This window comes from Equus caballus, chromosome 14 (assembly GCF_041296265.1).
Source record: "Equus caballus isolate H_3958 breed thoroughbred chromosome 14, TB-T2T, whole genome shotgun sequence".
NCBI classification, from domain to species: Eukaryota; Metazoa; Chordata; class Mammalia; order Perissodactyla; family Equidae; genus Equus; species Equus caballus.
The window spans coordinates 72,785,641-72,836,620 of NC_091697.1; the positions used below are offsets into that span (position 1 = coordinate 72,785,641).

General features: G+C 38.1%; 1 protein-coding gene across 2 annotated transcripts; it reads left to right on the forward strand.

Moving 5' to 3' along the window:
• Nucleotides 1–6,721: 6,721 nt before the first annotated feature.
• On the forward strand, nt 6,722–31,644 carry FEM1C (fem-1 homolog C). 2 transcript variants are annotated; one of them, XM_023617846.2, is made up of 3 exons: nt 6,722–7,164; nt 8,036–8,769; nt 26,761–31,644. In XM_023617846.2, exons 2-3 carry the CDS (start codon nt 8,226–8,228, stop codon nt 28,068–28,070), a joined length of 1,854 nt encoding a protein of 617 aa, XP_023473614.2. In that variant the 5' UTR covers nt 6,722–7,164; nt 8,036–8,225; the 3' UTR covers nt 28,071–31,644. The 2 variants fall into 2 exon arrangements, with proteins under 2 accessions (XP_023473614.2, XP_001504618.2); XM_001504568.7 differs by lacking the exon at nt 6,722–7,164 and adding an exon at nt 7,273–7,556.
• Nucleotides 31,645–50,980: the final 19,336 nt, after the last annotated feature.

The following is a 50,980-nucleotide window of genomic DNA, read 5'->3' on the forward strand; positions in this document are numbered from 1 at the left end:
GATAGCACCATACCAAAGAGGGAGGTTGTGAGAAAATTATCAGAATTTGAAGACCTAGTTGCTGCCTCCTCATCTTGTTATTGTTCAGGGAAGTAAAGAGAGGCTAGACCAAATACACAAGGGGAACCCAGAAATCTACCTGCTAAAAGAATTCTGCTCTGCATACTTCTACAATTTTAAGATCCATTTGGGTTCACAAGTGTCCTTTTCAAAATGCTAGTACCCCAAGGAGGGGTTCTTGCTTTAAGTAGGCTACTTTAAGTGAACTACACTCCTAAAGCTTCTAAGAGAGTAGCTGTCCTGAGAGAATGTGAATTCTGGGTGAGCTGCAAAAATAGGAAATGGTGTACAGGTTTCCCCTACTAACCAAAATCAAAGTTCCTATGAAACCTTTTGTGAACTGAAATGGTGTAAAAAGAAGAAGCAATTGCCATTACTTTATATGGGAAAAATTTTTGAGAATACCCAGACCTGAAAAGTAGCCTACCAAATCACATAAAACCTAAAATAACATAACGTATAGTAAAAGCAGGAATGCTATGATAAACACACAGCCTACATAAAGTAGAAATAATGTTCGTACAGTGTAGTTTCACTTACCAGAATTGGGAAGACAGCGGGTACACTGGAAGGCTGAGAGGTGGTGGCGGTGTTGACAGCTCGTTAGTCTGAGTCATTGGAGGTTGGGGTGGTGGGATGTAGGAGAGAGGGGAAGAAGGTCATCTATTAACATCTCCTTGTGGTCCGAATCCATCAGGGCAGGCAGGTCACTAATGGCTACACCTTCTCTGTTTGCCTGCCTGGATGTGAAAGGTCATGGAAGGTCAAGGTTTGTTGTCTGCTGTGGCTGATGTGGCTAATGTGGAAGGCTTGAAATACAATAGTGTGCCTGACTGCTTAGCCTCTATAATGGCTCACTGCACAACAAACACTGAGTGCTCTTTTCACTTTTCACCCTTTTTCATAAAAGCGAAAATCCTCTTTGGATTTCTCTAGGTTAGTGCAAATGAGTACTAATGTAGTACTTTTGCAAAAGCAAAGTGGTGTAAAGTGAACTTTCAGATAGTGGGGGAAACCTGTATTATGATGCATTTTGAGGGAGGGGAGTGGGGACTTTTATACATTCAGAAGACCTCCTAGGGTGTCACCTTGTACTAGGGGAGGAAGTGGGGAAGAAAAAAGCGGCCATTTCCTGTTTTCTCTCAGCTCCCTGCTTTCTTGATAGGGCCCCCTCCCTTCTCCCACTGCCTTTGGCTAGGCTTACTCCCACTAATCCTTTAAGACTCAATTTAACCATCACCTCCTTCCCAGACGTGCTCAGGGAGAGTTAGCAGCTTTGTCCTTTGGGCTCTCACTTTGGGTTGTTTATATACATATTTCATTCTGATCTGTTTATACTTACATTTCTCCCACAGACCATCAATTCCCTGAAAGCATTTAGGATCTAATACGGTATACAACAGGATTCAATAACTATTGACGTGATGAATGCATTGATGACAATTGAAAAACCTCACCTTGGCTAAACAAATTATCAGTGTTAATAAAATAGACTTCTTATATAAGAAAAGCATTTCTAAATAGTGCGGGAAGCATACACATTGCTATGCTATTTTTGCGTGACTTTTACATTCATTAAAGTAGGTTCCTTTCATAATTTTCTAGATTAAACTGTTGCCCAGTTAGTTACTAAAAACAATACTTTTTTTTATTCATCCTGGTCTTTCCCCAAATTAGACCAAGTTAACAACGTTTACCAAAACTGTGCAAGCAGATTGTTCTGTTGAGGTTTCTGGTTTAAGCAGAGACCAACAAGAACTGAGCATTTGAAAATCCCCAGAAGGAAAATTGTAGAAGAAATATTCTGCTAATTACAGGAGATTATATGGACAAAAAAAATCATGAGTGGCCAGGCAAATTTGCAAAAATTTTCTGTACCATTTTACACATAGCAAGCTAGCAAGAATTTTTAAAATGTAATATCCCGTGGGGACAAGATTTGGCGAATTCAGCATACTCTCTTGCTGCTAGTAAAGCAGACTGGCCTGACTCTTGGGGAAAGTGATATGACAGTATATATGAGAAGCCAGAAAGATGTTCCATAATCCCACTCCTGGAAATTTATCCCAAAGCAATACTTGAAAAGAAGAAAACAACTTAAACACTTGAAAATGATCATTGTTTTAGTAATAAGGTGTCTGCTCTCTGGTAGTCCAGTTAAAACCAGCTCAACACAAGGTTGACACGAGGGAAGGCATATTGTAGAAAAGAGACCATGTTGTAACTTTGAACGACCTCTGACTAGCTAACCCAGCTGGACTTGTATCCTCCAGGAGATCCACCTGTTCTGTAGATTTTTTGACTCCTGCTAGCGCATATACCTCCCAGCTGTGATAAGATGATAACTTCGTTCTTTTCACTTCCTTAGGAATGTGATGACTCCTCAAACAGAGAGTCTATGCTGATAGCCATCATCAATGAAAACTGAAAGATCTGGTGTGGCAACTCCCAGTCTGTAACACCAGAGGGTCAACGTTCCTAACCCCCTCCCTTATAACCCACTGGCCTACATAACTGCTTCAAGATTCTGTGCCCCCCTTAGGGTGGTTCTTTTGGACATTAGTTGGCCATCCTCCCTCTTGCTAGCACGCTGTAATAAAATACCCTTTCTCTGCCACCATCTTGCCACTTGACAATTGGCTTTTGTCTTGTGGCAAGCAGATCGTGCTCTTTGTGTGGTAAAACAATTCCTTGCCGTCACTCTTTAAGGTATGAGGTAGTGTTACCCAACCAGGTTTGTTTTTGCCCATCGCCAGGAAAGCCAAACACTGAAACAATGAGATTACAACAGATAGGGTTTACTCACAAGGCAGCCAAGTTGAGGAAATGGGAAAATGAGTCTCAAATCCACTTTTCCGAAAATAGGGACTCACGGATATTTATGGGGAAGGGGTCCAGGTGGTCTGAAATGTGGAATAGGTGATTGGAAATGAGGAAATGTGAGGTAATTGATGATTGACGCAAGAGTAGTCAGACTTCATGGCTCTTCATAGGATGCATATTCACAAAATGGTGGTATTAGCATGATCTGAGGGTGGAATTTTCAGGCTTTTGACATCAAAAGGTCACTTATCAAACATTTGTGCAGGCCCAGTTGATGGGTTGGTGGTCTCAACCAGCCTGAAGTGGAAAAGGGGTTCTAACCCCTGAAAAATATCTCACACACCCATTACCATGGTGATCTGGGCTCCAGGGAGATGTTATCTATAGGCGCCTACTGGGAGTCGATAGCAAATTGCCTAAACAGCACAGTTAGCAATGGGTGGGTAAACAGCTAAAAGCTTTAATCAGTAATTGCAAAAAGGAAAAAAAAACACCTTTAGTTCCTAGCTACTTAATCATCAATGGCTAACTGTTTGCCAGTTTCAGTAGTGAGCCTACAGTGTCCTGGGGGCCTTACAGGGAGGTGCCCTCACAGGCAGTTGTGAAGCTTTGGGTCTCAGGCCAGGCTGATGAGTCAGAGCTGAGGACGCAGTGACACAAGACTCTCCCCCAGGGGTAAACTGGGCATTGGCCTGCTTCCTCACAGGGGTTCCTCTTTTTGTCTGCCATCACCTGGGCACTCACCCAAATGGGTAATTCAGAGGCTCCCTCTGGCCCCTTCCCTTTCTTCCAGTCCTCTAGGTCCTACCTGTACCATCTGCAGATTCCTTAAACTTGAGTCCATGGTTCTTCTTGTTATGCCCCCAAAAGCATTCTGAGGCTTTTGGGAAGACAGTAATTGCTGGTTAAACCAGAGTCTAAAGCCTTTGGAACCAAACAAATCCAAACCAAACCAACCAAGCGGAACAAAAAACTTCTTCTCATTCATAGAGGGTAGGGAGGGGTAGGTGTTTAGAAGCACTGTAAGATCTTTCTGCAAAAAAGAAAGGTATTTTAGTTGAGTTTCTATTTAAGAAAAAAAACCTAAAAAAAAATTGAAAGAACAGATATTGCCAAAATCTTTCGAAATGGAGACTACCTCCAATAGGGGGTTGATGAGTAAATCAGTGGTCTTCAAACATTTTTGTTCGCCTACATAAAACACTATTTACCCTCTTGAATGTTTTTAGGTTGACATCTAAAACTTTTCATTCTAAGTTTAAGTAGTTGCAAATGGTGTAATTTCCTGCATACTGTAAACATCGACATTTTAAAATGGAATAGTCACTCTTTTAAATGAATTCAATGAAATCTAAATACCATGGCAATTTTACCGACTATCTTCCAATTAAAAGATATATGAACAAATTCTTCTTTACCTACAGTATATTTTACATAATTTATTTTTCTGTTTACACTTATGACTGTATTCCACATCCCCACCTCTTAGGAGTATGTCATAATTTAACGTATTTTTATGTTTGAATGCATTTTATCGATCACCCTATTAAATTTCTCTGCAATGAAAAATATATATATTTAAATTTAAAGTTCCTATGATTGAAAGACTGTAAGTGCTGAAACATTTTCTTCCAGATCGAGGTATCATTATATTTATTAGTAATAAGTATTCAAAACAATACAAAATATATTGCAGATTTTGATCATTATTAAACATGTAATTTTTTACAATTAGTGTATACATTTGTTGTTAAATACTACTTCTCACAAGAATGAGACAGAGTTTAGCATCAGTGTTTTCTCAATTTTTCATTTTCATAAATTCTAAGAAAATATTTTTACCTTAACAAGTAGATGAAGTTGTAAGGAGTTTCATATCAGTCACTCAATTCTTTGAACTACTTGCAATTTATAAACTCAGTGATTTTAAGGTCATACTTTGTTGAAAGCAATTATTTGAAAACCGTCTAACTTGCAAAAGAATTTGCTATCCAGTCATTAGAAGTACACACTTTCTTAATACAGCTCAGTATTTTAAACTGGTAAAGAACTAATAAAGGGGGCCAACTTGGTGGCGCAGCGGTTATGTTCACATGCTCCACTTTGGCAGTCTGGGGTTCTCAGGTTCAGATCCTCTGTGTGACCATGCACTGCTTATCAAGTCATGCTGTAGCAGGCATCCCACATATAAAGTAGAGGAAGATGGTCACAGGTGTTAACTCAGGGGCAATCTTCCTCAGCAAAAAGAGGAGGATTGGTGGCAAAGCGAATGTTAGCTCAGGGCTAATCTTCCTCAAAGAAAGAAAAACAACTGACAAAGTTTGCCTGAGGTTTTTACACCCTGGAACAATGCACCATTTTAAGATTTTCAACGAGTGAGTTATGCCCTTTCTTTTTGCAATTTGGGAACTCTACGGCTACTGTGAAAGAGAAATGAAATGCAACAGGGAGACGCCTTGACTGCATTCCTTCACCAGCAAATCGGTTTTAGAAATACTACAGACGCAAGTTGAAGATTCAGAAACCGGTAGCCTTAAAACTGTGTGCACCCACCCCTTGAAAAGCCTCTGGCGGGGGCACATCTCAGTTTAAAGACAACTGATGGAAATTTTTACAACGTCTTATTGAACTCAATAAGAGAGATAGGTCAACTTAGGTTAGGCCTTGGTTGGGACACTGTACCCTGGTGTCCACTCTTTGGGAGTATAGAACTGTGACCCGTAAAGCAGCCAGCCCTCATCATTTATATTCTGTTTCTCTATATTTTCTTCTCAGTTGTAACCTTGACTTCAATTTTGGGGTACCGATGTGGAGACTATGTACTGACTACCTAAGGGAAAATATGCCCCACTTAAAAATAATTATTAATACTGCAACAACTTGAGAAATCTTTATAGTATGGTAAGGGAAAAAAGCAAAATACATAGTTGTATGAAAATTATGATTTCAATTATGCAAAACTACATAAACTTCTGGACACTAGAATTAAATATGCAAAAATGAAGTGATTTTTTGTAAAATGTCTTTAAAGTCACATGACTTTAAAAATAATAATGATGATTACATTTACAATGCTGGAGGTCAATCTGTCTAATCTAATATTCTCTTTCTCCCAATGGTACCAAGGAGCTGTGCCGTGTGAGTTTAAATTCCCCAAAACAAAGCGTTCAAGAGATTGACGATCCGTTTTTCAAAAACGTTCTCATTATGATTCATTAGTGTTATTCCCCAAACATACTCAGACTATTCTTCAACTTAGTTTAATACATCCCACGTATTAACGTCACAAATTCCAGAAGTTTATTTCTTGCTGTATGAAGTAGTAATTCTTTTCATTCTTATTAACTTATTAACTTTCTAGCTTTCTTTCATTTCCTGGTTTTACTGTTCAAGAACTCGACCTTGTTGACTTACACTGCTCTTGAGTTTTACCGTTCCTCGTAGGCTTTATATTTTTTAGAATTCACATTAAAAAAAAATAAAAGTCATGCTTTGCAGCCCCCAAAACTAATCCTCTTAAATTTGCTTCTTGTGTTTTTCTTGTTGTTTGTTTTGTTGAGATCTAATTAAAAGCTCAGTATTTTCCAGGGCCCACCAAAGGAAGGAGAAAAGAGGCTAGGCCGAGGGTGTCTATGTACACGGGTGGTAATACTGGTGACTGCACCGTTCGGCGTTCTGACAACTGGACGCAAGCGTCCCCAAAACCAGCTTCCCGAATAGCGCGCCCGGAACGCTGAAGAGAAGCCCTCGAGCTCCCGGCAGCCTCTCCACGCCCCTCAGGCCGCCGGCGCGCCGCGTGGCCCCGCCCCCTCATGGCGCCCCGCCCCCTCCCTGGCGTGCCGCACGCACGCGCATCCTTCGCCGGGCTTGCGGCCCCGCCCCCTCTCGCGTCGCCCCGCCCCGGCCGGCCGGCCCGCTCCACCTCTAGGCGGTTGCTCGCTGTGGCCGCCGCCCTCCCTCGACCCAATGGCGCGGCTGCCGCGTCAGTGATGTGAAGCAGTGCTCAGGCTTGTCCGGCCCCCGGCCCTCAGCCCATTACACCATCCGTCGCGTTAGCCGCTGCAGCCCGCGCAGACTGGGAGGGCGGGAGGCAGCTTGGCGTGGCGGGGCGGGGCGAGCGGCGCGGCCGGATTCATTCCTGTGGGGCGCGGGGCATGGAGGAGCTGTGCGGCCGAAGGCGGAGCACGGCGGCCCGGGTGGCTGGGACAACGGTTTCAATTTGAAGGGGGCGGCCCGAGCGCGAGCGGCCAGCGGCGGCGGGGAGGACTAGCCCCCGGGCAGGTAGTAGCGGCAGCGGCGGTGGCGGCCTGCCCGAGCCCGGGCCGCGGCCTGAGGCGCCCGCAGAGAGGCCTGGGCGGGAAGGGGAAGGGGAAGGAGAGCGCCACCGGCAGTGGAAGGCGGGCGGCGGGCTAGAGGCCACAGGCTCGTCGGCCCGCCGGGGGGCGGGGGGGGCCGGCGGGTGGCAGGACGAGGGGTCGTGATCGAGCGAGGAGCTTGGGGAGGGGCTGCCGCATCTGGGAAACGTAGAGGTGAAGGTTATGTAGGGGCGTCTGGGGTTGGGGGAACCTGCAGATGTCTTGTGGGGGGGACCAAGATGGGGCGGGCGAAGTTAGCTAAAAGGCAGCCGGATTTCCTGAGAGCCCCGAGGAGTTTTAAAGGAAAGAAGCTTTCGGGTGAGGCTTTGGGCTTTAGCTCCGCGGTTTGTTGTGTCCGACCTTTTTGTTCCTTCTCGAGACCCATCCTGGCCACAATGAGGCCTTTCAGCCTGGCGCCCTTGGCCCTCTCCCTTCTGCAGATGTGGGAAAGAGAAGCAGTTCTGAACCTGCGTCTCCTGTCTCTCTCGGTTGTACTCTTCTGGTGCAAAGCAAAACTAGAACAAAGCTTGGCTGGTTAGGAGGCGAGAAAACCGGTTGCCTGTAGTGTTTAAATTTACCGTATATAGAGAAGAGACTGCCTCCCATCAAAACATTTGGGTCTCTGTGTGTACCTTTTTTTGTATTCGCCTTTCCTCCCTTTTTTGGGGTTGCAGAGTAGTCCCTAAAGTCTGGCGCTTTTTTACCTCCCTTTTCCCCTGGAGTAGAAATTAAGAAACCCTAAATAGTTTGTCTTCACCTGTAGAAAATTCAAAACTACTTTTTTTTTCTTTCTCTAGTTTGGTGCTCTGGTTGTCAGATGTTGGAAGACAATAGGACAGAACGTACTGACCCTGGTTTTATATCCGTTCTGGGGTGCAGTGATTAACACTGAACTTTGGTTCCTGTAACTCTCGCCTGGGTGGATAGAGTTAAGCCGGAGCTTTGCTCTGAAGGATAAATAAAGCGCAGCCTCTCAACTGGACATAAATGGATCTAAAGACAGCAGTATTTAACGCAGCTCGGGATGGCAAACTCCGGGTTCTCACCAAGTTACTGGCAAGCAAATCCAAAGAGGAGGTTTCCTCCTTGATCTCTGAAAAAACCAATGGGGCCACACCACTTCTGATGGCCGCCCGGTATGGGCACCTTGACATGGTGGAATTCCTCCTGGAGCAGTGCAGTGCCTCCATCGAAGTCGGGGGCTCCGTCAATTTTGATGGCGAAACCATTGAGGGGGCTCCCCCGTTGTGGGCCGCTTCTGCAGCAGGACATCTGAAGGTGGTTCAGTCTTTGTTAAATCATGGAGCATCTGTCAACAACACGACTTTAACCAATTCAACTCCTCTCCGAGCTGCCTGTTTCGATGGCCATTTGGAAATAGTGAAGTACCTTGTAGAACACAAAGCTGATTTGGAAGTGTCAAACCGACATGGGCATACGTGCTTGATGATTTCGTGTTACAAAGGACACAAAGAGATTGCTCAGTATTTACTTGAAAAGGGGGCAGATGTTAATAGAAAAAGTGTTAAAGGTGAGTTCAGCTTCTTCATTTTTATCTTTTACGGGTTTACCGCTTATTTTCAGGAAGTTTGATAAGCAGTGGTGTTGAGTAAGCCGACATTGACAGACCTGTCTTATAACCTTGTTGATTGTTTCTCTGATATTTTATAATACCCTGAGCTAGTGTGATAAGAAGATCTCTATCACTGTATTAGGCAGCATTTTCTGTCTCATATTTGGAGTAACTTCCCATTCCTGGAAAATAGATTCCCCCAAGTTACAGAGCATGTTAGTGGCAGTTGATCTGAGACCTTAGGCTTGTGTTTAATCTACTTGAGAGTATGCGTCAATGTAATATATTTTTCTTAGCTTTAATTTTTTTAGAACACCCTTGGAGTAGAAACTACTATGTCTAGTGAGTCATTGTCTTGCTTGTCTTAGGTCGGCATTTCATTTGTTACTCCATCGGGGAAGGCTAGGCCAGACTGACCTGGAAGGATTAGTATCAATGGAAAAGGAGAAAATCTGTTCCCTTATTTCCCATTTATTGTGTGGCCAATAGAAAATCCTTTTATATAGAACAGGTATTAAATCTAGCAAGAGAGAAGGCACGTTTTTAAAACTGCTACAGTACTGAGAGAGCAGAACAAGGACTGGGTTAAACAGATGTGGATTTGTTGGCTAGCAACAAAGTAAACACCCTTGTCCAGAAGAAGCCCTCAGGTTTACAATTGTGTATTATTTTCAGCGGTTGTAATAAACTTAAAGCAGCAAATGATAGTTTAGAATTTTTTTAAACCTTTAAAAATAACTGTTTTGCTAGCATAATTTTGATACTTGAAAACCTTTTTTTCCTTAAATATCTTTATACAACAGCAAAGTAATTCACTGCCCATATTTTAAAAACTATTAAAACTTAAAAGTAGCGTACGTACATGGTAAAAAAAAGTCAATACAAATTGGTTTACCTTGTTTACAATGAAAAGTAAGTCTTTTCACCCCTGATTTCTAGACCCCTAACCCACTGGCAACCACTATTTACAGTTTTTTCTGTGTCCTGGAGAGAGTTTATGCAAATACAAGTATACTTGACTGTGTCTCTCTCCCTCCCTCTTTCCTCTCTGTTAGTTGATACATAACTAGTTTTTTTAAACCTTAATTTATCTTGGATGTCATTCAACTCCAACACACATAGCTACCTCATTCTATTTCATAGCTACACAGTATTTCATTGTATGAATGTACATAATTTATTTATCTAATCCCTGTTGATGGACAGTTAGGTCACACCCAATGTAAACAATGCTGTTGTGAGCATTCTTGAACAAGTGTGTCTTTGCACACTTGTGTGAGAATAGCTGTATTATAAATACCTGTAAGTGGAATTGCTGAATCGAAGTGAATGTGCATTTATCATTGTGATAGTGTCTGATTGCCTTTCAGAGAGGCTAAACCACACAATTATCGGGCACTACATAGTTACTGGACATCTTTACTGAAGTTAGTATCATCTTTTTTAAAAAAGATTTGTTATAAAAATGACACAAGCTCATTGTGATTTTCTGTCAAAAATTTTTTTTCCACAGGATATATAAAAATCCCACAAAATTCTAGCACTTAGAGATAACCCTTCCAAAGATATTTCTCAATTTGGCATGTAGATATATGTGTACAATTTTATTTTATATGCTCTTCTATAACCTTTTTCTTTTTAAGCTTAATAAATGTTATCTTTAATGTTACTGATCATAGCTCCTTAATTTCAATGGGTGCATACTCTTCTACTAATGGAGTTTTACATTGCTTCTAGCTTTTAAGTGTGATAAAAAATGTTTATGTAAACATTCTTTCTTAGAATGTTTTCATTTGCTCCTGATTATCTTTGAGGTAGATTGTTGGGTCACAGGACAAGATAACTTTTCTTTTCAAACAATCATTCTTTTAAAGAATGCTCATTTTTAAAGGACAAGTTACTGCTTAAGTGATCATGTTAATATTGGGAATGCTTTGAAATCATAAGTAGAAGAGAAAGAATTAAAAGGTATGGCTGCTTGTTTAGACTTGTTGGATTTTTTGGGTTCTTTGTTTTGAGCTTTTTATTCATCAGCTTAATGATGTATGGATTGTTGATAAACGCATACATTTAAGTCAAATTGGGGTATATTTTAAACTCTTAAGTCATTGGAGAGACCAGTACTGGTGCTAATTATCTTATGTTTTTCAAAGCTGCTTTATATACTTCTGGAAATATAAGGTATGAGAGAACTATACTATGAATAGATCATAGTTTTGTGAGCATTTCTGAACAGTATTTAACTTGATTACCTTTCCTGTTTCAGAAGAATGTTCCTTTTATCACCATCATCGTATAGCCTTTATGTGAGGATGTGTATGCTCGCTCCCACTTTTGACTAAATGTTCTGCTAATTCTAGTCATTTTCCCCCAGTATCAATATCTAGTATTCATGCCTTTTAAAAAATTACATGTAACACGAGAAAACAATTTTACACCAAAAATTGTTTTTGGATAGCTTCAATTTTATATACCTACATATATATATATACCTACCTATGTGTATTTTATATATATATATATATAAATATAAATATATTTATTTATTTATATATATATATAAATATATATATAAATATATAAACTTGTCCTTTAAAAATGAGCATTCTTTAAAAGAATGATTGTTTGAAAAGAAAAGTTATCTTGTCCTGTGACCCAACAATCTACCTCAAAGATAATCAGGAGCAAATGAAAACATTCTAAGAAAGAATGTTTACATAAACATTTTTTATCACACTTAAAAGCTAGAAGCAATGTAAAACTCCATTAGTAGAATATATATATATAAATATATTTATATATATATATTTTATATATATATATATATAAATATAAATATAAATATAAAATATGTATCACTGTGTGCAGTACTTTTACCTTTTCATGGTGCCTTTTAATTTCAATAGTAATTCTTAATGAATGCTAGGGGCAGGTTAAAGTACATATGCACCCTCCCCGACTCTGATCCTGAAGCTTCCATTCTTTGATAATCACTCTCTCATTGACTCTTCAGATTTTTTTGTGGGTTAAAGGGTAGTAAAAATGCAAGAGCCGGTTTAAACTAAGGCAGAAGCACTGGAGAAAGATCTGAAAGCGCATCAAAAAAGAGTTTTTTCCCACGTTTTTACTCCCAACCAAAAAGTGGAAAAGTCTGATAAGATTAGGGATAACATGAAATCATTCCTTAGGAAATTTTATGTCACCTGTTGGAAATAGTTTTGAAGAAAGAAAACTCCAATAAATTATGCTTGGTCTGCTTAAATATAAAATGCGTGTGCCTTCTGTGTTCCATTACTTTTTAACAGGCAGTTGGTATTTGAATGTATTATTTAACCTCTTTCTATTACTTTTTAACAGGCTGTTGGCATTTTGAACATGTTTTAACCTAAGGTGGAATTCATTAATTAATTAAGAGAGCATTTATTGAGTCTCTCAGTGTGCCAGGCTGTTAGACTTAGGATATACAAAGATGAGTAAGAAAAGTTATCCAGTTCTTGATTCCCTGCTCTTGAGGAGCTCATGATTTGATTGGAGAGACAGGTTCATAAGCAGATACTTAAACCAAAATATGGTAAGTACAACAGAAGTGCTTTCTTCTATTAGATGTTTGGAAATACTTTATCCCAACCAACTCATTACCTGAGGGGAGAGTGGGTTCCTTCTTTTCCTATGGCATTCAAAATGGGGAGAAAAACTTTGAGATATTTAGAAATACTTCTCCAGTTTAACACAAAAAGTGATTTTTGAAACAGGAGAATTGGTTGCTATTTAAAACTGTAGACCCCAAATCGCAAGTGATTAGACAAGCCCATCTCGGAGCCATCATGTTGATCTCAGCACTTCATGGTTATAGACATCTTTGGCTTTCTTTGGTTCTTTCCTATGTTTTTTGGGGGTTTTTTTTGACTCTGAATAGGACTTTGCGGATCTATGGTGAAGTTACTTAAGACCTTTAGTTCTGCTTGTACACCCAAATTCCACTGGGAATTGAGCAGCTAAAAGTGATTGATTGAGTACTACAGACCAGTAGAGCAGCTCTCTGAGTTGGAATTGGGGAGACTGGCTCTAGAGGACACACTGTCCTCACACATTGGTCAATCATTTTAGATACACAAGGGAATTGAGTAAATTGGTAATGAGATAATTACTGTGCATTTTCTGTAGGCAATGCATTGTGTTGGACATTGTGGACGCTATGAGACCATACAGGACATCTCATTTGTTAACTGCTAATTTGTTAACTGTTAATGGTATAAATCTGGTACGATTTTAGAAAAGTTTAGTGACTAGAAAGTCTTCTTGGAAAAGTTGAACCAGGACTTGAAAGGATTGTTGGGGGTTCAGATCTGCAGAAGGGATTTGATACAGTTTTTAAGGTTTAGGAAATGGCATAAGGAAAGGCATATTGAGAAATATGCTTGGAAGGTCCAGGAAATGGAAAGTAGGCATATTTGGACCAAAGGGCACTCAAGGCTGGGTTATAGAAGACATTGACTTCCAGGTAAAGGAGTTTGATTTTGTTCTTTATGGAGTGGTAAGCCAGTGAAAGTTTTCAACAGAGGAATAACTGGGAATTCTTTAGAGAAATGCATCTAACTACATTCTCATTCTATTACATTGTGATCTCTTTGAGGCTAGAGACCTGTTGTTTGCATCAATGCATTAGAAAGAGTATCTGGCCCATAGTGGGTATTTGGTAAATGAGATTGTTGAATGAATGTGTTGGAGGTAAGAGAGGAAAGATTATAAACTCCTTGATAGCAAGGAGTGTGTTTTGTAGACCTTTCAGTACGGAAATAAATGCATACGTGGAGACTTGAAGTAAGAAATTAAGACAGTAATTGTGAAAAATGAGTGGTACAGGTAGAACTTGATAGGCATACAAAAAAGGGAGAAATCAATGTGGGTGCATGGTAAGTATAGCTAACTTTTAAAGAGTTTGAGAGTAGAGCTAGTTCAGGCAGTTCATTTGCCTGTTTATCAACAATTAGCCATGTTTGCAAAAGTTCTAAAAAAATACGTTTCTTCCTCCCCTCCTTTTGTTTTCTGCAGTTTAAATCAAACCCCAGGCATGATATCATTTCTCTCCCATAGTATAGGCATTTTAGGGTATAGATGTATTTCAGTGAAGAAGATGTAAAAAAAAAAAAAATTAGAAATGCTTTTTTGTTTTTTTAACCCGGTGTAAATGCAAAGGAATTTCAAAAAGAAAATCTCCCCTGTAAGTTAAGAACTGCTGGTAGTACGATAATGGACGAAGATAATGACTATTGTCGCGTAGATAGGTTATTTCACTGTACTTCAGGACTATCTGAGAGTGTTAGAAGCTGAAGTTCTCTTTTCTTTCTTGACTTTGAATGCTCTTCTCAGCTATGGTTACCTCAACACACCTACTTGCTGAGAAGACTAAGAGGGGGACTTAAAATTTCATTCTACTCTGTAACATGTCGGTATTTATTTTGATTTAATAATAATGTTCAAATAACTTACTAGTTGAAGTCATTAACATTTTAATTCCAGATCATCAAGTTGTTCCTTCGAGTTGTTCCGTGTTCATTGTTTTCCCTCTTGTATTCCTTGGCACACTTCCCTGTATCCTTGGGGAGACTAGTTGGAGAAGCTAAGCTGTAGATGATGTGTAAATTGTGTTCAGTAGGGAAATATCCATTGTGTTCCTCTATCCCTGGAGATTGGATTTTGAACTGTGAACCCTCACAGAATTGAACTGAAGTTGGTGAAAATGAGTAGATCCTGAACACTACTGCTGTTTCAGAGTTGTTGGCAGCAACATGAACTTAAGGCAGAGGTTAAGCTTTACTTATTGACTTTTGGGTACATGTGGTTACCTCACTGAGTTCATCTTTATCAGATTTTGCTTTATTGATTATTTAAATTTATTTGTTTAAAACAAAATTCAGGAAGCCCTTGGCATTCTAGAGATTTATGCTATTGAGACATCAGTAATGTATGTGAGGAAGACAGAGGTGAGGAGAGATCTAGGTAAAGAAGTCACTTGGATGCAAATGTGAATAAAACATCTCTCTTCCTCTTTTTTCCCTCCCTTTGGGAAAAACTGCAGTTGAATAGAGTCTGAAGTAGAATGGCCAGGAAAAGGAATTGTAATGAAGTCTGAATTGTAATGTTGAGGTTTTCATCAATTTACGTTGCTTAATGTTCCTGAAATTACACTAACAGTAGTTGTTTTTAGTCCCGATCCCTTAGCTCTGGTGCTCTTAGCCTTGAAAATGCTACTTGATATCAAGACCCATTTCAGGGGGCTGACCCCGTGGCCGAGTGGTTAAGTTCGCGCACTCCGCTGCAGGCGGCCCAGTGTTTCGTTGGTTCGAATCCTGGGCGCGGACATGGCGCTGCTCATCAAGCCACGCTGAGGCAGCGTCCCACATGCTACAACTAGAAGGACCACAACGAAGAATATACAACTATGTACCGGGGGCTTTGGGGAGAAAAAGGAAAAAGTAAAATCTTTAAAAAAAAAAAAAGACCCATTTCAAAGGCAATTCCTCATCCCCCTTTAGTCAGTAAGAATGTATCTTACCTCTGTGGATGCAGATGTTCTTTAGCACTTAACTTTGTTGTGAGCTCAGGAACCTGTATTATTAAATTTCTCTATGCTCCTAGCTCAGTGCCTTTACAAAGAATTAATGAAGGGGGCCATATGGTAACCTTGGCACAATTTGTCTTTGATTCTATTTTTTATTCTTTTTTTTGGAACTCCTGTCCTTAAGTATCTCTGGTGTTGGAGTATACCTGGGGAAGGGAAACATTCTGAGCAGAGCAACCCTCCAGTGCTCCTTTGATACCCTAAAGTGTTTCTCTCTACCCCTTCTCACCTCCTCCCTTAACACCTACCAATTAGTGATTTCTGGAATAAAATACTTGGAATCAGCATTGTTATGCAGTTGTAATGGCACGCCCCCTTCCCATCTTTACAAAGGACTTCTTATAGATTTAGCTTAGTCCCAGCTACAAAGCTGAAGAAGAATGGATGCCAAGTACAGTAGAATAAAGAGGAGAGATGAGAATTGTTTTTGTGCATTTCCAGATAAATCTATTACAATAAAAGACCCTTTGCTGCTTCTGTCAAAACTCGCACATTTATGTAACAAAGACGCAAATACTTTGATTTTAAAACAGCTTTGAGACATGATTCACATACCAGTCACCCATTTAAAGTGTACAAATCAATAATTTTTAGTATGTTCACAGAGTTATGCAGCCATCACCACAATCACCTTTCATCACTGCCCCAAAAATCCCATATCCATTAATAGTCACCCGCCCATTCATTAGTCTTAGGCAACCACTAATCTTTCTGTCTCTAAAAATTTGCCTGTTCTGGACATAACATATAAATAGAATCATAATATGTGGTTTTTTGTGACTTGCTTCTTTTCAAGGCTTATCCATTTTGTAGCATGTGTCAGAACTTTATTGCTGAATAATCCGTTGTATAGCTATACTACATTTATCCATTCATCAGTTGATAGGCATTTGCATTGTTTCTACTTTCTGGCATTGGAAATAATGCTGCTGCGGATATTCATGAACAAGTTCTGTGGATGTATGTTTTCATTTCTTTTGGGCATATATGTAGGAGTGGAATTGCTGGGTCATATGGTAACCTTTTGAGGAACTGCAAACTGTTGTCCAGAGTGGCTGCACCATTTTACATTCCTATCAGCAACGTAGGAGGGATCCAGTTTTTCCGCACCCTCACCAACATTTGTTGTTATTCTTTTTTTTTTTTAAGATAGCCATCTTAGTGGGTGTGAAGTGGTATCTCATTGTGGTTTTGATTTTTATTTCAGTGCCTAATGATGTTGAGCATCTTTTCATGTGCTTATTGGCCATTTACATATCATCTTTGGAGAAGTGTCCTCCTATCCTTTGCATGTTTTTAAATTGATGGGTTTTTTTATTACTGAGTTGTGAGAGTAATTTGTATATTCTGCATACAAGTCCTTTACCAGATATGTTATTTGCAAATATTTTCTCCCATTGTGTGAATTGTTTTTTCACTCTTTCGATGGTATTGTTTACAGCAATTTGGATTTTATTTTACAAACTAATTTTTTAAAAATTCAACTGTGGATTACTTGGATTTGACTTAAGAAAATTGTTAAGAATAGACTGCAGGGTTTACTGATACCCTTTGTTACATAGACAGGAACTTTTCTGTGGATCAAACTGTGTAACCTAGTTGTAAAACACACCCTATTCCTGCCATGGCATATAATGTTTAAATTGAGAAGATAGAGGAATGGTGAACTTTCGTTTCTGTATCGTGTAAAACAGGGCTGTGACCTAACCCTCCTTTTAAACTTATATTCAGATGACTTGATATAGCTATTAGATGTGTTAGCTATATGGCAAATATCTATATAGCAAACAAGAAAATAAGATTTCTCCTCTGTTACCTTGCTGCTCAAAGTAGCAAAGACTAGCAGCATTGGCATCACTTGGACCCATCCGAGATCAACTGAGTTAGAACCTACATTTTACTATGATGCTCTGGTGATTTTGTACTTGAAAGTTTGAGAAACACAACTTTATTTGACCTATACTGGAAACACACACACACACGGCTTGAACTATGTGAAGATTTTACAAATGGCAGAATCTGTTGAATTGATCTAGAAAAAGCAATTTAAATTATAATAGACATTTTGTATTTGTTAAATATTTTATAGCCCTTATGAGGACGTTTTTGTTTCTTTAAAAAGATAAATTCTGTTTACTACTTGGGAGTGGTTTGGAAACTAACTTAATTTGATCCTGGTGAGTCTAAGTAGTCTTAGCCAAATTGAAATATTTATAAATGCTGTGTTGAAGTTCTTATGTGATTTAAGTGGTTGATTGCTAACAATCACAGACAATCAAGATAAATATCTTTTAGTCAAACCAAAACACCTGATTTGGAGCCGGGGCATTCTTAGGTTCCAACTAGTTCTTACTCAAAATACTAGTATGTTTTTGGATTACTTATTTTAGAAAAATCTTCACCCCATTGTTAGGCACCTAAATTTTCACAGTTGAACATAAATTCCTGTCTTTTATGTACCTGCTGTCAAAAGATTACAGATCTCTTTAAAATTAACAGCAACTAAGATTGGCACCTCAGATAGGTCTTTTTGAGGAATATTGCTTGCTTAATGCATGAGTGCTTCCCATAATTTCTTTCCCTTAGTATCAATTCCAGAAGCATCCCAGTGAATATGGCTACTTTTTGTTCTTCCAAATTTTCTTAGCACTGTTTCCATGTTAAGTTATATAGTTGAAAATTAATGTGTTTAGATCATACTGTTTAACTTGTTGCAGAAATACTTGAACTGAAGTAACACTTAATGTACCATTAGCTTGATTTTTAAGAAATGTCCATTTAACAAACATGTCTTTTGAGAAGTCATAAAAAATTTCCATTATGAGTTCAGTAGCAGAAATTTTATTTTTTTCTTCAAATGAGCTTTTTCTTAATCAGGCATTGAGAACTGCATAATATAGTACTTAGGTTTTTTTTTTTAGCTAAAGGTAAATTTATTAAATTTCAATGCTAAATATCCTTAATTTCGTCTAAGATGCCTGGTAGTATTTATTTTTGAACTTAGTGTTCTATTTTTAATTGTCTTTCTCCGAGGAGACAAAAATAAGACATAGTAAGGTAGAGATACAAAATCTTTTGAAAGGGTGATCATGTATTATGGAAGCATTTTTAAGGGGCACATAACCCAGGGAAAATATTTGAGTTGAATCTTCAGTATTGCTTGGCATATATTGCTATGCACCGGAAGTTTAAATCAATGAAGTTACTTACCAAAATTAAGTAATGATATTATTGGTCTTTGGCATGTAACTTAGCACAGACTAGTCACAAGAACATAGTAACTTGATTATTTAATTCAGCTTGTTATATCTTTTCACAAGAACTTGCAGTTAATACTTACAGCATATCTAACACTGTTGAATGAAACAACCGATAGAGGAAAATATGTACATTAAATATAACGTACAACTGGTTGTCATTTTATAAAGTACTTATATATAGAAAGTCAGACTAAGCCCAGAAACGAACATAAATAGACATATCGTAAAAGAAAATAAAATTTGTGACCAGACATAGGAAAATATTTTATATACCTAGATATAGAGGTAATATAAATTAAAATTCAAGAATTAGTTTCAGTGCTAGAAAGAGTACTATACAAGTGGAACTTTAAAAGATTTTATTAGTCCTTTGGAAGCGAATTAATATTAGTCCTTTGGAAGCGAATTAAAGATGTGTGTTAAGCTATCACGTGTGATTCTTTTTTAAGGTAGGCATTAATTTTTTTGTCATTTGTTTATTGAAACATAGTTTATATAGAATAAAATCCATCCTTTTAGAATATGGTTCTGTAAGTTTTGACAAACATATGTTGTAATTTGTAGTTTTGACAAACATACTGTAACTGCTACAGTAAAGACAGGACAGAAAGTTCCCTAACCCTCTGCAGTCAACCTCTCTCCCAACACCCACCCCCTGACAATCACTGGTCTATCATCTGTCCTTATGGGTTTTTAGGCATTAATTTTAATAGTGAAAATTCTGAAGCAGTGCAGGTGTCCATCAACAGGGAAGTGTTTATGTAATTTATGACATACCTCTTTACTTCAACTTTCACAGTAAAGCCATTAAGAATGATTAAGTGGTATCTATGTAGTTCATATAGACAGTGTAGAAACATAACATGACAAAATGACTCTGGGGTAGGTGAAAAGCAGGAAACAGTTGTCTATGTACTGATTACAACTCTATCAGAACATACCATGTAAAGAGACTTGGAGACATGATACAAAAATTATAGTTGCTTTAAAACTATGCTTTTCTTTTTCAAGGCTTTTAGGGCATGAAAGTGTGATGATTATAAACTTGTTAGAGTAATTAAGAAGATCCCTTCCTTCTAAGATTTTACTTTTTAAGCTTATTTTATCCTCAGAAGCTAAATTTGAATCACTTTTTATGATAGCAAGTATTAAAAATTTAAGAATCTACCTTAGCTTTAACAGTGTGCTAACCGCTATCTGGGATGTAAAGGAAATATAGGATCTCTGTACTTTAGGAATAGACAGTTTAGGTAAGAAAGCCTATTTGTGAAGCAGTAACATTATGCTAAGGTATTACATAATATTATAATAGTAGATGTAATATGAGTACCTACCAGTCATTCTCAAAATGACAAATTGATATGGTATAACCGAGAAGGCCTCTTTGAGCAGCTGAAATTTCTGGTGAAACTTGAAGGACAAGAAGTTAAAAAGGTAAAGAAGAAAGAGTGTTTTACAGGAAAATTAAGAGCAGAGGCATGGAGGTGGGAGTGAGCGGGACTGTTCCTGGTGCTGGGAGAGAGAGCTAGGATGGAGTGATGTGAAGCATAAGCCGAATCTCTCCCTTATGTATGGCACGTATTCATAATGTCTTTTGGATTAGAGTAGGTGTTGGCAAAGTATGGCCCAGGAGTCTAATCCTGCTCACCCCATTTTTTGCCTGAGTGCTAAAAAATGGTTTTTATATTTTTTAATGGTTGAAAAAAAATCAAATGAGTAATATTTCATGACATGAAAATTACTTGAAAGTCATATTTCAGTGTCCAGAAGTAAAGTTTTGTTGGAAAACAGCCATATACATTAATTTAACTAATTGCCTAGGGATGCTTTTTGCTATGTGGCAGAGTTGAGTGATTACAGCAGAGACCTTATGGCCTGCAAAGCCTAAAATACTAGCTAGTCCTTTACAGAAAAAGTTTACCAAGTCCTGGGCTAGATTCACAGTGCAGCACTCATATTGAAGATGATGAGGAATGAGGCTGGGGAGGTAGGGTAGAGAAATATTTCTCAGTGTTTTAAAATCCATTTCCCATAGTTTATCTTTTTATGCGTATTCCCACCAACCAGGATTAAACTTTACTTCACATAACATGCCTTCTAAAAGTATAGATTTCTTCCTCGTTGCCCTCCTACCTCCGCACAAATAGTGCTTTGAGAGTCAGTGCTGTAGAATTTTGAAAGCCCTCTTAAAAGATTTTCAGCTGTTTCCTTAGCAGAAGCATAGAAGCTTTCGAGTTGGAAAGTAATGTGATTGGTGGAAGTTTTATTCTGAGATTTGGCTTACATTAGATGTAACTTATTCATTGGAGTCTAGTATCACCAGCATTTAAAATATGACCTCAGAAGTGAGCAGAACACTGAAACGGCAAATGAGAGGCATGGGTTTATGTTTTACTATGAACTTGTCTGCTTTCTCTTTGTAGAATAAGTTTATCTTCTCTACTTTGCATAGTTCTTAAGATTACAAAGGGGCAACAGTTAATAAACTTAGGAAAATAAAAAATGCTGTGCTAGCATACCGATACCTTTTTCTTCTTAATTTCTGCTTTTTATTGTTTGCTTCTGCTTTCTCTGGGTTAAGTTTACTGTTTTTTCCCTATGACTTCTTGAGATGGAAACTAGCTATTTTTTTTAAAGCCTTTCTTCTTTTCTAATATACATTTAAGCACAGCTTTAGCCATATCCCACAAGATTTGTTACTTAGTGTTTTCTTTATCATCCAATTAGAAATATTTTCTATTTTCTATTGGGATTTCTTCTTTGACCCATGGATTATTTAGAAGTATATTTTTAAATTTGAAAAATATGGAGATTTTTGTAGGTTTCTTTTTTTTGTTTTCGATGTTTTAACTTGCCTTGTGGACTTAGAACATTCTCAGTGATTTCAGTCTCTTGACATTTGTGTGTGACTCACTTTATAGCCCAGAGTATGGTCAATATTTGTATACATTCTGTGTATCCTTGGAGAAAAATGGTATTCTACAGTGTTGAGTCCGGTGTTTGTTTATATATGTAGTTAAATCAAATATGTTAACTGTGTTCAAATTGTCTATATTGTTATTGATTTTGGTCTTCTGTACTGAGATGGGTGTGTTCAAATGTACTATGATTGTGAATGTGTCTGATTTTCCTTGTAATTCTGTTGGTTTTTGCTTTATATAATTTGAACCTATGTTTTTATTTTTTTAAGTTTTTTTTTTCCTTTTTCTCCCCAAAGCCCCCCAGTACATAGTTGTATATTCTTAGTTGTGGGTCCTTCTAGTTGTGGTACGTGGGATGCCACCCAAGCATGGCTCGATGAGTGGTGCCATGTCCGCACCCAGGATTCGAACCCACGAAACACTGGGCCGCCTGCAGCAGAGTGCACGAACTTAACCACTTAGCCACAGGGCTGGGGCCTGAACCTATGTTTTTAGGTGAAAACAAATTTAGAATTATATCTCTGTGTTTTGAATTTTATATCATTATAAAATGTTTCCCTTTTATCTCTGTGCATTTTGCTTTAAAAGCTACTTAGTCTGATATTTTAATATCAGATAGCTTTCTTATGGTTAGTTTTTGTATAGGGTATATATATTTTCCCATCTTTTCACTTCAGCCGCTTTCTGTCCTTATATTTAAGGTGTATCCCTTGTTAGCAGCATGTAGTTGAGTTTTATGTGTTTGTATTTTCAGTTGACAGTTTTTGTCTTTTAATGGCAACATTTAGTTTGCTTTCATTTAATGTAATTACTGTTACATTTGGGTTTTCATCTTCTAGCTACTTTTTTGTTTGCCCTATTTTGTATTCTTTGTTTTTTCTTTTTTGTCTTTGTTTGGATTATTTTTCATTATTTTATTTTTTCTCTATATCAGAGAATATGTAGTAATTGTATATGTACGCTTTACTATTTTAGTGGTTACCTTAGATAGTACTACTTTGACTTAATCAAAAGCTAACATAAATTTCTAATTTTACCTCTTTCCAAGCAATACAGAAATCTTAGAATGCTTTAAACTCTAATTACACTCCTTACTTTTATGCTATTGCTATCAAGCATTTTATTGATAGATGTATTTCAAGCCCTACAAAACATTATTATTATTTTTTGTGAGGAAGATTGGCCCTGAGCTAATAACTGTTGCCAGCCTTCCTCTGTTTTATGTGGGATGCCACCACAGCGTGGCTTGATGAGTGGTGCTAGGTGTGCACCTGGGATCCAACCCTGTGAACCCCAAGCCACCAAAGCAGCACACACCAACTTAACCACTACGCCACTGGGCAGCCCCAAGACATTATTATTTTCAAAGTCAATATTGATTTAGATTTCCCACTAATTTACCCTTTCTGTTAATATTTATACCTACACCCCAGGACTCCATGTGGCTCATCTTCTTTTTGCCTAAAGAACACCCTATAGTATTTAGGTCTGCTGGTAATAATATCTGAATGTTTTTCTCTTTTCTTTCTCTGAAATGGTCCTTTAGTTCACGTTTATTCTTGGTGTGGATATAGAATTCTAAGTTGGCAGTTATTTTCCTTTAGTGCTCCTGAGATATCATTCTGTTGTCTCCTGGCCTCTGTTCCTGATGAGAACTTTGCTGTCAATCTAATTGTTGCTCTTTTGCTCATTTCCACCTGTTCTCTGGTTTTAAGATTTTTCTCTTTGTCCTTAGTTTTCAGCAGTTTTGCTGTAGTGTGCCTCACTGTGATTTTCTTGGTGTTTGTAAAACTTACTAAATGTGTGGTTTAATCTTTCATAAGCTTTAGAAAATTTTTAGACTTTAACTCTTTAAGTATCACTTTGGGTCTGTTTTCTTCCTCTGGAATTCTGGTTTTAAGTATGTTAACCCTCTGACATTGTTCCCTCTGTCTCCTACAGTCTCCTGCCTTTTTTATCCCTTCACCTCCATGCTGCTTTCTGTGTATTTTCATTTGACTTACTTTCTATTTCGTTAATTCTCTATTCAGCTGTGTGTAGTCTGCTTTTTAAAGCCACCTGAGTTTTTCAGTTCTAGAATATCCGATTCTTTTTTGTAGTTTCCAGTTTTCTGTCTAATTCTCAGAATTGTTTTTTAATCTATCTGAATATGCTAAGTGTAATTATTATTTTAAAGTCTGTGTTTGACAACTGTATTATCTGAATCTTCTGTTGGTCTTTTCTGTCAGCTCTTATTTCTCTTGGTTTTTGTCTTGTGGTTCCTTGTTTTCTGTCCATTATTTTTGATGGGATACCAATATGAAGAATATGGAAAAATAATTTGGGCCCTAGTATGATAATATCTTCCTCCAAATGGTATTTGCATTTGCTTCTGGGTTGTTATTGTGTATACAAGCAATCCTAGATTACTTTAATTCAATATCGAGATGATTTTAAATTGAATTTCAGTTCCTGTGGTGGCTGGTCTGTTTGCACTTCACCTTAACTCCTGGAGTGCATCCCTTCAGAGCTATAACCCAAAGAGTAAGAGGATTTCAAAGTTCCCTTCTTAGTGGGCTCTGGACTCCAGTTCTGCTCTCACCCTGCAAGGTTGTCAAAAGCTCTGCTCAGTTTTTCAGCTGCCTCTTCCAGAATCGGTAGAAGCCATTGAGGAAAGCTTTCTCGAATTCTAAACTTTACTTCTCTAATTTTCTTTCTTCTCCTGGATGTTGTCCCCTTGTTAGCTCTTACATGCTGTCACACAGATTTTTAAAAATATATTTTTCAGCTTTTCTTGTCCTTAGTGGGAGGGCGATCATATTACCTCTGCCATTACTAGATGTGAAAGTCTTGCGTCTTTTTTTTTTAATAAACCATTTTTTCCAACATGTAGTGATTCAAAACACACACACACACACACACACACACACATATTTTCTGTATTTTTCCAATACAGCAATTCAGTTTGTTAAGAAACTGGCTTTTGCTGCATTCTTATTCTTGATTTTATGTTACTGTGAATAAAGAAGACTATCTAAGCCTTCTCTTTATAGTCATATTTCTCTTAAATAGTCTGTTTCTTAGAGAAAAATGGGAATATTAGGGTTTCTTAATTCAAAAGAATTTTAAAAATATACTGAGTAGTAGTCATATTTAATTGAAATTATTTTGAGCAAATGAACATCAGTAGTCAGAAATTCTGGGCTCTCTCAGTGCTTGGTTACCACACACATTGCTAAAACATTCTATTAGACACCATTCCATTGTAGACCGTTGAAATTCTGGGTCAGAATAAAAATATCCAGATAATTATGTAGTCCCTGTAGATATCATGGAAGACTAAACAGGATAAACTTGTGGGGAAATTAAAGTCTTTTTTTTTTTTCCCCTGCTTTTATCTCCCCCAACCCCCCCATACACAGTTGTATATCTTAGTTGCACGTCCTTCTAGTTGTGGGATGTGGGATGCCGCCTCAATGTGGCCTGACGAGCAGTGCCATGTCCGCTCCCAGGATCCAAACCCTGGGCCGCCACAGCGGAGCATGTGAACTTAACCACTCGGCCACGGAGCTGGCCCCAGAAATTAAAGTGTTAATGTGTTATAGCTTTTGCTTTTTAGAATTTTAGTTGTAGCTTTTTATGTGAACTATTGAGGTTTAAACCACTTGCTAGTACACATTCTGTGTCAGGGTCCCCAAGGCCACCCTCATGTTTGGAGGTGACTCAGCATATAATTGTACTTACAGCTAAGATTAATTACAGTGATGTAATAAGGACATGCAGCTGTATCCTAAGGGGAACAGCATAGGTTGGGGTCTGGAGGAATCTATGTGTAGGCTTTTTTTGTGGTCTCCTTCTCGAGGGATGTCACGTAGAGCAGTCTTCCCCTAGCAACATAGATGCTTGTGTGTAATATTTCTGCCCAGGGAAATCCATTAAACACTCGGCACTCAATGATTTTTTTAGAGGCTGACTATGTAGACACCCTTTGCTAAGCACATACCCAAAATTCTAGACTCCCACAAGGAAAGCAGATGTTCAGCATAAAATGTATTGTTTATACAAACAGTGAGTTACCGTTCTCATTTGGGGAAGGTTTTATATCTTCAAACTGTTTGCCAGGTAAGTTCCCAGAAGCCAACCAAGGGCTATCCTTGCAAGTAAGTCTTTGTAAGGATAGCTGTCTCAGCCAGCTATGTTAACTTGTTTCTGTACACGTGCCTAAAATGACTCAGTGTTAAAATTTTCCGTAAACATTATATGTAAATATCAAAGGTCTACATGATGATTTCTGTTTTGATAATTAGTAAAATGTTTATCATTAAACTTAGGTAGCTAAAATACTTGGGTGTTTATAATGTCTTAATATGTTCCATACAGGCTTTTACTAATGTGCCAGTGCTGTTGTCAGTTTTAATCCATGTGTGGGAAGAACAGGACAGTGTTAGAACATTTAGTACATCTAAAAAGAATGGTTAAAAAATTAAATTACAATGAAAAATAATCCATTATGAAAGGACATTTCAGATGTCTCCTTTTAAAGTTCGTATTGAACCACCCACATATTTTTCAGATTTCATTGGACTTGTTTTTTTTATGGGAGCTTTTTGAGGAAAGTACTTTTTTACCAAGAATTTTGACTAAAACAGCTGAAGTTCACTTGGCAATCAGAAATACTGAAAAAATAATTTCTGACTACTATCAGAATCAAATTGGAGAATCTTAGATATTGTAGACTAGATTTCTTGTTTATAAATGTGGAAGCTGACCCAGAAAGTTAAATGACTGTCAGCGAAACTGCGAATAGCCAGTTACTTTCATTTTATCAGTTTTTAGGCATAGACTGTGCACTTGAAAACATTATTGAAAAATACCAAGAAGCTATGAATTAATTTTGAGTTTCTAGTGACTTTGGATAGCTTTTCATGCCTAATTTGGTCATTTCATTTATTCAACAAACTTAAGTATTTCTTTAACCTGTACTGTGTTTCAGACACTATTTTAGGTGTTGGAGATCTTTTTCTTTCTTGTAATCAAATGAAAATATGTCCCATTAAGAGTGGCTTGGAGCTGCCTGCTTTTGTTTAGGTTCTAAAGTACGTACATGTATTACATTGTATCCTGGCCCCTCAAAATATGTTCTCTCTTTTTCTTTTTTCTCCTTAAGGAAATACTGCATTGCATGACTGTGCAGAATCTGGAAGTTTGGACATTATGAAGATGCTTCTTATGTATTGTGCCAAGATGGAAAGGGATGGTTATGGAATGACTCCCCTTCTGTCAGCAAGTGTGACTGGTCACACAAATATTGTGGATTTTCTGACTCACCATGCACAGACCAGCAAGACAGAACGGATCAATGCTCTAGAGCTGCTGGGAGCTACATTTGTAGACAAAAAAAGAGATCTACTTGGGGCTTTGAAATACTGGAAAAAGGCAATGAACATGAGATACAGTGATAGGACTAATATAATTAGCAAACCAGTACCACAGACACTAATAATGGCTTATGATTATGCCAAGGAGGTAAACAGTGCAGAAGAACTAGAATGTCTGATTGCTGATCCCGATGAGATGAGAATGCAGGCACTATTAATTAGAGAACGTATTCTTGGTCCTTCTCATCCTGATACCTCTTACTATATTAGATATAGAGGCGCTGTCTATGCAGACTCTGGAAATTTCAAACGATGCATCAACCTATGGAAGTATGCTTTGGATATGCAGCAGAACAATTTGGACCCTTTAAGCCCAATGACTGCCAGCAGCTTATTATCTTTTGCAGAACTGTTCTCTTTTATGCTACAGGATAGGGCTAAAGGCCTGCTGGGCACCACTGTTACATTTGATGATCTTATGGGCATACTTTGCAAAAGTGTCCTTGAAATAGAGCGGGCTATCAAGCAAACTCAGTGTCCAGCTGACCCATTACAGTTAAATAAGGCTCTTTCCATCATTTTGCACTTAATTTGCTTGTTAGAAAAAGTTTCTTGTACTCTAGAACAGGACCATTTCAAAAAGCAGACTATATACAGATTTCTTAAGCTGCATCCGAGGGGAAAGAATAACTTCAGTCCTCTTCATCTGGCTGTGGACAAGAATACTACATGTGTAGGGCGGTACCCTGTTTGTAAATTTCCATCTCTGCAAGTTACTGCGATACTGATAGAATGTGGTGCTGATGTGAACGTCAGAGACTCCGATGACAACAGTCCCCTACATATCGCTGCTCTGAACAACCATCCAGACATCATGAATCTCCTTATTAAATCAGGTGCACATTTTGATGCCACAAACTTGCACAAACAAACTGCTAGTGACTTGTTGGATGAGAAGGAAATAGCTAAAAATTTGATCCAGCCCATAAATCATACCACATTGCAGTGTCTTGCTGCTCGTGTCATAGTGAATCATAGAATATATTATAAAGGGCATATTCCAGAAAAGCTAGAGACCTTTGTTTCACTTCATAGATGATAGTTTGACTGTATTTTAGCACTGTTAAAGCACGAATTGGTAACAGTTGTTTCATAAATGAGCACTGTTGTGATAACACCAGCATTCGTTTAGCTTGATATCATCGTGCTCTCATTGGCTAAAGCATTATAAGCATCAAATTTACAGGATTGGTTTCCCAGTATTTAATATAAATATACCATATAATATATTGTTTGTGAATTATTGAGAAATATAATGTCATATTCAGATTTCTTGGTTTTTTTTGAGGAAGATTAGCCCTGAGCTAACTACTGCCAATCCTCCTCTTTTTGCTGAGGAAGACTGGCCCTGAGCTAACATCCATGCCCATCTTCCTCTACTTTATATGTGGGATGCCTACCAAAGCATGGCTTGCCAAGCAGTGCCGCGTCCGCACCCGGGATCCGAACCGGCGAACCCCAGGCCACCGAAGCGGAACGTGTCAACTTAACTGCTGTGCCACCAGGCCGGCCCCCAGATTTCTAAAATTGTCTGCCAAAGGCTTATCCATTCTGGTTTTGTTTGCTGTTGGGTGCTTGGGACAGAGTGAACTAGTTTTTGGTGGTGTCTTTATACTTTTCTGGTCTGTGAATTTTATACAATTGACAGTCTTTTTTCCCTGCTTTTTCCTTCTTTTCTCTAAGCTTCTCCCCTGTTTCCACTTTATGTTTTCCTGGCTATTTCTACTTATCAATTTTTTTCCCTTATGGACCCATGCTAGGTTGTACAAACTTTATGGACTTGTTACCATTTGCAGTTACCATAAGTGCTTTATCTTCTCTATGCACCGGCTTAAACTTGACTGTTGTATGTTAGCAAATTTTCTATGCAGCAGTTGGTCAACTTCAACTCAAAACACTGTTAAGTTTGTTACAAAGTTCATTTTATGAAAGTACTCTAGTAGCATGACAATTTTTAGAGCTATAGGTTAGCTACCTGAGCTCAAACTTTTTTGTTTGTTTTTTTCCTTCACATCTGAGATTTCTTTCTCTAATCCACTGAAATTATTGTGTGCTAAATTTGGGAAACAAATCTATTCTAACTCATTAACCCAGTTGAAATTTAGGTCTGTCATCTTAATATATCATGCAGTAAAAGGAAGAATCTTTATAAAGTGACCCACCTTTCATGCTACGCCAGCGTTGTCCTGCTTGTGCTGATGATGTGATTAGGTGTAGAGAATTTGCTTAAATTTAACCTCAAAGTTTATCACACAGCTTAATGAGTCACACTGAAATATTCAGTAATTGAACTGCAAATCACTTTTAGTTAACAAAAAGAGCTGAAGCATGTCAGTGGCATGATGCTTGCCAAGCCAGATCTAGGCATCTAGGATAATTAAGGTATTTTCGTATGCAATTTACTGCCATAGTATCAAAGGTCCGTAACAGTGTTCTTTCTTTCTTCAAGCTTAATTATACCTTTAAAGATAACTTGCATGAGTTACTTTGGTCTCAATTATTTGTCACCATAGTTAAACACAAAAGGTTGCAGTGCTTCCTATTCCCTTACTGAAAGTTGGCTTTTCTTTTCTTTTGAGGTTTTTTTTAACAGCTTTGCTAATGCCACAGAAAGGGCTCTTTTAACTTAAGAACAGATAAGTGAGAAGTACTAAAAAAGATTCAGGTAATTATCATTCAGCACTTTATTGTTATTCAGAATAAAATTTATGATGGCATATTTGCCCTGCAGTTGTCTTAATGAAATTGTTCTGAATAAAAAGCTCCTTATTGGTTTGAGAAAAAATCAGTTTACCTGTGAGTTTAATGAGCCGGATCACTGGGATTTTTGCGTTGACATTTTATTCTGAGGGTTAATATAATGGTATTTAAGGAGTCATCATTGCAAACAGTCACATTAGGTTTATTTCATCTTTACTCAATAAAAAACTTGTAATGAAGAGTAGTAAATAAAAAAACATTAGACTTACTTTCTGGTTAAATAATTGAAGTTTAATTTTTAAAAAGATATCCCTACTCATTTTACTAGGTTGTAAATTTAATTTCACCTTTGAAAAAAGTGGATTGGATATAAATGGTTGCTCTCCAGCCTTTTGATGAAGAGATTTTCTTATTTTATTTACCATGGGCAAAATTGATGGAATATTTGAACTGCCACATCTGATAGGAATAATTTGTGATTTAGACAAATATTCTAGAAATATCAGACATCAATATTTTGAAATCATTTGCCTCTAACCTTGCAGTATAAGAATTATATATTCATGAGCTATTTTTTTTAAAAAACAAAAACTTTACAAGTACAGTAAATCTATATTAGTTGATCTCAATAATTTTTGGGTAAAGGGTGAGCAATTTGGATTTTTAAGTGATTTACTATTACCCCCTCATTTTTGGGGGAGGGGGTAGGAAGGCTTACATGCTCTTATAGTAAGGCATATCTCACACACTTTTACAGGTGAACTTGAATTGTGCAACTCTAGTATAAAATAAGGATTTCTTTACATAGCATTTTTCCACCACTAAATATGGATAACTTAGAACTATTCCTCAGTCTTGATAACTGAAATGCCTTTTTCCATTAGGATACAGTTGTCCTCTGTTTGTCATCTTCCCAAATCCTTTTAGGAGCTCTTAAAAATCAGTTAATTTAATAGCTCAAAATTGTCACTGATTTTATTTTAGAGGAGGTTGGTTAATAAATAAATGTGACCTCAGAAACTGTTAAGGCCTTTGTCAGAAAGTATTCTCAAAATTGTTGTGAGACTGAATTAAAAGAAATACTTAAATTTGTGTTATTTTCTTAACCACAGATGAGTAATTTAATACTTAGTGAGCTAATTGTACTCATTTCAGTCAAACTAAACTGTACGCTGTAGCGTGGTGATGTTGGCTGGAGTTATCGTTTTTGATAAGTTTTGATTACATTTCTATAAAAATGCCCTGTTAAGGCCTGCTGAATTTTAGATGTTCCACTATTGGTCATTTCTGTAAAAGAAATGGTCCATTTACTCTAGTAGATTCCATCCTACTTTATAAAGACAAGTGGATTATAGATTTAAAAAATAGTCATTTTCTTATCCATAAATCTAACAGGGCCATAAGCCCAAATCAGCAAAGGATAATTTGGTGCCCATTATGATTTTGAAGTTAAGAGGTTGCTCACTTATAAAGTGACCCCCATCTACTGTGACTTGGGAAGATTGTTTAGGTTATATTTGGAAAAGTAGCTCTTTAAAATCATACCGCCCAGCAGAAATCTTAGGTTGAATTTTACAGGTATAATAATCTTTATAATTAATTTTCTCAGAATTGTGGGGGCCAGATGAGATAACAACCATAATCTTGTACACTGTAACAGCAGCACTGTTTTTTGGAACTTTAACCATTTTAGAATTAGATGCTAAGGAAACTAAAATTATTTGCTCATCTTTTTTTTTTTGCCCTCATATATCACTAAACAACTAGTTTCTCTCCCTTTTTTGTCAGTTCCCATTGTGTATTTTTCAAAAGAAGTACTGTATACAGATGCCAGCCAATAAGTTGTCACACAATGGAAAATGATATGCCACAACATTCATTGTAAGGTTTAATAAAATTAAATTTGCACCAAATACAAGTGTATTCTTAATAACTCAGTACTTGATTGATGTTATCTCAATGCATATGATTGTGGACTCCTGTTTCAAAAAACATCTACTTGGTAATTTATGGTCAGAACTTGAGATAGTATTTGTTATTGATACTTCTATGTAAAATAGCAAAGATGATTTATATACAGTTTAATCTAAATTTTTTTTCCGGTAAAGACCACAGAAACTAAAGATACGGGACGACTTTTGTTGTCAGTTGCATGGGAGAGGAGCTGCTTTTAACTCTTGTTCTTGTTTTTTTAACTGGTTTGGTATTAAGTATCAGAAGTGTGTCATAGATATATTACTATGAAGATAAGTTTTATAAATTTATTTCCATCTGGTTTAAGTCGTAAAATCTAAGTAGTCCTTGTCTTTTCCTGGATATCTCAATTTCCTAATACAAAAAGTTTTAATAGGTTCAGAAAATGCAGTGGCCCTAATTTCTAAACTCCAAGCATAAATTGAAATATCGAGTTGTATAGGCTTTCCCCTTTTGAATCTTTAACTTACCTTACCATAGCAAATACAGGTTTTGTCATCCTTTTGACAGGACCTCGGTCTTCTTTACCCTTGGTTCTATGATTGGCCCCAAGTACCACCACCAATATTTAAAAGGAAATCTTCCCAATGTATGAGGATAAGAATATTATATTTTTAAGGATTTAAATAAGTCGTATGTCCTCAAGATACATTGTGTGTCTGCCCCACCCCCCCCCATGTTCTTTCTTGAGTAATTTGGGGTTGTTGGGAGTTGTGAAATAATTGGTTCCTTCCTGGGTCCTATGTTACGTTACATTTTGTTTATTGTAAAGGCTGTTTTAAATAAGATTTTCTCTCCTAAAATTAGCTCAGCTTTATATAATGATTTCAATTTATTTGATTTTACTAATAGAGTATTTGTGTCTGATTTAAAAAATGAAACAATACAGTTCCCTGCCTTAAGAAACTGAAAATTTAAACTTACAGAAGAAATACATTTAAGACATATACATTCACATTAAAGAAGGATTTGATGAGTGGTAGTTCCGCTAAAACAGTTTGGGTGCTTATTAACCACCATATACTTTGGTGTAAATCAGGGAGTGGAATGGTTTAAAGTGTTTGGCATGATTGCCAAAAATAAAAATGGAAAAAAATTATTCAGTCTGTTATAGAAAATTTACAAAATTTCCCAATAATGTCTCTTGTAGGGTGAGGACTACTTGATTTATTTTAGACATATTTGAACCTGATTTATTAATTTACTTTTTTCTTAACTTTGTTCATTGCAGGTTTCCCCCCTTGTTTCCATAATAGATAACCAGCACTAATTGATCCTAGAATTGATACTTATTTTTAAAATCCTTTCATCCTTATAATTGAATGTCTGTAGATTATAAAGCTATAAAAGAACACGTGATAATGCTTTGTTCTAAAACTTAGCAGGTACCTTGATTCTTTTTATTTTTTAAAAACAAAATGTATTTATTTAATATATTCATTTAAGGGCCCAACTGGAGACAAAATACAAAGAAAGGACAGACCATCTAAGACGACACACGGAGAGAGGCTGGACAGCCAGGGTCACGGCCCTTAGAGGGAATCCAGCTCTGTGTAGATTTCTTGTAGGTACTTCTTAAAGGTGTCGGTGTTTCCAGAACTTAGCAGCATGTGTGATCAAAGGGCTGTGGATGTTGAGTTCTCCTAGCAGTCTCTGCACAGATGGCAGGATGGTCGTGACATCACACAGGACTTACGACTTGTCCTCCAGGATGTCCAGGCACACGTGACCCTGGTGTCCACTTGGGGGTGGTAGCCAGATGTGAAGAGCTTTACCACGAGTGTGCTGTGACAGGAGCCACTGGAGAACTCGGAGAGATACCTCAGGTCTTCACAGACTGTTCTGGGTGCTCCACGGATGGTCCTCACCCATTTGAAAAGGTTGACTCAGGGAAGGCTGAAATTCCCTTGCCACCAGACTTCACGGGTTCATCAGCTTCTGCTGGAGCCTCTTGCTCACAGAGCCCCGGATGGCATACCTGCTGGGCCTGGCTTATTTACAGGGGGTGGCTAGGTAGTGGTTCTGGGAGGCCATCCCCATCTTGATTCTTTAATAGTAAAAATAATTCCAGTTAAGTATTCAGTCAATAATACTGAATTCCTGTAGTTCTGGGCACTATGCCAAATGATGATTATTGTATCCACTCACTGTGGAAGACTAGAAAATAAGCAAAAAGAAAACCACGAGTCTCGCCTCCCAATTACACACAGTTAATGCTTAGGTATGTTTTCTTTGTGTGTATGTGTTCTGTTTTAAATCTAAAGTTCTTCCAGGACAAACAGATTTTTAAAGTAGTGAGTGGTAGCAAAAATTCAGAAAATTCTGAAAATAGAATTAGGTCAAGAATGAAGTTAAATGAGTGTGACCTGTTTATAATGGAGTGTTAAGGGGAAATTAGGGATATTTCCCAGGCCTGTTCAGGGTAATTTTTCACAAAAAAATCAAGTAGCAAAGTCCATGTTCTTTGCCAGTAGGCAACAATTCATTCCTATTTATCTCTGCAGTAGCTGACGTTAGGATGGTTTCTATTCATGTAAATGTAACTTTTTAAAGAAATTGCGTAAGGTTTTAGTTACACATAAAGAGCTTATAAAATATATTTAAACCTTTCTAACTTTTCTATAGTAATCTAAGCTGGTATCTGTAATGTAGTGTTCTTTCTACATCACTGACTTTGGACAGATCTTGACATATTTAAATTATGAAAATTTTTAATTTTACAGATAAATTATGCAAATTAGTATGAGTTGTAGAATATTTTTATTTATTTGAATACTCCAAAACTTTTTAAAATTTTGGAGTAATTTTAGATTTACAGAAAAGTTGCAAAGATAGTGCAGAGAGTTCCTGTATACACTTCATCTAGCTTCCCCTAATGTTAACATCTTACGTACATGGTACCTGCTTATCAAAACAGTTTGTCAAAACTGAGAAATTAACATTGGTATAATACAATTAACCAAACTACAGACTTTATTTGTTTTTGGGGTTTTTTAAAAAATTTTTTTTAACTTTTTTTTTTGAGGAAGGTTAGCCCTGAGCTAACATCTGCTGCCAATCCTCCTCTTTTTGCTGAGGAAGACTGGCCCTGAGCTAACGTCCATGCCCATCTTCCTCTACTTTGTACGTGGGATGCCTACCACAGCATGGCGTGCCAAGTGGTGCCATGTCCACACCCAAGATCCGAACCAGTGAACCCCGGGCTTCCAAGAAGTGGAACGTGTGAACTTAACTGCTGTGCCACCGGGCTGGCCCCTATAGACTTTATTTGGATTTCACAGTTTTTCCGCTAATGTCCTTTTCTGTTCCTGGACCCAATCTAAAGACACCACATTGCATTTAGTCGTCATGTCTGCTTAGTCTGTAATAGTTTCTCAGTCTTGCCTTGTTTTCCTAGACCTTGACATTTTTGAAGAGTACTGGTCAGCTGTTTTGTAGAATGCACCTCAATTCGGATCTGTCTGGTATTTTCTCCTGATTTTACTGGGATTGTAATTTTCTCTGTGGGGAAGAAGACCACAGAGGTGAGGGGCCCTTCTCATTACAGCATATCAGGAGGTACGTGATAGTGACATGACTTATCACTGGTGATATTAATGTTGATCACTTGATGAGGATGGTATCTGCCAGATTTCTGTCTCTTGGAGAGTTACTGTTTTTCATTCCATGTGCTCTTCTTTGGAAGTAAGTCACTAAGTCCAACCCTTGCTGAGGAGGAGAGGAATTAAGCTCTACTTCCTAGAGGGTATCTACATAGATTATTTGAATGCTAAGTAAGAGAGCGTTGTCTCTCCTTCCTCATTCAATCATTTTTCAGTATAGGCTCATGGATATGTATTTTTTTATGTGTGTGTTATAATCAAATATATAATTACTTTTGTTTCTCAAATTGTTCCAGCTTTGGACATTGGGAACCATGTCCTTTTGACATGACCTCATTTTTTCTCCTTAGCCTTCCTTACTTTCTGGTACAAGATACTCCAAACTCACCTTGTATTTTCTCTGCCCCAGCCCAAGAATCAGCCATTCTCTGAAGAGCCCTGTTCCTTTTATTGGAGAATGGTATTTAGTATTGAAGACTTGATTGTTGCATGTGCTTGTTGAATGTATAACACAGGTACACACGCATATCTATAATTACTTCTGTTTGTCTGTGTATGTTTAAAATAAACCTGAGGTCATACTTAGAACTCCGACTCCTGATCCAGCACCACAGGATTCATTCCAGCTTTCTCCCTTTGCTTATTTGTGACTTCTTTCTCTGTCAGTGAGAAACCTAACTCCCATTATCTACAATTTATTTACTTAATTTTTCAACCCTAGTGCACATATAGTTTCAGGATTGCTAACCCATTACCCTTGTGAGAAATTTACCTACTAGAGTACAGTGCTTATGTACTCAAAAATTTTTTTCTAGTTCTTTTTGTCCAGTCAAAACTTAAGGTTACTTAAGGCAGCACCTTTTGTCCTCAACAAAACTTTTCTTTTATGACTATTTTACAATTGGCATCGAAGAGAGTAACTTTTGTGTGATAGAAGATTCTGACTACAAGCTAGAGCTCACCAGCAAAACCAAGGAAATATGAGAGACATAATGTATAAAATGTTAAAGTAGAGATAAATACATTTAACCTGTTGTCAACTAAAATTTCTGTCTTCTTGCTGTCTCAGCAGATTGTTCAACAAATCTAACTGTACTATCTTTTCACTGCTTTTGCTGATTTTCTAGCTTCTTTATATTAAATTTAGAAGTTGCAATTACTGAAATAGAATCAAGAGTTTCAGCCGGTGAAATTTGTCTTCCTGCCATTTTGAACAGGCTTTTAAAATGAAGTGATGTTTGAGGCTTGTTAGGAGTAGTTGGGGGCAACGGTAGGGAAGAGTCTTCCTTTGAATTGTCTTCTTAGGGGTCTTTATTAAAAAGAAATTTTTCTGCATCTTTAAATACTGAAACTCCCTAATCAATTTGTGCTAACAGCAAAAATAAGAGAATTGCTGGTAACTCTCATAATACCTCATAGCGCTCTGTATTCGAATGCATTGGCTTTTCTTTAGGCCCCAACCACTTTTTTGTGTATACTATGACATAAAAGAATATTGTTGGGTCAGAACTTAAACTCCTCTAGACTGCCAGTGTACTGAAAGTTTAGGGGAAAGAGTCTTTGTGACCGAAAGGAAATAAATTTGGGGAGAATTTATCATGTAAATTCACACATTCAGTAAATTTACTGACCATCAAGCACTATGCAGTGAGTCAGGGATATAAAGATTCATAATACAGCCCTGCCATTGAAGAGTGAACAATATTTTGGGGGAGGCAAACAGAGCTAATTTTTAGCTGTATTCTGAAGGGTAGAGGATTTTCCTGACTTTTAATAAGAATTGAGATAGGTCTTGAATTAAAATTACTTATATATTACATTGTATACTTTTTTTTTTTAAGATCGTAGTTCACATTGTTAGTACCTGCTGGCTATTTCATCTTTTTACCAAAATGCAGTTTAGAGGAGAAGTGCATAGTCCATTGACTGAATTTTCTTCATCTTTTTGACATCATTGTACTAAAATTTGTACTTGATATTTTATTCTGAAATATGTACTTTTTCTTATAAAATTGTAGGAGCTATCCTTTGAATGTGTGTGCGCAAGTGATGGTTTTTTTGTATTCTCAACTCGTTAAATCTGGCCCATGCTGTGCATTCAGAATTTGTGCCCATCGTGATTGAAAATAAGTCATAGTCTACCAGATTCAGTAACAAGGTCTGCTCTCTGTAGTCTGGAATTTCAAAGGTTAGACTTGGAATTGGTTGAAGAATGAAGGTGAGTGAAGGATAAAAAATAAATCTCACAGTTTTAACCTTTCGTTAATCTTTTAAGCCATATAAAACTACTTTAAAAAACTCTTGAAACTGATCCTGAAAAATTAACTCCTTAGCTACCACTGGAATGGGGGAAATTTGGTTTGAAGGCATTTTTCTTTTTCTGTTCTGTAACCTCTGTTTATAGTCTGGTCTTAATATTGTCACAGGTGAAAATGACTTCAGGACATTAATCAAATGAGAATGTACTGCATTGCTAAGCTAAAGCACCGAAAAAGTCTTTAACAGAATGGGACCCAAGTCTGAATATTTTGATCAGCAATGGCATATATGGGTTTTGTTTCTTTTTAAATCTAATCTGAATTTGTCTTTTAACAATTGCATTTTACCTTATTTACACTTAATGTAATTTCTAATTCGTTTGGACTTAACTTCTACCATCTTATTTTACTATGCTTTTACTTAGCTTTTATTTCTCCTTTCCTACCTTCAAGGAGATTATTTTCTGTATTTCTTTTTCCTTCTATTTGTTTAGGATTTATACAATCCATTTTTTAAAATACTTTTTATAGTGGCTACCTTTACATTTTTAACAGATATACTGGGTTGAATTGTGATCCCCAAAAGATATGTCCACCCAGAACCTCAGAATGTGACCCTATTTTGAATAAGAGTCTTTTTGCAGATATAATTGAGGTAAGGATCTCGAGATGAGATCATCCTGGATCAGGATGGGCTTCAAATCTAATGAAGAGTGTCCTTATAAGAGACACAAAAGAAGGAGGCACAGAGACAGGGGAGAAGGGCATGTGAAGACAGAGCCACACAAAGGAGAAGGCCATGTGAAGATGGAGGCAGGCATTAGAGTGATGTAGCTACAAGTTAAAGAATGGTAAGTGTTGTTGGCAGCCACCACGAGCTAGAAGAGCGGCATGGAACAGGTTCTTCCTCAGAGCCTCCAGAAGGAACTGACCCTGTTGAGACACTTTGATTTTGGACTTTAGCTTCCACAAGTGTGAGATAATTAATTTGTTGTTGTTAGTGCCGTTGAGTTGATTCCAACTCCTTAGTGACGCTGTGTACAGCAGAGCAGAACCCTGCCTGGTCTTTTTGTGCCATCCTCTGACTTTCTGGTGCTCTATCAATGCTCTGCTGCTATTCATAGAGTTTTCATGGCCGTTTTATTTTGCAAGTGGGTAGCCAGGTCCTTCTTCCTAGTCTGTCTAGTCTGGAAGCTCCGCTGAAACCTGTCCACCCTGACTGACCCTGTTGGTATTTGAAATACAATGCCATAGCTTTCAGCATCACAGCAACGTGCAGCAGCCTCAGTATGACAACCAACAGACTGGTGATGTGGTTCCCTGACCAGAAAACAAACTTGGGCCACAGCGGTGAGAGGACTGAATCTTAACCACTAGACCCAGGGCTGGCTAAAGAATAAGTTAGTGTTGTTTTAAGCCAAGTTTGTGTAAGTTGTGATGGCAGCCCTAGAAAACTAATAAATCATACATACTGGCCTAACAGGCTGTGCAGACTACAAGGACCTTGGGATGTTTTAACTCCTATCACCTCTCATCTTCCAGGTTGTTACAAATCTAAGATGATGGTTCACCTTGGTTTTAACCTTCCTCCCATCCAAATGAGTCATTTTGTTGTTTTAGTTTGTGCTCAGATGTACTTATTTATCAGTTTCATTAATAGCACTGTTTGTTACTTGTGCCTCATTCCTTCCTCTTGGGAAAAATTCTCTTCTTTCTAAAGTACCTTTAATATTCTTCTTTTGGGACGGGAGCAGGAGGTACTCTGTGTGTTAAACTATGTTTGTGTCACTGACAGTTTTCCCTCAGCATTTTGAAAACACTATTCCATTGTCTTTTGACCTCTAATCTTGCTATTAAGTTCTGTCATTCTTTGTTCCGTTGTGGGTAATCATTTTTTTCCCTCATTTACTTTGAGGTTTTTCTCTGTCTTCAACATTTTGTGGTTTCCTTAGGATGTGACTAAGTTGCGATTTATTTATTTATCCTGCTTGTGATGCAGTATGATTCTTCAATCTGTGGACTCATGTCTTTCTTTAGTTTTGGAAAAATTATCACCCATTATATCTTTGTCTATTGATTCTTCCTCATTCCCTTTATTCTTTCCTTCTGGAACTCCTATTAGACATATTGTTAGACTTTTCCAATCTCTTCTTTGTCTCTTAACTTTTCTCATGTCTTCTGTCTCTCTGTACTAGACTCTGGAATTTTCTTAAACCTTTCTTCCATTCACGAATCCTATTATCTCCTATTGATTCTGCTGTCTAACACATCTAAGAAGTTTTTAAATTTCAATGCCTGTATTTTTATTTTTAGAAGTTCTATTTTGTTCAAGTTTTCCTGTTTCTTTTTTTCAATTTCTACCTATCTCATTATTTTAAATATTCCTACTTTATGATCCCTTGTAGTTGTACTATCTCCAGTTTCTGAGGTGCTAACCCTCCTGTTTATAGTGCTGCTCTCTTCATGATGGATCCTTTCCTCCTGGAGATTGTCATTTTATTTTTGTAGCTATTCTCAGCAGGTGATATTTCTTCAAGGGGAAGACTCGTGTGTCCAGGGCTTTGGGAACATCCCTACAGAGCAACCAGGGCCCCAGGGGTTCCAGAATCAGTTTTATATTAAATTTTTAGTTTGGGCGTCCTATATGAAGAGAGTGAAGTTAATTTGGATTCTATGCACAAAGTGCAGGCTTCAAGTTCCAGTTTCCCATGGAAGCATATTGTTTTTTAACCCAACCCACAGTAATGGACAGACAGCAAAGGCTCCTTGCTGCCTCATGGGACTAGAAGGCTAAGGTTTTCCTGGCTTTTTTACTCAAGGAATAGTCTTTCTCAAGTTCCTGACATTATGTATAGAATTCAGTTCCAGGGGCTGGCCCCGTGGCTGAGTGGTTGAGTTCCGGTACTCCGCTGCGGCGGCCCAGGGTTTCACCAGTTGGAATCCTGGGCACGGGCATGGCACTGCTGGAAGGACCCACAACTGAAAATACACAACTATGTACCCGGGGGCTTTGGGAGAAAAAGGAAAAATAAAATCTTTAAAAAAGAATTCAGTTCCAGCTCCCTGTCTAATTGGATCTCAAGGAGATGCTTTCTGTAGGTGCTAAGCCCTCAGTCCCTAGCCTTAGACACCCTTACCCCCGTCAGTGTTGGTGTTTGCTCATGCACTTACACTCTGGCTTTGAATTGCTCTCTTCATTTCTGAAACTTAAGGATTTTCCTTTCTTTCAAGCTCAACTATGTATTAAAAAAAATTGGGAGGGGCGTAGGTATGTTTATCCACCCTTTCCCTGTGTTTGGAATGAGAGGGTAGTATGCACTAAGCTAGTCCGCCAGTCTCATTTTAGACTATGCTGGGTCACAAGTACCAGAGTTACTAAGGGATTTTCAGTTTTGTAAATTAGGGTTGAATCAAGGTCATTCTTATATTGATACTCTCCCTAGAATTCAGTTACACTTTGTTAATGGATCAGAAAAGCATAGAATTATAATTGTGCTGAGACTCGTATATGACCTTGGGTATGCCCATGGAATTCTGTTCTGAATGTAAACATTATTTTTCCTTTGCCACAATAGAAAACACCGGCTTAGAGCAACCTGTAGTGAGGCCAAGATTTGGGGCTGAGAAACTCTTGAGCCACAGAGCAGTTTTCATTTTGTAGTCACAGACTGTAGACCTGGCTTAAGTCAACCTTCCTGCAATGTCTAGGGTAAAAGGGAGGATGAGAGTTTGCATAGTGCATTTCCTCTAATTTACTAGAAAAATTCACTCATGGGTTATTTGACGTACAAAGTATAGCTTTTATTTTTATTCTTATTTACACATATGTGAAGCATTTAGTGTTTAACGGCCCTTTAAGAGAATGTCATAGGCTGTAACAACAAGCTTATGTCTCAAGGTAGCTAAAAAAAGAGACGTGTATTTTATGTATCCTTTCATTATAAACATTCTACTTAATGTATATGTTGACCCTCGACACTCCATGTACACATTTATATATGTAAATATATATATATATATATATATGCACACACGCACATATGTTCTATAGAGAGAGAGGGAGAAAAGATCCCTCCCAAGACACTATTTAATATATAGCTAAACGGTAATGCGCTTTGTTGGACTGTGCCAACACATAACAGATAGAACATTTTCTGGAGTGCTTGTGTTAAAGTTAAGGAGTGGCTTATTAAATTATAATGGCAAGACTGTTTTTAGTCATAGGAAACGATAGCCAATTCAAATGTCAGATGTCTAAGAAAAAATTAGATCCATCAGATGGGAACACACTTTAAATAATTGTGACCACATTTGTTTTGCTTGCTAGTCTCCTAGTTACCCACGAGACATGACAGAATTGCAGACACAGAGAAGATGTGGTAAATTACCCTGATTATCAGACAGCTGAAAAAATAGTTTGGCTCTGGTAGTAAGCCTTTTTACTGCATTGAATTCATTCAACATACCTTCTTTGTAACACACAATTATAGTGTTAAAGGATTAAGTATTAATTGTGGATGTGTTCAAGTTTTCTTAGCTAACTACTGAATACTACCTTTTCTAGAAATGTAAAATTACATGTGGTTTTATTTTATTCATTCAATTAGATTCAACAAACTAGGTCAAAGGCAGTGATGAGCACAACACAAAATAAAAAAGGGAACTAATGAATGAAGTATTAGAGAGTAAGATTAATATATTACTTAAGTACATGGGTCTCTATTACTTGCTGTGTGACCTTGAGCTAGTTATTTAACTTTTCTAAGCCTCAGTTCCACAGTTAATGAGAATTAATAATACCCATCTCACAAGGTTTTTATGAGGAGTAAATAAAGCATTTAAAGTGCTAAGTAGAACACTTGGCACATAATCATTTCTTTCTTTCTTTTTTTTCCTCTCTTTTTGTTTTGCTGAGTAAGATTTGCCCTGACATAACATCTGTGCCAATCCTCCTCTACTTTGTGTGTGGGTCACCACCACAGCATGGTTGATGAGTGGTATATGTCCACACCCAGGATCCGAACCTGCAAACCCAGACCACTGAGGCAGAGTGCTCTGAACTCTAACCACTGCGCCGTGGGGCCAGCCCCCATAATAATTTCTTAATAAATGTAGCTGTTATTATTTGGTAGAAAAGTAGATAATAAAATAAATACTAAATTTATTTGGATTTTAACCTTTAAACAAACTTTACATGTACAATAAGCTTAATTTATACTTGATCAAAAATGTAAAATTTTTATTTTTTGAAATCTAGAATATAAAACTGAAGAGTGCAGCTGGTATTCAAACTAGTGAGATGTTGTACTTTCTTGACAGATGATCCTGGAAGGTAGTAGGAGGAAAGCACTTAGAACTCGAAAATCTTCATTCTTAGTTTTGAATCATGAAGAGCAAGGCTATGAGACCTAGTCCATTAAAATTCTGTAATATCTTTAAAAATAATCCTTGAAATGGCAGGCCCTGGAATGAGAAATCTACTAAACTTTTCAAAAGCTTTACTTTGAAGGGTCTTGATTGTATTGTCTGTCGAAGGTGGAGAAGTGATTTCTAATTCTTCATCTAAGGGAAAATTGGCCACATTTTCAGTATTATGAGCAGACTCCTAATGCCCAAAGGGAATTGTGTTCTGTCTTTTATTGCCTGTGGGAGGGGTGTTGCTAAGAAACAGAATTCCTGATACATTCTAAGGAAAGCAGCTTGTCATTTTAGTGATGCACTGGAGAAGAAAATGCAGGCAAAGCAATGTATTTTCAAAATCTAAAGCTCTTACTATCCAAAGAAGACTGCGTCTCTGGCTGATTAGACATAACTCATCTGATTATGTGAGACTCAGAAAACAGACCTTAAAAGTCTATATACTGATGCCCAGAAAACATAACATGGCATGCCAATCATTCTGTTGTATTTGAAGGACAAAAGGAAAGAGCTACGGAGTTTGAAGGATGGAAGGAAACTAGCATGCGCTGAGCACTTCCATACAAGCATTGGGCTGGGCTCTGTCATAGCCATATCTCGCCGACTGTCCATGATAACCTGTGAAGTTGGTGCACTTTACAGAAAGGGAATAAGTTCATCTGAAACTTGACCAAAGTCACAAGGCTGTTATGTGTCAGTGCCCATAACTTCTAACCAATGTCTTCAGACTCCAAATGCAGAGTTCTTGCCTCTACACTTATCATCTTTCAGCTTCTATTTTTAGAATCTAGAGTCAGAGTTAGACCACAACTGTGAAGCAGATTAGGCAAATTCCATAATGTCAAGACATAGGCCTAGATTTTAAGGTTTGGATTTCTGGTTTCCCGTGTGCTAAAGAACAGCAGCTTCCTCATCATTTCTCACCCTCGGAGGTACTATGCCCTCAGGTGAATATGCATTCTTGCCAAAGATGTCCCTGGTACAGAGAGCAGGGGACTTCTAACAGCCTTTCAGTAACAGCGTGATCCGGTCCCACATAGGAGGCTGTCTGAAATGCTCCGGAGCTTTAGGATCCCTCCCAATTTTGTTTCTGTTTTACTACCACATTTTCAGACAGCTATTCTCGCCTTTTCAGCACTCAGATATGTTTTCTCTATTATGATAACTGGCTTCATAAATAGCTCACGCAAAATGTTGTATTCAGGAGCAGGAGAACTCATTCATGCAGCAAATATTGATTGAGAGCATACTGTATGATAGGCAGTGTCACAGGGGCTGGAGAATCAGCAGTAATTAAGACGAAGTTCCTATTCTCATGGAGCTTCCAATGGAAGAGAGAGATATATATATATAAAATAAATTCAGAAAGTAATATATGCTCTGCAAGAAAACATAAAAGCAACATAGAGGGAGGAAAGTGAGTGGGAATGGGACTGTGGTGGTCATTTAGAAAGGGAGATCACTTTCTAAGGCAGGCCTCGCCAAAGATCTGCCATTTACCCTGAGACCTGAGAAACAGGAAGGAGCAGCTGTGCATCCTCCAAGAGACATAGCACTCAAGACAGAGAGAATGGCAAGTTTAAGGCCCTGAGGTGGGCTCTAGGTTTGTTATTTAAGGAGTGGCAAGGACATAGCAGATGAGTAGGAAAGGTTAACAGGCACCTTATGTCAGGCCTTGGTGGCCATGTGGAGGAGTTTGGATTTGATTCTGGGTGTGATGGGAAGTCATTAGGGGGTTCTGACCTCAAATTGACATGCTCTATATTATTGAAGGGTAACTCTGGCTGCTGTCTGGAGAATCAGTTGTGAGTGGAAGCCGGGAAATCTTTAGGAGGCTCTTACTGTAGTCCAGATGAAAGATGATGGTGGCTGGGAGTAGGATGCTAGTAATGGAAATGGAGAGAAGTGGAAGGATATAAGCTAATGCTTAGAGGTAGGGATTGCTGATGGATTGAATGATGCTTAGAGCTAAAGGATTGCTGATGGATGGAATGTTGAGTGTGAGAGGAAGAAGAGGAGTCAGCGACTCTAAACATATGCTTGACAACTTGTCACTTTCTTAGCAGTTATGAAATAACCTTCCCCCCCCCCCCACCTGCTGATGATTACCAGTCATTTCTGTCACTCCTCAAACACAGCAGTGGTGACTGGCAGTGTATACTGGCACTTGCGAGTGATGATGGGGTTTTAAATATTGAAGTTTTAAAATGTTTTCTTTTAAATTATTATGTTAATTTTGTCTCAAAAAGGGAAAAGCAAATATTCTCTTAGCTGTCAGAATCTTAAAAAAGAAAAAAAATTCCATCCACACAACACACACATACACACGACACAACTAATGATATTTGGTTTACATGCCTATTGAAAATAGCTGTCAGAATCTTTAAAAAGCAAAAAAAATCCAAGAAGGCATAAATGAATGAATGCTGAAAATGACTTTGGTTCATGTAGAACATGAAAATAAAATCCACAATGAAAAAGTCAATTTAAAAAATGTTAGCCTATTTAGAGACTCATGGGAGGAAATATTAAGGCAGTCTAACCATCCATGTTTGGAGTACATATTTCTCCCCAAAATAACAATAGTGCAAAAATGAAAAAAAGTAACAATGTTAGGTTATGAGTCTCCAAGGAGTGCAGGTGTTTAGATACACCTGAGTCATAAAACAGAGAAAGAGAAGCTCAAAGTAAACATGTGGCATACACACTATGGATGAAAAGAATTTGTGAGTAACGAGAAAGGGGGATGGTGCCTTCAGTGCAACATAGGATATTCCCTCTGGTGCAAGTTCAAGACAATCACCACGTGACACAGCCGACCCGGATTGCTAAGCCAATGCATAGAGAAGAAGACTTTTCTTAAAGTAATGTATTAGATCAGTCACTGTCATCAAATTAATGCTTAAAAGTACATGACTAAGATGAAAAGGCCTTTCATCAGTTAAGTCACTAGATGACCTTGGTGCTCTAGAGGGACCTCTGCCCATCCCTCCACCATCCAAAGCCCACCCCAGTCCTCATCATCGTCCATTCTTGTCTCCTAGTAACAGCTTCCTGATTTTGCCTGGTAGACTAACCCTTTCCCAATGGTTACAGTCTTGGTGGCACTGTCCTGCTGACATTGACCAAAGTAAGACAATCAGATGCGCTATCTCTGTGGATTTAATGCAAACAAAAATGACTGGAACTTGTTAAACTCAACAGTGACATCTTGAAGAGACTCCCTGTTGATTTTGACTGCCTACATTCCCAAGAGCAGCCTAATTCCTGTCCCTGTTGAGACCTGGCTCTTCAGCTTTTCCTTGGTGAACAGCAGCTACCATATCCTCTCAATCCCCTTTTCTTGCTAAGTTAGCTGTTGTTAGTTTCTATTGCTGGCAATAGAAGAATCGTACCTGAAACAGTTTATATCTTTTTAGTAACAAAGCCTGATTTAATAAAACCTGAGTTTATTTAGCAAAAGAATGCTAGAAGAGACTCTTGTGCTCTTTCAGTACCTAGTTATAGCTAAGACTTCAAAAGGGAATGGTGTTAAGAATCTGTACTTAACCATGTCTACTCAGGAAAGGGAAACAAAAGAAAAAATAAATGGGACTACATCAGACTAAAAAGCTTCTGCATGGCAAAGAAAACCATGAACAAAACAATAAGACAACCCACCAACTGGGAGAAAATATTTGCAAATCATATATCTGACAAAGAGTTAATTTCCAAAATATATAAAGAACTCACACAACTCAACAACAACAACAAAAACAAACTGATCAAAAAATTGGCAGAGGATATGAACAGACATTTTTCCAAAGAAGATATACAGATAGCAAGCAGGCACATGAAAAGATGTTCAACATCACTAATTATTAGGGAAATGCATTTCCTAAGATATCACCTTACACCTGTCGGAATGGCTATAATTAACAAGACAAGAATTAACAAAAGTTGGACAGGTTGTGGAGAAAAGGGAACCCTCATACACTGTTGGTGGTAATGCAAACTGGTACAACCATTATGGAAAACAGTATGGAGAGTTCTCAAAAAATTAAAAATAGAAATACCATGCAATCGAGCTCTCCCACTACTGGGTATTTATCCAAAGAAATTGAAATCAACAATTCAAAGAGATTTATGCACTCCTATGTTCATTGCAGCATTATTCACAATAGTCAAGACATGGAAGCAACCCAAGTGCCCATTGACTGAGGAATGGATAAAGATGTTGTATATATATATATATATATATACAATGGAATACTACTCCACCATAAAAAAAAGGCAAAGTCATCCCATTTGCAACAATATGGATGGACCTTGAGGGTGTGATGTTAAGTGAAATAAGCCAGACAGAGAAAGACAAACACTACATGATTTTTCTTATATGTGGAAGATGAACAAACACATGGATGAAGAGAACAGATTAGGGGTTACCAGAAGGCAAGGGTGTTGGGTGGGGTGGGCAGAAAGGATAAAGGGGCACATATGTGTGCTGACAGATAAAAATTAGACTGTTTGTGGTGAGCACGAAGCAGTCTATACATAAACTGATATATAATGTACACCTGAAATTACACAGTGTTATAAACCATTATGACCTCAATAAAATAATTGAAAAAAAAGAACCTGTGTATTTAGAAATGCCTTTAGATGCCATGCCGTTTCCCATAACTTTCTCAGGGAGACACTTACTGGGATACAGATATTTATTCAAAGTGATGCTGCTCTTAGTCCCGTAAATTTTCTTTGTATATGATTTAAAGCAACAACTATATGTCTTATACACTTTTTGAAGATTCATATTCAGTTTATATTACTTTTGCTGTCTTCAAAAGTGTTCACAATTCATTAAAATGCCTCTTCTTCACCTGTGATTTGCTGCCAAGAGAAATGGTAGAAGTCTAGATCAAACACAAGACACAGACAGGGTGATCAGACTTTGAGAGTCATGTGACTTGACAGTGGCCTGAGCAGGGCCTGGCCTAACATTCCGTACATGGAGGATGATGAGAGTGCATTTGGGAAGATGGGAGAAAGAAAGGGTGTTTAGTTCTCTTTTTTACTATTTTTTTTCTTAGCACCTTCAACATGGTGTCATTCTGCACAATAAGTCTGTTGCTTCCTTGGTTTAAATGAAGAACCTACAATTTAAGCGAGGTATTCACAGAGCTACAGAAGGATAATAAAACCACTGAAGAGAAAGGCAACTTAATTTGTAAATGACATAAAAGACAGGAGAAGTAGGAAGATCATTAACTTACGTAACCAAATTCATGTAGAAGAGGCATTGGGAGTGGGGGTGGGGCAACCTGTGCTTTAATTTGCCGTAGGTAAGGAACCAGTCAAGTGGGAGTGATGTTCCATATAAAATAATGTGTCGAATGTCATTACTGAGACTGCATTTCTTCCGGCATTGAGTTGTGGTTGGAGGAGGGTCTTCTAGATGTGAACTAGTCAACTTACTTGCTTTTCAGCCCATCTCCTCAAACTATTTTTCATTACTCTAAATTGTGAGAAGGATCCCTACTCCCCAGGCCTCATGTTTCCACAAGGGATCTTCCACTAGCAGGTCTTCTCTCCACCCCTTCCTCCCAAGGCGAAGTAATATCTGATTGTAGAGCTTGGTGACTCAACAGTCAGGTTTCTCCCCGGCCATCCTGTACCTCAAGACAAGAGTCATCTCTTTCACTTGTCCCCCATGCAGTAAGCACACCTGTCAGGCCCAGAACCCACTTTCTACGTGCACTTCTGGAAACCTCTGTCTCTTTGTTCTTGCTATCAGGGCTCAATAGGTAATGAGGCAGCAATTTCGTGTGATGCTGACTGGTAAGTTTTGGGTAGTCTGGAGGCCCAGTCCCTTCTGCAAGTGGATCCCAAGATCCAGACTCAAGAAACAAGTGGCAGGGATTCTGTTCAGATGTCAACCTGGTTCAAGCTAAATGTAAGTGCCATGAAGAAATCAAAGCAGTGTTAGGGGATGGAATGTGAGGGAGAAGAAGAGATAGACAGGGTAGTCAGGGAAGACCCCTCTGAGGAGATGATGTTTAAGTTGAGACGTGAATGCTGTGAAGGGTAAAGCCATTATGAAGATTTGGAGACAGAGTGTTTCAGGCAGAGGATATAGCAAATGTCAAGGCCTTGAGGCAGGAAGTAGCTTGGATGTTCCAGGAACAGCAGAAAGGCCAGGTGGGAGAGTGGTAGGACCTAAGGTCAGAGAGAGAAGCAAAGGGATGTACAGTGCCTTTGAGGCCCTGGTAAGGAGTTTGGATTTTATTCTGAGTGAGATGAGAAACCATGGAGGATAATAAGGACAGAAGTGATGTGATCAGGTTCATGTTTTAAAAATACCACTCCTAGGAGCCCGCCTGGTGGTGCAGTGGTTGAGTTCACATGTTCTGCTTCGGTGGCCCGGGGTTCACTGGTTCTGATCCCAGGTGCGGACCTATGCACTGCTTGTCAAGCCATACTGTGGCAGGCATCCCACATATAAAGTGGAGGAAGATGGGCATGTCTTCCTGAGCAAAAAGAGGAGGACTGGTGGCTGATGTTAGTTCAGGGCTAATCTTCCTCAAAAAAAAAAAAAAATACCACTCATAACTCTAAGAAGAAGAGAGGGAGGGGAACAAGAACAGAAGCAGAGAGCGTGGTGAAGATGATGAGAAGTGGACAGATTTGGGATTTATTTTGGACATAACTGATAGGTCTTGCTAAACATTTAGATGTTGAATCTGAAGGAAAAGAAGGAATTCAAGATGGCTTCTAGGTATTGAGCCTGAGCAACAGGGTGAATGGTGGTGCCATTAATTAAGATGAGTGAGTGGAGGGAGAGAGTGGCAGTGGAGAGTAGAGTTCTGTTTTGGATAGGTTAAGTTTGAGATCTTATTGGACATCCAACAAGAGATAGGAAGTGTAGTCTAGTCTGCAACTCCAGGGAGAGGTTGGGGCTGGGTATAAAGCCATCAATGTATAGATGATGATGTTGAAAGCTGTGGCACTGGCTGATCTCACCTATGAAGAAAGGTACATAGAGAACATCATTGAGGACTGAGCTTTGGAATGCTTCCCACATTTAGAGATTGGAAAGTGGAGGCTGAGTCAGCAATGGAGACTGAGAAAGCAAGTTGTATTAGTCAGGGTTCTCCAGAGAAACAGAACCATAAGCTGTGTATACAGAGAGAAAGAAATTTATTATAAGGAATTGGCTCACATGATGATAGAGGCTGGAAGTCCAAATCTGCAGTGTGGGCGAGCAGGTTCAAGACCCCGGAGATCCGATGGTGCAGATGAAGTCCAAAGGTGATCAGCTAGAGAATTCTTTTTCACTTGAGGGAGAGTTGGTCTTTTTGTTCTATTCAGGCCTTTAATTGATTGGATGAGGCCCACACACATTATGGAGAGTAATCTGCTTTACTGATTGAAATAGTAATCTAATCAAACGTTAAAGTCCACTGATTTAAATGTTAATCTCCTCCAAAACCATCTTCACAGTGACAAATAAAAATGGCAAGCAATAGGATATATTGGAGAACATGAGGAAGCCATTTGGTATAAACCTAATTCGGCCTAACCTTGTCTTTCCAAAAGGGCCTGACCGTGGCTGTTGAGCATGCATTGTATATCTACTTTAGATATTCCCTATGGCAAGAACAAAGGCCCTTGAGATAAAGGTGCAACTTCCCTCCCTCTCCCAACGTTGGCATTTCCTTAAGGATTAAGCATCTTTCCTTAGGCTGGAAACTGATTGCTGTGCTCACCTGTGACCACCCAGTTCAAGACAATAGACTTGCCTCCTGCTATGCCCTCTGAGAGAGCAGACCCACTACCTGCTGTATCCATCAAGCGCTGTGCTGACAGGGCAATCTTGTGACTATTGTGGGAGGGACATTTCAATCCTATGTGAAACGTCCTGTATGGGGGTATATAACCAGTCTGTATACCTCACTTCCTTGGTGCCCTTTCTTCCTTTGGGAGGAAACTCCCCAGGCTAAATCCTCAGATTTCAGCTC

What these genes read in the sequence shown, in the direction of transcription:
- FEM1C (XM_023617846.2), top strand. Translation starts at nt 8,226, where the DNA reads ATGGATCTAAAGACAGCAGTATTTAACGCAGCTCGGGATGGCAAACTC. An exon ending in TAATAGAAAAAGTGTTAAAG is followed by an intron (nt 8,770 to 26,760) that starts GTGAGTTCAGCT and finishes TTTCTCCTTAAG; the next exon opens with GAAATACTGCATTGCATGAC.